Source organism: Nymphaea colorata, chromosome 10, assembly GCF_008831285.2.
Source record: "Nymphaea colorata isolate Beijing-Zhang1983 chromosome 10, ASM883128v2, whole genome shotgun sequence".
NCBI classification, from domain to species: domain Eukaryota; kingdom Viridiplantae; phylum Streptophyta; class Magnoliopsida; order Nymphaeales; family Nymphaeaceae; genus Nymphaea; species Nymphaea colorata.
Window position 1 is genome coordinate 4,839,182 of NC_045147.1, and position 72,089 is coordinate 4,911,270.

A 72,089-nucleotide genomic window follows, 5' to 3' on the forward strand; every position below is an offset into this window, starting at 1 on the left:
CGTGGGCAATTTTATACGACATATGTTCACTTTTAATACACTATGGTTTGCAAATGTCTAAAGTGTGTGAGTATATATATATATATATAATGTATTACAGTTAGTTGGACCGTTCGGCCCACCCTGAGAAAAAATCTTGGCTCCGCCCCTGCTCAGTCCCCATGTTGAAACCAAGCGACTCGAAGGATCTTCTTCAAGCAAATGGCTTTTTATCTTGAAGCTGTAGGGGCATTCAGACTTTAGTGAGTCTCTATAGGATTCAAGAGGTGAACAATGTTGTACCATTGAGTCTTTTGTAATATCATTGTACTATAGTAATCTATGTTTATCTTGCTCAGTTTTTCCACGAATTGGTGGATATTTGCATATAATTGATCGGTCTAAAATAATCATTTGGATATTTTAAGACTGCTTAAATAATATCTTGTTCTTAAGTTGTGCCGTGGGCAATGGCAGCAGTGAGCCGTCAGAGTGGCTGCAGCTGCATCAGCCACCTGGTGGGTTGGTGGGATAGGAAAGGGACTTTTGCCGACACTTCAAGAGAGCTGGTCATGGTGCTGTCGTCTCCCGCGCTCGCAGGCCGGAACTCAGCCCGGAACTCCTAACACGCGCATGCCCAACGCTGGTAAGCCGGGCATGACTTTTCCGGGCATCTATTAAATGCGGAGAAATCCCAAAACTGGTGGTGTCCGTTGACATCAGGTTACGTATATCACTGCAACACCCCTGCGTTTCAGTATATCGTTAGCTACCAGGCAAGGCCTGTATCTCTCTGTTGTCACATGATTGTAAGAGCCTTATATATGCCTTCTTAGAAGTTAAACCCTATGATCTTCTAGGTGTTGGGCAAAGGAGTGACATCCCAAGTTTTGTTTTCCGTGAAGAACCTTGAATTTTTTTTTTTTTTTTTATGCTTATGTGGTAAAGGCTTTTATTAAGCGGCCAGGTGTACCTACTCAAAGGAATCAGTTAACCGATTCCTCGCCCAGAGCGGCATGATGATAGAAAGGATATAGATTATTGATCCAGACTTGGGCCCTCAAATGGAAATTGGAAGAAATATGAAATTGTCTTCTTTGATAACTTCGTCATGAAAGATAATTAACCTTACTGGTCCCAGCATAAACAAAGCACTTGAACCTCTTGGAAGATGAATATACCAGAGGGCTGAACTAATTATCTCTTCTATTCGGTCTCTTTGGAGAGAATAACTGATAGAATGGTACTAAGAGGTTCGATCGCTTTTCCTTCCTCTCAGTGATGCTAGAACAAATGCCATACTGCTAAATGTATATTGCTGATTAAGACTCATTTTCTTACCTTCCAATATTTCCAAGGTGTTTTTCCTTAATTTGAAGTTTTGTGATGACAGCTTGTTACTTAGAGGTTATAGCTACCACATCACTCTAAATGCATTTGAAGCATTAGCATGCAAGTCACTTCAAGAAGACGTGGTTCTTTCTTTATGGTCATTTAATGTACACGTAGGAGGTGTGAATCCTTTATCATTTCAAAAGTTGTCAAATAAATGATTTCTGTTTGTGGTATTATTATTTGTTTCAAGGAATTACAGTCATTCGTATTGAGATTCAATCATGCTATAAAAAATTTGAAAATGTTCACGAACTTCACATTCTGATTTCAGAAGGAAAATCTATGTATTTTTCTGAAAATCATTGATCTAAAATAATAGAATATAAACGTGTCCATCAATCAACCTAAGAGTCTCAAATCTCAACACACACACACACACACATATAGAGAGAGAGTGAGAGAGGTTTGCCCAACCCTTTTAATGATTTGTCATCTTAAAATAAATCCTATTCTAATATTCTCTCCTAATAACCATGTACAACGTTTTGGTGTCTACCCACCCCGAGATGGCTAACATTTGCGCATAGGGCCTGCTTAAGACCTTCAAGTTGAGGATGGTCAAGGGATCGATATCTGGGGTATGGTACCCTGCTTCAAGTCCAAGGTATGACTTTGACTTTCATAGTTGCCAGAGTACCTGATGTTCTGCATTTCATGTGCTCTTTGCTCCATCATTTACTATTAAACAGGTACCATGGCTAAGGTGCACCAAGATCCGCATCTGGAGTTCAAAATTGGGCACAAGGCTGGCCCAATAAGTTAGGGGTCGGTCCAGGTTGGCCTGAGTAGGGCCCGACTTGGCCCAATAGCTTACTTTTAATATTATTCTATTGATTTATATATATAATAATTTATACATTATTTTATATTTAAAATATATATCTTTTAATTCTAATCAAGTTGGGCCGGGCCTGGGCCCAGGTTTTAAGTTGCCAAGCCAGCTGTGGGCTGCTGTCATGGGCTGTGGGTCGGACCGAGGCCGACTCTTTTATTGAGCTGCAGCAAACGCCAGCCCGATGCTCAGCTTTATTGGAGTTAGCACAACGAGAATTTAGTTTTCGATGAGAACTTGTCTTTGAATTAGGTGTATGATCAGTCTAGATTCTGTCTCATTATGTCCAATTCCTATACATTCATTCTAAACCGTCATTTTTTGAGTGAAACCTAATTCCTAGATGTGGCTCACAAGCATCTGGACTGAATGAGGCAAACCCTAAATCTGTTGGCTCAAATTCTTTCAGGATTGGCCTAAGCTCTATCACATATTTTTCATACAGGTCTTTGCAAAATGGCTCCTGTGTTGAAGCTTTTTTGACAAAAGCGACAAACGTATATTTGGTTTAGCAAAAACTTCCTCTGCTCTTAGTGATTTCCATGCAAGCCAGTTACATACAGGTCTGATTTTGCCTTTTTGGGTGCAGTTACAAGTCAAATTAAAACCCTAATTTTTTATGATTTTATCCAAGTGCGGATGCAGATGCAGTCCAGTATCGATAAATGCATCACTATTGTACTTCATTTGGGTGTTTAAATTATATTTTATGACTTGTAAATTCTGGGAAGCATAGGTTGTTGAATTTTTCAGTTACTACAGATTTCATTTCTACTCTAAATAAACTGGTCCAGGAGTAGATATTACATGCTTTCTATTGAAAATCAGATCCATGTGATTGGAATTTTGAGTGAATGCTTAAAAAATTTGATTTCTGTAATGCCTTTTCATTTCCTCGCTATGTTTAAATTGCAAATGAAGCATAATCAGCTACTTTGATGAATTGAGTATATAAGTAGCACTACACCTAACATTTGTGTTGACTGTTGAATGCTCTTCTTGAACTAACTGTCTCAACTCCTTCAATGTAAAATGGTCCTTTGTCATTCATTTTGCCATGAAGAGGTGTGATGTTGGCTTTTAGCCCCATCAGCAGTTAGAAACATTTCCAAGTAGAGTCCTCCTCCAAGTCCATGAGTTCCTTAGTTATACCGAAGGAGAAAAATGTCTACATTATGTTCAGGCAATATTCCAGTCCTAACTGAGAGGTTTATTTATTTAATTATTTAAAAGTAAGGGGTTAGAGTGGCTAAGGGCCCCAGTAAAATGATGCCTCCAACTACGGGCATTGCTGAAAGATGATTTCTAAAGCCTATGAAAATGCACGTGATCTAAATATGAGCTCAAAACATTACCATTTAACAACTAAATGTTAATGTTTATGTCATGATATTGCGGTTATTTGCATGTGGCTCTTACCTAGTTTTTTTTTTCTTAATATTGCAGGAAGTCGTTAGCAAAGAATTAGAAATAAAGCATGCTCATGAATCGTTTTCGAGTGTACGTCTCTTACAAACTGCTTGTGAAGAAGTCAAGGGAAAAAAAAATGGAAATTCAAGACTGTGGCTATATTTTGCTGTTGTGGTTTGAGATGTACCTGAAACTTATATTTGTTTATGAAGCCAATGTAGATCTATGTTTGTCAATGTACTTGTGATAGTCCTTATAGAGCTTTTGGCTCTCTATATGATTTTGTATACTTTGTGGTACGATTAGACACATTTTTCAAGTTTTTAATAATAAAGTTTTGGCCTTAAGTTTTTTTTTGTTTTTGCTATCTATTTAAAGTGTGTGTGTCTATATATATATATATATATATATATATATATATATATATATATATATATATTCAAAAGACGCAAGCTGGGATTGACACTACCATTGGCAACGGTAGTGGTTGTTCTCAATGTATTGGAATGCCTGTAGGGTCGATAGTAGCAAAAGAGCCCTTGCCAATAAAATTATTGGCAATCATCATCGTCCTTAGGAGAACTTAATGTCCATAAGGCAAATGGCAATGGCGCTAGCCTCAGCTATCTGTTAGGGTGAAGGTGGTTGCTAGTAATATCATTGAACATAAAGGCTATTGCCAATAGTACCTTTTGTCGTTGTGTATGTGGACAGGTTCCAAGCGGCACTAAGAGATTCTCCAAATGATTTGTGGGGACATAAGGGTTTGGCTCATTACACTACAAAAAACATGAGGTTTACTGATGGTATGATACAAAACCATCAGTAAAAACAAGTTTAACTAGTGAAGTCCAAGACCTGACAGTAAATCTGATTTTTACCAACGGTCTTGAAAGGTCATCAGAAAACTTTAATATTTACAGTTCCCCAAAAAGAAGTCAGCATAAAAGACCTAATATTTGCTTATGGTAGGACCTGTCATAGTATTGAAGTCAACATCTACTATAAGAAATTGTATGTTTGTCTCAAACTTTCAGAAAAATTGTGTTGCGATGCAAGGATTTCACATCCAATGAGTTTAAATTTCAAAGAAGAAGCAAAACAATCAACATGAAGTACCAACACAGTTGTGTACTCGTTGTTGCATAGACCTCTAGTTTCTCTAATTCAAGTGATAGAAATCATGTGATTGGTGAAGTTGCCTACTACGGATTTGTCACAAACATTATACATGTCACTTATACGGAGAATCTAAAGTTTGTTCTATTCAAATGTGACTGGTGAGATGTACTTAGTTTATATGATTGGAGCATTAAAGAAGACGAATTTGGATTTACATATGAAAGATGAACCTTTCATTTTAGCATCACAAGCACAAGTTTTGTATGTAAAGGACTTGACAGAAAGTGATTGGCATATTATTATTAAACAAGACCTAGAGATATGTATGACAGTTTAGAAAGAGAAGTGGTTGACAATAATAATAATTTTAATATCGATCTAGACTTGCATAATGTGGCAGTTGTGATTGCTGATAATGTGAATGATATTCTGACTTGGGTAAAAGAGGATGTACAAGACGTCGTTGTTAATGATCCTTTCAGAGATAGTTGGTATGGATTAAACATATACTATCATTTATAAGGTTATGAATTGACATATACTCTTGTTTTGTTGTTTGGCATTGATAAATGATGTCATTATTTTGCATTGTAAAATGATGTCATTTTTATCCTACATTTAATATTATATGACAACATATTCTCTTGTTGGATGACTTTGTAGCAATAGTATATATCATCAACATGTGAAAGTGAGAGTATGAAAGATGACACATGGGATGAAGTTGGTTCAGGTAACATTCTTCATCAATTGCTAGTATTTAATTATAATCATTGAAGTTTGTATTCACTAACAATTATTCATACATATATTTGCTTGTTCGCAATCGCAAATTGGTGGCATGACCATAAACAAAATCTAAGTGTGACATCCTCGGAAAACCACTCGGGAGAAAAGCACAGTAGTTTACAACATATATTTGAACACTAGCACAAAAACCAAAATCCATAACATTGATGTTCCACAACTGGTTGGAATTGCTTCATTCATTTAAAGTAAACCTTTAGAAACATGTGCAGGTTATTAATATTGTCTTCTTCTTAACATGTAAAAATACAATGTTATGCAATTTGTTCATAGTTATACATAATTCAATGTGTTCAAAATAGGAGAAATTTGACGTTTCTAACGAGCATAAGTTTGTCGTATACAAGTGGGCATTACATAAATACACACTCCTATTTAGATCATAGAGGTATGAATTGTGGAAAGTGCACAAATGATTTCAGCTTTTGAATCTCGTAAAGCCCAACTTGCCAAGTATGAGATTCCAAATGATCAATTGGAATCTATGCTGAAACATTTTGATGATGAATGGCAAAAGGTATGCATGCCACAAATTTGCTACGGATTAATTTCTACTATAAATATTATCATAAGTCAATGTAATAACATATATGATGTAATGATTTATAGGAAGTTAGTGAAAAGAATACTCAAAATAGTACACAATTGAAGTACCAACAAACTATAGGTACAAAGAGCTTTGTCTGCTTTGAAGCAAAGAAGGTTAATTATAAATTTACATTGATTTGAGTTCATATTTCTATTGAATAATATTGAACTGCACATATATCGACTTGTCAATTTGATATATTTCCTTATACAGTTTGGTGAAGATGGACTTAAGCATTCACGTGCTTAAGTTTTTATTGCTACTCGAAACAGCACTAATGCAAACTATTCTATCCTTGAAACCAGCAGTGCCATAATAGGTGGATGTCTTTAGTTTATTGTCATACAAGATTAGAGATGTTACTTTATACTAAGCATGTTTGTATGTAATGCATCAGGAAAAGCTAAATGAAATTACTTTGCCCGAGAGAGCCTCTAATTCATTTGGCAAGGTTGATGTGCTATCAGGAGTGATGGGAGAAGATAGCTATGGATGAATATGCACAATATGAATATTAGGTGCGAAACCTTCCCATTTTTCTACTAAAAACTTGAAGTACAAAATGCAGCATTGAAAGAGCAAGTTAGTACTTTACAAAGAAAGCTAGTTGTGTTTGAGTAGAAATGCACATGATATGATGAGCTCAAACAAATAGGTGCGTGAGTGCCTTAGCTGGAGGCAGCTTGTGCTAGGATCCCTGAGGTAGAGGCTAAATGTGTAAAGTTATATATGTTCAAAGACCATATAAATGAAATTATGGCTTTGCTTGTGGGATCATTCAGTTAAGTTTCAAATATATTATATGTTCAACTGTTTTCCATTTCTTATAACATACTTCTTTTTTGCAGGTTTGCCCACACCTCTCAATTTTCCCCATTGATGCATGTAAATCAAAGTTTAAGGTTCGATTAGTGTACTTCCTTTCTTGTATCATATTCAATGTCATGTACATGTACCATCTCAATATGGAAGATGAAATAAAGTTATCAAAAACTTTATTTACTGATTTCAGTTTGAATGTATATCATAACAATTCGTTTGTATATGCAGCTTTGGTATGTTATATGTTCATTGCATGGGCTTGTTTGTGTACACATTATTTGGGTTGTATAATAAACTAATGTAATATTTAAAAAAATATTACAATGTGTTCTAGTTTACTAACGGGATGCTTGTCAATATAGAGGCGCTAGTTTACCGATGGGGAGATTTCATCAACAAAGGTTTACTAGTTATTGAGGAAAAAAGGTCGTAAGTAAATGTTTTGGAGTATATTGATGACAAAAGCCATCAGTGTGAATGCTTATATACTAACGGATTGTCCTGCCGTCAGTTAAAGCTTCAACGACACCATATACAGTGACGGTTTGTCTATTTGTTCTGACATCATAATCCCGTCAGTAAAGCTCATATTTATTTTAGTGTTACTAGCTTCACCCCTCATAGACGGAGCATAGCAGGTCCAGTTCATATCCAGCTGCAAGTGAAATTGGCTAAATCCAGAAACAAGAGAATATGGCATACTCCACCAAGGGCATGAGAGTTTCTAATGTAAAACAACGAGTGATCCCTATGGATGAGGAAACACTCTTCCCTAAGAACATTAAGTTCCGATGAAAATTTTGACAAGTTATTCTTTTATGCAAAATTTTAAGTTAAAATTTGATTAATGTGTTTCATTTATTAAATTTTGAATGAGTTCATAGTAAATAAGTGCTTAGCTTAAAGAGAATTTAGACGTCGTTCAAATTTTTGTTATTTAGAATGTATTCCCATTTTACAAATGAACCTTAGAAAGCGTCTATAAGTTTTATTGAAAAAATTAAATAAAGTGATCAATTTTTAAACATTTTTCGAATGTACAATTTTGTAAAATATTTCATCCATTCCTAAGTTTGTGACTTTTGTTGAGTTCTGAAAAAGGAAAAAAAAAAACATTTGAACTTTTAGACGTTGCCAAAGAACATATGGAGGCTCAAATCGACTTTAAATTGTCTGGCTATGACGAACATGTTTGGGCTAAAGCCATTAAAGGAGGCGTGTCCTCAAGAATTCATTTCTCGTCCAGGAAAGAAAAATGGGAATTCTCAAAAATTTAGGTGGTTGTTAATATATCAAAACTTTAAGCGCATTTTTATAATTAAAGAAAAGAATAAGGCAATTTCAATTTTTTTTTTTCCCTCACGGAGAAGAATGCTTGCATTAAGTTTCTTGCCTGCTGCGGCAGACGGCTGGGAAATTGGGGAATGCATGCTTTAGTTGCTTTGTGAAGTAAAGAAAAAGGGAAGGAATTGGACGGTGGGCCCCATCTCTTTCTGGGCAGAGACTTGGGAGGGAAGGTTTCTCTATTTGATGTGAGCGAAAGGTGGACGAGCTCCAGCCCAGCCGACCGGCCAACGGAAATAAATTGCTGCCGCCGTTTAGCCCCAACTACTCAGCTTATTCATTTAACGGGCGTGTTTGTCGAATATGCATTTCATGCTAAGGACGTTAACCATTCATTTTGGACAATGATATGTTTTAATTTGAATGTTGTGATCTTATTTTTTATTATGATCTTAGGTGGTAACATTGGTAAATAATGCAGGACAATCAAACGGGCAGTATTCAGGGGCAAAACCAAGGTAGGGTTTGCATGGGTTGTCGATGCACTAAAATTTTTTTTTAAAAAATTTACATGTATATTTTACAAAAATTTACTTAGTTTGTAAAAAATAATATTTTAACCCTAGTTAAAAGATAGAAACTTTAATTCAGTCTCCTCGTCGTGAAAATTTCTTGACAGTATCCCTTTTATGTGCTCTTCTACCCAACCATCCTACGCTCCTTTAAAAAAAAAAAAAAAAACATGAAGTTCACCACATATTCCACACTTACTTCCAACCCCACATATTTCAAATTACTTCCCTGGGGATTGCCCCTTGATTTTTTTTTATTATTATTATTAAGCTATAAAGGATACAACAACTAGAAGGAACGACAATATAAGCATACGCTAAGTGGAAGAGGGCTCGAAGACATATTTCTGATGATTTAGTTGAAAAAAAAAAAAATCATGAAAATTTGGTGCTTGTTTCAATAATAACTGAAAAGATATTATCCTTCCTTCCCTTGCACAAGCTGTTTAAAGATAATTGTAAGTTAGAAGAAAGGGTTCATTATGCAGAGAATGAATTGAAACAAGTGCAAAATTAGCATTTTACGGGTTCCAAGTTCAACAAAAGAACACTGCTGCCGCTTCGCTTGCAGTGCCCAATTGTTATGGAGCATTCTTAGCCAGACTTATAGGAATACGTATCAAATCAAAAGTCTTGGATGATGGCTCCAAATCTCCCTGCGGCCGTAGGTTCGGTAGTAGCGTCGGGTCGCTCTTATTTTGGGAAAGGCTTGCGTTGCGTTGCGTTGCGTGCTTGCAATGAGGGACGGGGAAAGGTTTGTGATTAAATGGAAAAGAGGAGGACAGACATTTGATGCACGCCACGCTCCCCTCTTTCCTTTTTCACTTTACTTGACGGAGGGGGGAAGCTTTTACTTACCTGGTACAATAGTCGAGGCGACGCCTCCTTCCGTCTGCGGGCGTAACGCTTCGTTCTCTCTTGCGCGCGCCAATTTCTGCAAGGTTTCACAGCAGAAAGCAGCAGCAAGAGAGGGCAAAAGGAAAGGACAGAAGGAGAAAGAGAGGAATCGACTTGGAATGGGAGGGAGATGAGGAGGATGGGTCCCTCACACTTTACTTCGGCCTACGGTCGGAGGGCGAGGCCGGAGTTCGAGGTTCAATTGGTGGCGTCGGGATGGAAAGGGTTTCGGGCATCGGAAATCGATGAAGTGATTCTGGCATGCCCTCCTGCCGACGTCACGCGAGTTTGCCAGTCAGGCGTCGTAGCTGCACTGCTCGGATACCGGCAATGGGACGACGCAGCGCAGGCCGTCATAGCGATCTGGGTGGGCAGGCTTGCCGGGGGCCACTTTCTCACCCCTCAACTTCGTGCCTTTGGTTGCTCTACGGCCAACCGCGAGAAGCTTGCGTTGAGGCTGAAGTCGGTGTTCGTCTCGCACATTGATGGGCTTCTTGAGGGCGACGCAGTACAGAGGTGCAGGAAGAAGCTCGAGGTGGTGGAGAAGGAGGTGGCGGACGTTAAGACCGCGATGAAGGGGAGAAACGCTTTGGCAAGGTACAGGGCACTGCAGGAGAAGGTGGAAGGCCTCAATGTACAGAAGAATCAGATAGCGAAGCGGCTCGAGGAGTTCCAGAGTGCGATGCTCGCTGTGACGTCGTTTCTGGAGCTCTCGGGTGAGGATTCCATTGAGAGTGAGGCCGAATTATTCTTGCTCGGCGATGATCAGGAGCCTAATTGGGACAGGATTCACCACGTTCTGTTGAGGGAGTGCCGGAGGCTTCAAGAAGGGCTGCCTATCTATTCCTGCAGGCGCCAAATTCTCAACCACATCCATTATCGACAGGTTGGTCTTCTCAATCTTTATTTTTCCCCCAATTTCAGTTTGTCTTTGTCGTTACCAAGTTTGAACCCTATTGATGTTATTGTTATCTCCTGTGAAGCCTTTTTCATATTATCCTGCTTGTAGGAGCGTCACTTGTTCATATGGACGACTGAAATAATAAGAAACTGCCAAACGACGTGGTCCGCCTTGTCGCCTAGATGGATTCAGTTTAATCGCTTAAATTCTCTCGTGTTTGGTACTATATGACACTGTTTGACAGTATTTTTCCTGGATCATGTATGCATCGTCTACATTGCTGGACAACTAGCAGACAGTGGATTGTATAAGGAGTGCGGTTTCTCGTGGGCCAGAATGGTGCCCCATGTCCTCAAATGCCTAACAAAAGTAAGAAGGAACGGTAAGAAAGGGAATTGTTTGGCTGATACTGCACACTATACAGTATGACAGATTTTCTTTTACGAGCTGGAATCAGGCTGAAAGTTAATACCTGTGAAAGGTCGTCAGATAGCAGGATCAAATTGGGTAAGCTTTAACAGTCATTCAGAAGCTCACGCGGGTAAAAGATCCATGCCTACTGATAGATTTTCTCCACTCAATGGTCTGCTGTAAGTTGTTACCGTGACTTTCTCAGTCCAAGCTTAAGAAGATCTGTTACAGACATGATTGTGTTCTTTTAGACCTTATGCAAAAGCATTTTGACTTGTTGCAGGCATGACTGTATTTTCTTATACCTAATGCAAAAGCATTTTATGTACATAGGAACTGAAGATTTCTGCTGGAGATGTTCGTTTCTTAGCCGTTTGCATCTGTTCTGGATCAACTTGGGAGCCCAGACAAAAAGTTGAGCATTCTTGTGTATGGATCCAAGTTCGTGGATGTTGAAAATGTAGCTGGGGTGTCTATCTGGCCACTGGGGTTGGCCAGCTTTTTCAACATTTTGAAGATTTTTTAGATGAACCCTACAATATAGATGAATTTTACCTGTCCAAAAATGTAAGGTACAAAAATCACTAAAATCGGATATGTCGATTGGATTTTATAAGAATTTTGAAACCAAGGAAGGTATAGAGACAAGGCAGGTAAGTGCACAAGGCAGCGAATAGTTAGCCAAGTTGGAGCAGGGGAGCATGTGTGGGCTAAGGCTAAGCCTCTTACTGGATGTATAGGCTGTAATTGCAATTGCGTGGCTTGAGGTTGACCAAAGGGAAATTTCGGTATCAAGCAAGCAATTATTGCTGTTCTGCTTATGAGACAGTGACAACTGGTCGATTGGGGATTGCTTCCCACAACAATCATCCTTCAATCATTTGGTTATCACAAAGGCATTTGATTGCATGAGTGTTTTGGTGCCTTGCGGTCATTGCGCATTTGATGGTCTTAAAATCTGTATGTTAGTTTGCTGAGTACCTAGAAGCACTCCTCTTTTGGTCCAACTTTTGGCACATCGGTTAAAAAGTTATCCCGTGACAACAATATGATTACATGTTTGACAGAACTAACTGTATGGATGAGATCTCCATGTTCCAAAAACATGGAATGGACAAAAACCTTTTGACGTATGTATTGGATATTGGAAGGGAAAAAGTTCAAGAGTTTGATTTGAAACCCTTGTACTAGTCAGAGAAAGGATGAGATTTTTTTTCTTCCCGTTCTTAGGTTTTTTAAACTTGGATACCACATCTGAATAGTTATTTTCATAAGAACCACATTTATAAGGAAAATGTTTAGCTATAATGGATTGAACTCAAGTAACAGTTTTCATATATTTGTGTGTGTTGTTGGTATGTTTAACTTTTTAGAAGATATATTTTTCGGCATATGCTTAGTTAGCTGGAGCTGTGAGTTGTGGGTCTGCGACCAATCTTAGTTTGTACCGTTTTTTACTTATAAACTGATGTTTCTACTTTCTTTAGTTTTTACCATTTTTTCTTCTAAACTGAACTTTTCTAGTTTCTGTCTATTATTCTTATTATTGTTATTATTAATTTTTTTTTCACTGTGAACAAGCAGAAAAATTGTAGTTCTTTTTTTTCATTCTGTTGAATCAATAACGTAAAGAACAACAAATTTGAAAAGCTCTTGCCTTTCAGCAAATGACGTTGCAGTTAGTCTATCATGAATGCGCAAGCCTGCAAAACATTTATCAGATTTCATCCTTACTTCCAGAGATTGTATGCTGGACTGCTCCTTTATGATGGTTCAATATAGTCCTTTCCCTTGAATTATTAGTCTCACGTTGCTCAACAGGTTTTTGAAACTTTTCAGAATACGGTTTTATCTTAATCTCTAATGTCTGATGGCTTTCACAAAACCATTCTTTATCATGCTATTCTTTTTTTTTTTTTTAATTCTCTATTTGCTTTCTTGGATTTGATTTTTCCTTCTTTTTGCTTCTTGTACATTCCTTTTAATCTTGTTGCATCTCAATCTGCTTGCAGGTTATGATTTTGACCGGGGAAACTGGCTGTGGCAAGAGTACTCAGTTAATTCAATATCTTGCAGATTCAGAGTTAACAAGGGATGGATCAGTTATATGCACCCAGCCTCGCAAGATTGCTGCTCTATCTTTGGCACAAAGGGTGGGAGAAGAATGCCGTGGGTGTTATATTGGGAAGTCTGTGATTTGCTATCCTTCTTACTCTTCTTTTCAACAGTTAAATACAAAGATAATCTATATGACAGATAATTGTCTCCTCCAGCATTTCATGCTTGACACAAACTTGTCCAGGGTTTCATTTATTGTTATAGATGAAGCTCATGAAAGAAGCTTGAATACCGATCTTCTTTTGGCTTTGCTGAAAAAATTGCTGCTCCAAAGACCTGATCTTCGGCTCATTATAATGTCTGCAACAGCTGATGCAAGGAAGCTCTCGGAGTACTTTTTCGGCTGTGACACATTTCATGTGACGGGAAGAACTTATCCTGTTGATATTAAGTATGTTCCAAGCTTGTTGGAACCTTCAAACGCTAATTTTTCAAGTCTCAGTTCTCTAAGCTGCCCATATGTTATTGACGTTGTTAAGACAGCCAATAAAATTCACAAGACAGAGAAGGATGGGTCTATTCTTGCCTTTTTGACTTCACAGGCAGAAGTTGAGTGGGCTTGCGAAAATTTTCAGAACCCTTCTGCTGTTGCACTGGCATTGCATGGGAAACTGTCCTGTGATGAGCAAAGTCGTGTTTTTCAGGATTATCCAGACAAGAGGAAAGTCATCTTTGCAACCAATGTGGCAGAAACTTCTCTGACCATTCCAGGGGTGAAGTATGTGATTGATTCTGGTATGGTCAAAGAGAGCAGGTTTGATCCGAGAACTGGCACAAATGTACTAAATGTATGTAAGATCAGCCAAAGTTCTGCCAATCAACGATCCGGCCGTGCTGGGCGCACAGAACCGGGTAAATGTTACAGGCTTTATTCAGAGCAAGAGTTCCAGTCTATGCAATCACACCAAGATCCAGAGATCAGAAGGGTTCATCTTGGCATTGCTGTTCTGAAGATTGTTGCTCTTGGCATTACTAATGTGCTAGACTTTGAATTTGTAGATTCTCCCAGTCCAGAAGCAGTAGAACTGGCTATAAGAAATTTGGTTCATTTGGGTGCTGTGATCTGCAAGAATAACACATTGGAGTTGACAGATTGTGGCCATTGCCTTGTAAAACTGGGTATTGAGCCCCGACTTGGTAAACTTATTCTTTGTAGCTTTGACTATGGTCTACGCCGGGAAGGTGTTATTCTTGCTGCTGTAATGGCAAATGCAAGTAGCATATTTTGCAGAATTGGCAGTGCCGAGGAGAAAACAAGGTCTGATTGCCTCAAGCTTCAGTTCTGCCATCCTAATGGTGATCTATTCACTCTCCTTGCTGTTTATAAGGAATGGGAAGACGCACTCAAGTCTAGGAAGAATATATGGTGCTGGGAGAACAGTGTCAATGCTAAGTCCATGCGGAGATGCAAAGAAGCTGTAGTTGAATTAGAATACTGCCTCAGGCATGAGCTTAATATAATCATTCCCTCATATTGGTTATGGAAACCACATCTGCCTAGCAAGCATGATAATATGCTAAAGATGGTTATACTTTCGTCTCTTTCAGAGAATGTTGCTGTGTTTAGTGGACATGACCGTCTTGGTTATGAAGTAGCAATGACAGGCCAACTAATACAGCTCCATCCCTCATGTTCCCTTCTAGCATATGGCCAGAAGCCTAACTGGGTCGTTTATGGTGAGCTTCTGTCTGTTTCAAGGCAATATTTGGTTTGTGTAACTGCCATTGACCAAGAATGTCTTAGTGCCATTGAACCTCCTCCCTTGTTTGATGCTTTGGAACTGGGTAATCGGATAATGCAGAAGAAAATTGTTTCTGGAATTGGAAATAATATTTTGAGAAGATTGTGTGGAAAATCAAATTCTAATTTGCAATGTCTTATTTCACAAATTCAAAAGTCATGTGAAGATGACCGAATTTCTGTTGATGTTGATTTTGACAGGAGAGAGGTCCAAGTATTTGCTTCTGTGAAATCCTTGGATAAGGCTTTTAACATGGTAAACTGTTCAATTGAGTGTGAAACAAAATGGAGTAAAAATGAATGCATTGAGAAATATTTGTTTCATGGAGTGCATGGTACCTCTCCTCCTTTTGCATTGTTTGGTTCAGGTGCTGAAGTAAAGCATTTGGAACTGGAGAAAAGGTTTCTAACAGTCGAAGTTTCTCATCCTAAGGTCAAGTGTCTTAATGATAAAGAACTGCTTATGTTGTTTGACAATTGTACGTCTAGTATAGCTAATTTTTACAAGTATCCTCCTGCTTCACAAGAAGGTGATAAATATGAAAAATGGGGGAAAGTAACGTTTCTTTCTCCGGAAGCTGCGGAAATGGCGGTCATCAAATTGAATGAAGTAGAACTGGATGGTTTTTCTCTAAAGGTGTTTCCTTTCAGGCCTGCCTTTGGTGTTGATCCTAAAGTATTTTCCTTTCCTGCAGTCAAGGCAAAGATTACATGGCCTCGCAGGCAAAGCAAGGGTGTTGCCATCATTAGATGTGCACCTAATGATGTCACTGTTGTCGCAGAAGAATGTTCGGCAATGCTGATTGGTGGAAGATATGTACATTGTGATGTTAGCACAAAATTTCCAGATTCTGCTGTCATAATGGGACTTAGTAAAGATGTTCTTGAAGCTGAAATTTGGGAGGCATTGAGAAATAGAACAACAAGGAAAATACTAGATGTTCACTTATTGCGAGGACAAGTAGTCCATCAGCCTTCTGGTACCGCTTGTGAGGAAGCTCTTCTTAAAGAAATCACTGATTTTGTACCTGGGGATAAGTGCCATGTCCATATGTTTAATTCTGAACCAAAAGATTATTTGATGAAGGCTTGGATTACTTTTGATGGAAATCTTCATCTCAGAGCAGCAATGGCTTTGGATCACCTTCATGGGAAAGTACTCTCTTGTTGCCTCCCTTGGCAAAGAGTACATTGTGAACACATATTCCAAAGCTTAGTCTCATGTCCTTCCTCTGTATATTTTGTCATCAAGAAGGACCTGGAGTCTTTGTTTGAGAAGATGAAATTTCAAAAAGGTGTCATGTTGCACTTAGTTCTTAATGTAATTCTGTTTTTTTTTCAATATCCTGTTTTGGTTGTTTGATGTTGGATATTCTTGATATTCTGAACTGTTTTCTTTGTTTCTGTTTCGATTTTTTTTTTTTAGTGTTGAATTCCATCATCTTGCTAGACCTATTTTCTTCCCCTCAAATTCCTATTTTCTTCCTAACCGTGTGTTTTAGTCAATCAATATGTGTCTTGCACAAGGGCTTGCTTGATAGGTGTTCACCCATTAGGTTGCCGTCTATGAGATTGATTCCCTAGTTATACACTTTACTGGCATTAGTTGTGAACCATACAATTTTGTTCAGTATTTTTGACCTATGTCTATTTGTTAAGTGTGCTTTTCCTTGTGTTTGATGAGATTTCCTACTTTTATTATTTCCAACTTTGCTTAGATTTTTTTTTCTTTTTTTTGTTTTTTAGTTCATTCTTCATTGGATTGCCTTATTATATACTTTATGGTTGATGAGTGTGAACCATGCATCTTTGTTCAGGTTTTCGCTTATGTTTGTCTATTTGTTTTGTGTTCTTTTCCTTTTTGGGTTTGATGTGTTTCCGATATGAACATTGTGAAGTACTTCTTCCATCTTTTGTTTACTACTTCTCTTCTGTTTGACATCTTTTGGTTGCATAGTACCTTACTTTTAGGTTGAGTATAAACCTTTTGACGTAGGAGTATCAACATAAAGGCCAGTTCTTTGTTTGCAGTATTTCAGATTGTTGCCATCTTTGTGCTGCTGTGGTTGCATAAAAACTAATATATGGAAGAAAAGAAGAGGGTGGGCGGTTGGGTCTACCATCTTCTTTTGTGTGTTGCCCTTAGTATTAGTCAAAAAGTGCCAGGCAGGTCTTAAAGAGGACCTAGGTGGGTCAAAAACAGTAAATTAAAGAAAGTGAAGAATAAGAGTAGAAAATAGAAAAAGAAGAAAAGGAATAAAGAAAGAAAAGTAGAAAAAGAACTTTTAGAATTTTTTGTTGGGTGCCTAGGCAGCCCAGCCCCTAGTCGAAGACTGTGTGCACGCTGCACATGCATATGTACATCTACACAAAAATAATATTCTGTTCTCTTAAGGTCCTTTTAAATTTTCAATGGTGAAGTGAGGATGCCTAGTAAATTTTCTTTTTTCTTTTTAAACTTCAATTATCTTTTGCTGCTTTTTTTTAGGGAAGGGAAACTTTTAATCTGTGACCTCTAAATATAGGTAATAATCTATTCGATCTCTGGTTGGTTTTCTTGATTGTGGGATTATTTGATTAGTTTGGAAACTATATCCTACAATATCTGCTTAGTCCATACTTGATGGAAAATAGCATACACACACACACACACACACACACATATATATATATATAGAGAGAGAGAGAGAGAGGTAAAAACCAGGCACTGGTCAGGGACAAAAACCAAACCCTTTAATTTTTTGTTAAAAAATTATTTTAAATGAAATATAAACATCCTAATATATTTATAGAAACTATTTTGATATAAAACATGCTTTGAGTCAGGTTGTTTTTATGAAAAATGTTGATTTTTTCTATTATCGAAAGGTTGGTGCTGTGAGAGCCATTCATTTTTGTTTATTATAAAAAGTTAAAAACACTATTCAAACCAAAAAAATGATCAACTTAATATATATTCAAACCAAAGGCAACCATTTCCAGGCAGTATATCTGATATTGAACCCAAAATACTTTGGAATCTTGGATCTGTTGAATGACATGGATTACAGAAAATTCTTTGAAAATTCGACTTTCAAAGCTTCTGTAAAATTTATTGCGAAATCACTCCAACTCTCTTAATGTCATTTGGTGGGACATAATAAAGTTTCTGCAATGGTGTCGGACCAGCATTAGCATCAATTTGTTGATTCTATCTTGAAGCAGCATCCCCTTGCCTCCTAGACTTTCTTTTGAAAACTAATTGATTAGGGTTAAGATGTAAAGAAGAATTTTGGGCCCTTTATAGCTGAATTTGTTCATGAAAGAACCAAATGTGTGAGGGTTCACTTGTTATGTGGTCCAACCTTCTCTCACTTTCTTGGGTGATATATTACTGCTGAATTTTCATGAAGAGCCAAATTTACTACTGCTTTATTGGGTGATATATTACTAGATCCAAACAAATTAAATTTAGTAGAGGGAACCTGAGGACAAGCCTATGATATTCTAAAGATGTCTTGTTTTACTTGCTGCACAGATGCCGTTGTCAGTATGGAGAGAACTGGAAGTGGTTCCTTCAGAGTGAAAATAGTTGCTTCTGCATTGCGTACTGTTGCACAATGTCGGTTGTCTTTCGAGAAGCTAATGAAAGGAAAAACCATCACTCATGTGGATCTCACGGTTAGTGTGCTCCAAGTACTATTTACGCAAGTGGGTATCCAACTGTTGAAGTCATTGGAGAGAGAGACAGGGACATATATCTTATTTGACAGGCATAACCTCAGCTTAAAAGCTTTTGGACCTCAACAGGGAATTGCTGTAGCTGAGAAAAAATTGGTGGAATCTTTATTAGCTCTTCACAGAGAAAAGGAATGTGAAATCCACCTCCGTGGTGCTGAGATGCCACATAATCTGATGAAAGAGATAGTCCGCCTTTTTGGACCTGATTTGCATGGTCTCAAGCAGAAGGTGGCTGGGGTAGACTTCAAGCTCAATGTTCGTCGGCACATACTCTCATTTTCTGGGAGCAAGGAACAAAAACATCAAATCGAAAATATAATTGCTGGTATTGTACAGGATATGAGTGGTCGGCAAGTCAGAATGCACAATGACGAAGCCACATGCCCAATTTGTTTGAGTGAAGTTGAAGATGGTTTCAAGCTTGAGGCATGTGGGCATGAGTTCTGTAGGCTTTGTTTGATAGACCAAATCGAAGCTGCAATACACAGTCGGGATGGGTTTCCACTATGCTGCATTGACGAGGGATGTAAAATGCCATTTTTTTTGGTAGATTTGAGGTCCCTTCTTTCTAGTGAGCAGTTAGACGAGCTATTCAGAGCATCTGTAGGGGCTTTTGTGGCTTCTAGTGGGGGTAAATACAGGTTTTGTCCAACCCCTGATTGCCCGTCCGTGTACAAAGTTGCTGACCCTGAGTCGCCTGTTGGGTTGTTCATTTGTGGAGCATGTTCAGCAGAGATATGCACCAAGTGCCACATAGAATCTCATCCTTTCATGACGTGTGAGCAATACAAGGAGTTCAAGGAGGACCCAGATAGATCACTGAAAGAGTGGAAGAGAGGAAAAGAACATGTAAAGAACTGCCTAGCCTGTGGATACACAATAGAGAAGGTGGACGGATGTAATCATGTGGAGTGTAAATGTGGGAATCACATCTGTTGGGTTTGTTTGGCAGGATTCCCTGCCAGTGATGATTGCTACGCACACATGAGATCTGTGCATCCTGCAGGATGATGTTTATACTTTATATATGTATATAATACGTATAAGTCCATGTCAAGATCAAGTTTAATATATATATATATATATACACGATATATGCTTCTTTCTTCTTCCATATGGTTGCATATTGTTTGCATGTTACTTTGACCATGTTGTTTAGCTTTATACTTGTTGTAAATGACTACCTCTCTTTGAGGTATAATACTGAACTTCCCCCCTCTTGAGCCGAGAGTTAGGATTCTGGAAATTGTCGATGGGGCCCCTCGCTCCTAACTATCCCTCAGATTATGAATGAGAGTTAACTAATCCGACCTCTCTTTGGGGCGTCCATTACTACGACCCAAAGAGAGGTAGGATTAGTTAACTCTCATTCACTTATTTCGAGTTAGGATTATTGAAATTATTTTGGATTATGGTAATGACTAACTATCCATCTAATTATGAAGGAGAGTTAACTATTACTAACTCTCTGTACAAGTGGGTGTGGTGGCAGGTAGACCCCACCCACTTGTAGGGCATACAGCCCAGTCTGTGGGCGGCGTGGTAGGTAGACCCCGCCCACTTGTGGGCTGTATGTCCGTCTGAGAGTTAGTAATAGTTAACTCTCCTTCACTTTTGAGTTAGAATTATGGCAAAATAAGTGTGACCATGTTGTTTAGCTTTATACTTGTTGTAAATGATCTCAGGATTCACTAGCCTGGTGCGTTGGTGATAGCTGGAGTGTCATGTTCAGGTAAACTTGGAGAGGTATGTGTTTGATCATGTCAGTCACCAGTAATATGTTTACAGTGCATGTTTTCTGTAGTACAGAAGCAATGCCCGCTGCAATTTCTGCGAGGCAATCGACGAATCGTGGAATTCATTAGTGTTGAGCAGAAGTGACCCTTATATTTTTTAAAGATTAAGAACAACGAGAATTTTCATAAGAATATCGTGGGACAAAGATCTTTTCATTAATGTTTCTCTTGAATATGCATTCTGACCTCCGAGAAGGGTTTTCCTCTATATAATTTTTTGCTAAAGATACCATTTATTTCGTGGATAATTTGTTTAATAGAAAATTCTTTCATCTTGGGTTGAAAATGCGCATCTCTCTCCTATTATTGCAAACGAGGAGTGGGCATTTTTCTGGTTCTCTTTCCAGGTGATTGAAAAGAAGCTCGAAGTGGGAAGCATGCTAGTCGGCAGCCCAAAAAGTGTTCAAGTTCGAATAAAAAAAAATTAGCAAATTGGAAACTTTAAACTGGGGAAAAGGAAACGAGTAAGACACTGGAGATGAAAATTTTCAATTTGTGCTCTCTCTCTCTCTCGGGGCAAGTATTTGGTACTGATGAAGGGACGAAATTATTGATGTTTGACTCACATCAACAGGCTCGCCAGTTCAGTCTTCTCTTTTCCTCCACATGTATGTACTCGTCAAGCATTGTGTATTATGCTTTTCTGACACTAAATACAGTTCTTCTGTTCATTGATTCCTCTTTGAATTTGTAGCTTTGACTTATGAAGCTGTTGGATCATGCCATATGTGGCCCTCTAATTCTCTTTTACACAACTATGTTCCGCACAAGAGAAAGAAGGGTCACGAAATTGTGGTGCGAGGAGCGACGGTTTTGTTCATTGATTCCCTTCCTCGTTGATCCCCAAGCATTTGTACAAGCCATTTCTTGTTTATTTTCTTCCCTTTGCTTGGTAGCATGAAGTCGATTAGCTCTTTCCTTTTTTTGTGCTTGCAACAAGGATGCTTTCCCCCATCACTTAGTGCATATTTGGTCGGCCCCTAACAAGTGAAAAAGCAAATCCTTTTGAGTCCCTACTATGTTGCAGTTTGAGAGGGACACATCATGGATTGGGAGCTTCCCCAACTGTCACTTTTGCCCGTTCCCCTTACCAAACGAGCTGAGCGCTTCCAGGCCGACGCCTTACATCTTTGTAACAGAATCCAGTGCACTCACCGAACTTTTTATGCGATTATTTATGAGCTGATGAAAGCAGTCCAGTTCATAACGTTCTCCTTTCTGAGTTGGGGCGAGTTTTGGCACCAACGAGAAGCTCAAGCAGCGTAATTGTATAATTGAAGTTTGATCCAGGTCTTCAAATTTGTGCCTTTCCCGTTCAGTGTATAATGTTTTTCTCTCAATCAGAGTTAAAAAAGGGAAATAAATAAATAACAAACATGCTTCCAGACAATTGCTTGGGCTTATCTATTCCGGGGTTGGCAGTGGTTCGTCATCTTTCTCAGTAGTTTTTTGCGTCTGAAAAATATACACACACACTCTCTCTCTCTGTCTCTCTCTTTCTCTCTCTAGACACACACACACACACTGCTCGATGCTATCATATCGAGAGCAAAAATGGTACGAGAACGGGTCCCTATAAATACGAAAGCAAAACCAATACGAGCAGGGGTCCTAAAATATTCGCTCGTACCGAACCTGCAACAAAAAACATATTAATAAAATTATTAATTGATTTTTTTCCCAGCGGGAACGCCCGGATACATGCCAATGTGTATATACTTTTAACGTTTAGTACCCCACTCCATAGGTTATAGAGTCTCTCATCCACGCTTCTGTGATGTCTTCCTTATTTGGTGAACCGCCCAAAACAATCATTTTTGCTCCACCGTTGGAAAGCCTTGGAAACAATGTCGACTCTTTCATCATATGAAACCGTTCCAACTCCCCCAAATCACAGTAATCAGCTTCCGGGCATGGTATCAACTTGAAATGCAAGGAGAATATTTAAGATTGATGCAATGGAAAGAGAACTGTTCTAACTCACAATTAAGCAGTAGAAAAATGAAACAAAAAAGAAATTAATTGAGCTAACGAGGGAGCTAAAACAAGAGTAATTGAGGTGTCTCAAAACCATCAACTAAAACTAAAAGAACAGGGGATGTATGGACTTTATATGCCACAATAAACACTAAATCCAAATAAAATACGTAGATCAAGGCCAGTTCTTGAAAGTTTTCAACATACATTTCCAGGCATAATCAAGTGGGTACGCCTAGATCTTTGTCTTCTAATCTTTTCTAGCATTTCAATGTTTTCACTCTGGTTACATAGTGACTACTTAACTTCGCTGGTTTTAGTCCATAGAAACCATGGTATCACTAGCCCTTCATGGAGGCCGATGGGGATTTGGTGTGTTTTCCATAGTATCCATGCCAATTTCAGCTCGTTTTCAAGAATTGCGGCGCGTTGTTCTTCATGTTTAATGCTTTATCTCTGTGTCATTTGTAAGCTCTCCAATATGGCTACTGCAATATCCTTGTCTTTCCTCATTCACATGAATTCATACAAAGGTTTGTGGATCTGATGTTGCGATCACAACGTTCCATCATTGTTCATGCATGATAGAGTAACTGTTCTTTTCAAGCTTTTAATGTTATGGTTGTTATGAACATGTTATATTCAGTTTCCATGCATTCATGCATCATGAACTTGGTTCTTTTTCCACAAATCATGTTGATTCATGAATTGCTTGTTAGTCCAAGTATCTGAGTCTTGCTAGAAGCCCCCTTTTGCTTAGTTTATGCATTTTAAATACCTACATTACAATCTTATAGTAAAATTCAGTTTTCCATAAGTTCAAAACTTAGCCCTGTTTTAAGAACATACTTCTCCCAAACCATAGCATGTTTCTCTCTCACCCTCTCGCCTTCTAAAGTTGCTGCCCAAAGCAAGGGTGGCCCTATTCAAGCTTGGGCCCACCCAGATCTAGGTGTCCCCTCTTGGTGGTTCCACCCAGTCTGGGTTTAGTTACACTAACTTAGATTATTAGTTAAATCTTAATCTTCATTAATTCTTCCTAGCTTCTACAAATTAATATATCACTAGTTGAGTGATTAGGGTCCTAACTACCCATTAAAGGATAATTAAGGAAGCTTAATCACAACTAAGGACCTTAATCATGGATTAAGCTTGTACTAATATACACATGGTCTCTATCAAAATTTACACCCATGCCACTGCCTTAATTACCAATTTGGTCTTGCTTTCCCAAGTCAAGGATATCCATTACCCTTAGGTACGACTTGAGTCCTTGCCAAGCTTACTATGTCTATTTTATGCCACGTTTGAAGCACCAGGTAGCTCAGATGAGGCTCCTTCAAGAGGTGCTCGAATCCAAAGGGACACAACTTGATTGATTTCAATGCCAATGAACCTATGTCGAGGTGATGGAATTACTAAAAAGCCATGTTAGGGCCAAAATTAGTGTTTTTGCAAGAAAATGAATGTTCCAAAATGCATATATACACACACACACACGCACACACACACACACAAAAGCAAATGGTTAGATATATACATGTATAAATTAGATGTTATAGGATTCCTAAAATTCAGAAATTTAGCTTTAATTTGGTGGATAAAATATGATCCAAACATCATATTTTCATGTTCTTTTTTTAACTTAAGCATTAGGAAGCACACATATGAAAAATGTTTCAAGAGGTGTATTATATTACTTTATCTAGGAGGAACAATACATCACTAGACACACATAAATTGAAGTTGTAACTGTAATATCAAGGGTTTTAGGCTTTAGCATCTAGAACTATAAGAAAGATAAGTTAGGATTTGTCCTCGATATGTTGTCCAAAATGAAGGCAGATATTTGTTCAAATACTTGTGGATTATGATAGTTGTTAAGAACTGATTGACTTCCATTTAGCTTTGTAGTTTCAAAGTGACTACTTTGCACTGCGAAACTAACAAGGCTATATCATTTAAACAAAGGATATATCATTCAAATTGTCTCTCTTGCACACATTCTAAATATCGTCTCAAATTGTTATAATGATGGGCCCCAATAACAAAATGCATATATTTGTTATTTCATACACTATTGTGAACATGAGAAGAGACAAATTTCACATCGCCAAAGGGTTGTAATTATAGATATCATTGTTGTTTGTATAGAGAAGTTTCTTAATTGATAAGAAATGCTCTAGCTTTGATTGTGGTTTACTTTGAACTACGTATTTTGTTGACAGAAATAATGTTAGTTGGGTGGTTATTAGAATGTTAGAAAAGTGGAGTGAGTGCCTCTTAATAATTTCCTTTTATTATGTTGACTTTAGTGTAAATTGTTTGCAGGACATGTCTCTCTATTTTAAGAGAGGTTAGGGTTAATCAAAGGTCAATTTTTTTTGTTCTGTTTCAAACAGTTGCATCATAGTATCAGAGCCACCAGCTCCTAGGAGGATTTGATACCATGCTTTTGGGATTCTTACTTCTTTCCCTCGTTCTCTTCTCTTCTCTTTTCTTCTCTTCTCCCATTTTTCTTCTTTAACTTGACTCCAAAATAAATATATTCTGAACACCACTCGAGTTCTAGTCATAAGATTGGAAGTCTGATCCCTAATGGTAAAATAGGCCTAGGTGATTATAACCTCAAAATCTTCATTGTTGTGGATATTGATGACTGAATCACAACCTAGCTGACGCTGTGGATGTTGAAGACATTTGCTACCTTTGTAAGAAGTAAATTCAAGAGATGTTGAAGTAATAAATCTTTGTTTTAGTCCAAGAATTGTTGAGGTTTATGTGGAAGAGGTTTTTTCTCCTACCCAAAAATCATGAAATCAAATCCGATGTTGTTGGATCATCGGATTTGTAAGTTATTTAAAGTCAAAATATTGTGAATGCAGTTGGACATTGTCGCATGTTTCTTATTATTTTCAACGATGTGAAGTGTTTAATGCCCTAAATTCCTTGACCTTTGTTCATTGCCTATCATGGAGTTACTACTACCAAATGTTTCTACTACTCATATTTGGGATTGATTACTACGTCTAGTTTTGGATTTTTGTATGTCATCAGCATGTGTGTGCTTATAATTGTCTTGCTGAAAATATTTTGATGGGAGTCGCATGTTTTGGTTCATGTTTGTGACATGTTCAGATATAAGATAATTCCTATTTGTGTTGTGGAAAGATTGCAGAATATCTTCACATTATTTTTAGTATAACTACTTAATTCTTTGATATTATTTTGGATTCAAATCTAGTAAGGGTTGGTTTCCTGTAATCAGCCAATGAGTGAAGAATATGTCAAATACCAAAGGTGAACAAAATTCATATGTTTTAGTAGATCTAAGGCATTCGCTAATCCCTTCTTGTATAAATTTTTAGTGAAGCTAGATGATAATAGCTATAAATGCTGGTCTATTACCTTCATAATGTTGGTTTACATGTACCAATAAAGCTTTATCTTATTTGACTAAGCAATAGATAACTATACTAAATGGTGAAAAATCATGACAATGCTGTATCATGGATTATGAATGGCATGTGGCTACACATCGCAGATGGTCATGTTTATTATTCCGTTGTTAAAGAAATGTGGGACAACTTGAAGGTTACATTTTCCCAAGGTAAAAATGTTAATCGTGTTCATTAAGTCAAGTAGGAAATTTATAAGTTACAGCCAGATGATGAGAGTCTGGTACAATACTATGCATTAGTCAGTTGTGAGGGCTTCAATTCAGTTCATCCTCCTAACCAAGAGAAAACTATGATTGCATGATTCTTGTTGGGGCTTTCTCCAAACTTTGCAGTTGCCGAAGTCCAAATGCTCATAGGAGCTAATATTTATAATCTCATGAATGTAATAATAGGCTAAGTGGATTGGTCATTACTCTTTCAGATGCTTCTCCTCGTATTAATGTTTTCACTGTACTTTTGTTATTTCTGTAACTGCCTTTGGAGGACGTAGACATGGCATAGTAAAAAATGTTCAAGGTGGATGCGAACATGGAGGTGGTAGTAGAGGAAGATTGCGTTGTATCTATTGTGGGAAGCAATGACATATTGAGGATCAATTCTGGGACAAACATGGGAGACCTTCTTTTGTATTGGCTCCTAACAAATCCACTGCTAAGGCAGTTACATCAGCCAAAAAGATAGTTTTTTTTTTCTTTTAATGGACTCTATCACCCTGAGCAGTGGTTATATGAAAAGTTAATATCCTAGGGTTCTTCATCAATGACTAATTCCATGGTGACGACTGTTGTAGCATGTTTTGTCTATAATATTAGGTCTCATCCTACTAGGTCATGTATTATTAATTCAAGAGCCTCACGGCACTTTTGTGACAATGACAGCCAATTCACTAACTTGGCTCCTACCTCCTCATATCATAGTGTTACCTTCATTTTTGGTCGAGTTTTCTTACTGGTGGAAAGGGAGAAGTATCTTTATCTCCCAAATTCTTTATATGTGATGTTTTACATGTTTCTTTTTTTTTTTTTGCAAAAAATATTGGTTGTGAGTTGTCTCACTATAATCTTAATTGTTGTGTGATTCTTCGTCTTTTTTGTTGTCTGTTTGAGGATTTACTAATGAAAAGGATGCTTGGTTGAGGCCATGAGTTAGAGGGGGCTTCTTATCTCAATGAACCAGTTGGATCTACCTCATGCATTCATAGACTCTATATTTAGTCCATTTTAGTGGCATCTTCGTATAGGCCATCTTTCATTGTCAATGATTTGTCCTGTTTTTCTTCATATTTCTTCTTTTACTTCCTTTTAGTGTGACACTTGTCAACTAGGAAAGGATCGTAGGAGTTCATTTCCATCTAGTCAAAGTCCACCGAGTCAGAGTTCTTTTTATTTAGTACATGTGGATATATGGGGTCTCAGTCAAGTCCTTAACGTCTCTTAACTCATTAGCAGAATGTCCTTTTTTGAAGCTTATATGTAGATAGTAGTTTGTTCTACACCTCCCCTAAAGTGTTTAGGTATGTTTGTTTTGTCGCAAGCTTGAGCCAAATAGAGATAAATTGTCTCCATAATCTATCAAGTGTGTATTTATTGGATACCCTGAGAATCAGTACGAATATTGTTGCTATGATCCTATTTTTATAAAAGTATGTCAGAGTAGACATTACCTTCTTTAGGTCGGTTTCAATTTTTTTTTATTGGTACTTGTATACATTCTGAAATTGGTGACAATTTTCCTTTGTTTATCTCTCCTATCTCTTTAGAGTTGTGTGGCCCTTCTTCTCTTCTCCTTTTTCTTCTTTATTCCAAAATTCTCCATTGGTCTACTTTGGTAGCATACACCTACTCATGGTTTCTCAACATCATCTTCACCTAAGGTAAGTATTCCTAATTCACCTAAGAATTCTTCAATAAGTATGACTGTGGTAAAGGGGCTCTAGTCATAGACGATGACTTGTCTAGTGCACTTCCTAAAGGAACATGATAGTGTACACTACATCTCATCTCAAGATTAATGACTATAATGAGGCTTGGCTAAAATATGCATACATTTCCTTACATTTTATATGCCACATCTAATTCATATGTGTTATCAACAAGCTCTTCAGAAGGGATACATGCCGTACTCCCTCTAGGTACAGGAGAATTGGTTTCTTCTCCTTTTTGATGCAGACATCATTGGTTGTAAGTGGGTCTATATTTTTAAATATCGTTTAGATGGTTTAGTGGAAAGATACAAAGCTTGTCTTATTGTTAAGGGCTACACTTAGGCTTATGTAGTTGTCTTTTTTGAGCTGTTTTTTCTTGTTGCATGACTATATATAGCTAGTTGTTACGATAGCAGTGCACTATGCTAGATAAGGAAAATACATTTCATATGGTAATTTGTCTTGGACAACCTACATGCAACAACCACCTGCTTTTGAGCAATTGAGAGAGAGTGAAAATGTATCCAAGTAAAATAAAGCGGTATAAAGATATAAGTAAAGCTCAAGAGTGTGGTTTCAAAAGTTATATGAAGTGATGCTTGGAGTTGAATTTCAAGGATCTCCATCTGATCATTCTTTGTTTATCAAAAAACCTCAAAATGTTTATTAGTGATGGTGGTATATGTTCATTATATTATTCTTACATTGACTCTAAAGAGGAGATTACTAGCACAAAAATGTATCTGCAAAAACATTTTGTTGCCAAAGAAGGTGTGGTTCTTTCTCGATAGAAATTTGTTCTTGATTTACTCAAGGAGACAAGGATGCTTAGAGATAAGCAAGTGAATATTATTCTTATAAACCCATCACAATATATTAAAATCTATTAGACCGCAAATTATATAGTTCAGTGATTCGCAAGCACTTCTATGATATAATTACTTGACCAATTATATCTCTTGTTCTAGAAAAGTTAAGTCAATTTATGAATAAACCAAGAAAAGTTCATTGGGAGGCAGTTATGATATTCATCAAGTATCTCAAGTCATCCTCTAAAAAGAGACTTTTGTTTAAAAAAAGTGATTATCTAGATGTTGTACCTTATTCAGATGCAGATTTTATAGGTGCAGATAGGTTTAGTTGTAGACAAAAAATGTACAACTAGGTATGACATCTTTGTGGGGAATAATTCGATTACTTTGAGAGGCAAGAGACATGCGATAGTGGCAAGATATAGTGCAGAATTGTAGTATGGATGATGGCTTAAACAGCTACTAAGCTCATATGGATTAAATCTTTGTTAACTTGTTTGAGAGTTAAAATTTCACCCCCAATGAAGATGATGTGCGACAATAAAGCAGCAATCTATATAGCCAATAATATGTTATTCTATGAGAGAACCAAACATATTGGAATTTATTGTCATTATATCCACAATATGCTTCAAGTTGAGAATGTCCACATAATTCGCGTTTTTACTAAAGAGCAAGTTAGACACATGCTTACTAAACCAATATCTATATTTGAGTTATAAAATATTGTAACAAGCTCAGCATGATAGATATATTTGCTCTAGTTTAAGGAGGATTGTTGACAGAAATAATGTTAGTTTGGTGGCTATTAGAATATTGAAATGGTGGAATGAGTTTATTTTAATAATTTCCTTTTATTATGTGGACTTAAGTGTAAATTGTTTATTGTGCACCTCTCTCTATTTAAGAAAAGTTAGGGTTAATCAAATGTCGTTTTTTCTGTTCTCTCTCAAACGGGTGCATTCGATTTAAATAGTTGGAAGTCACTAATTAGGTTTACACCAAAGTCTCTAGAACAATTGCATTATAATTCATGCAATTCAATCATTTAATTATAAATAGGTCAATTGGACACAATTTTTGGAGGTGTTTCAACCTGGAAATCAAGCAGTCACTTGGAGCCATTATTACAAGACCAAGTGATGAAAAGACCTTCTTAGCTAAAAAAAAGTGAGTATCAAGTTTTGTTTCCGTAGGATGATTGAGATGGAACATAGTACAAATGTGCACTTGTTAGAATGAAGCAATGATGTAAACGGTTCAGATTCAAGTCAGATCCAACCTTAAGTGGATTCAACTTAACTGGATTAATCTTTGTAATCAGACTGAGATTTAGAATACCAAAATTGGATTCAACTAGCATAATATCCAGTGTATTTATGCAATGACGTTGGGTCTTTACTAGATTGCAGTCCAATATCAAATTATGGTTCATTTATGAAACAGCATATCAAACTGAAATCTGATTATTGGATCTAGATTTCTTCACCAGATTGGGTTAATAGATTCAAAATTGGATCTGCAAACAGATATGCTTGATCCATTTACTTCTCTACATAAACCTTCAGACTTGGGGGGATGTGAAGTTGGCCCCTGTTTGGAGCTACACACACCAAATGCCTTAACTAATCGCGGCTGGTATTACCAGATCCAGGCTTCGGCTCAAAGTTAGATATATGCATGTGAAATTGGATCCATGTTTCTCTCGCTAGCCTGAGATGAGTTTTTCATGCATAAGGAATCAGATTTTTTAGTTAAATTTGGATATGGATTTGTATTTATAGTTGCAGAAAAAAAAGAAAAAAAAATCCTCTGCCAGGCCTAACTCGATTGAGGTCCAATGTTAAGACCACTACTCCACTAGATTGACGCTGGTTGATCAGTGGGGCAAATATAGTCACCTATAAATGGGTTGGATTTTAAACCCTTGACAGTTGATTGTAGGCTGCCGGAAAATAAGCAGAAATGAGCATTTGATGGAAAAGGACAGGAGCATTTATCTTTTCCTCTTCTCTCAGATTCGAGGTCGCAGAAAAAAGAACCCACCACAGTGACCTGACCATAGGGGAAGAGAAATCTTGGGCTGATATATGAGGTCGCCCTTGCCTGCCACCAAAGTAAGAGTACATCCAGCTTTGACCTTGCGACAAAGAACCGGCGGGAGGTGTCTAATTCCTGCCTCGTGTGGTCAATTTGGTGACTTTTACAGGTGAATAAAGATGGTAGGCAGCGTTATCTGAAAAGGAGATTTTTTTTGTTTTTTTTTTTACTAAAAAGCAAATTTCAGTGAATAAAAGGAAGTTTTTTGATGCAGATGAAAAGGAAAATTTTGGAAAAAGAATAAATGCTGAAAGAAAATTTGTTCAGAAAGTAGTAAAGGTGAGACAATGAAGAAGTTGGTCTTGCGATCCGTCTTGAATACGCCCCAATATGACATGAACCTGATTCTCCCAAAAGATCCCCAATAAATAAAAGCCTTTCTTTTCATGTATCTTTTTGGACAAATTTTTTTTCATGTTTTGCACGAGCTTTTCTTGGTCAAGGCATGGCGGCCAAGTGACCGCACGTCTAAACAAAGTCTGGGATCCTTCTGTGGGAAAATTTGAATTTTAGTTTCTGGAACTCTTCTCTTCTACGTTTCCTTTAAAAAGATCGTATAAGTCAAAATAATAAACTCTTACATACGTAAATGTCAAGTATATGTGTGTGTGTGTGTGTGTCTCTCTCTCAATATATATATATATTAAAACGTGTCAATCACATACATAATTTTAAAGAAATGATTCTATATATTTTATATGATCTTAATTTTCAGATAGACATGCTTTTTTGAAATGCAGTGCTAATAATATTTGCTTGTAGCAACTAAACATAAACATACACCGACTGGTTGCCTTAGCCAGCCTTGCAAATCCATCGCCAATATAATCAATAGTCAGTATAGAACACTTGTTTAATTTAACTAATTTGGTTTTCAAGTAAATAGGTATAATGCATTTTCGGTCTCGTGTCAATGCATTTCTATTAAAATCTAAGTGTCAAAATTTTATCAACGGAACTTATCATGCCTAAAAACTGAAGCATGTCTTGAGCTCGTCAAACCTCGGTTTGCCAAATCACACATAAGAAAGAGAGACAGGCGTGTTGCCAATTGCACCGTAACGAGCATTTCCAAAGTGCATGGAGTCGATCACTAAAAGCACGTAGAGGCTAAGGGCAAAAGCGTTTGGGGGTGGACAACTACTTAACCGCATGTGCATGCTTTGGCGTCTTCAAATCCATCACCAGCTTTTACTCACTCGGCACTACAGTCTACAGCTTGCATTTTATGTGGAATATATAGATAGATTTACTCAAACACGTCTACAAAGTGCACCTTCTAGAACTGATCACTAGATTTATTCGCGCACAACCATCGCTTGTGAGTGAAGCGCATCACTAAATAAGATATATACTGACACCATCGAGCAAGTGCTTGGATTCGATCACGAGACCTACGCACTATGGTGCTAAATGACATGGAGCAAGAGAAAGAGACTGACATGTACCATCTCTCTTCGTTAAATATGACAAAAATTACATGGAACAACGACGAGGACGACCAAGACACGACACGAAACATCATCTTCTGCGACCCAAAATCCCGCGTAACACTACTCTAAACCCACCTTCCGTCCCCCATTTTCCACTACCATCAATCAAAAAAATGATCCACCGTTTCCTTCTAAAAGTGAACAAAGCATGTGTATCTATAACCTCCCTCTCCCTGTCTCACGAGGCATCAGTGGGCTGCTGCCGAGAGGACTGCTGATAAAACCGAGCCTTACTGGTTGAGAGAGGAAAGCCAGATCCCGGGGCAGCCGGTGTTGTTGCCTTGTTGGTGCTGCTGTTATCGGCTGCTGCTGCAGAGGCAACCCTCTCGCAGGAAGGGCACATTGTTAACGTCGTCGCCGGCAGCTGCATGTAGAAGGGCTGCGCCGTCTTCAGCGCCCTCAGCTCCTGCAGCTCCCTCTGCAGCCTCCGGTTCTCCTCCGTCAGCGTCTCACAGCACCTCTTCAAGTACTCGCAATCCACCTCCGTCTGCTTCAGCTTCGTCCTTCATGCACATTCCATTACACCAACCCCATCACAAGACAAATTAAATTCATCCACTTTCATTTCATCTAAACTTCCTTAGCAAATTTTCCAGCACCAAGAAAAAAAAAAAAACAACAGATAGAAAGAGAAGTCCCGCAATAGTTTATCTATAGGCTTTCGAACTGCTCATCTATTCATACATCTATGGACGCATTCAAAAAAGGCCAAGAGCTGACATAGCCATTGTGATTAAAATAGTGCCCGTGAAAAATATGCGGTACCGAGCTACAGGGCCACAAAAAGGAATTCTATACAGGATAACCGACAATGCAAAATGTTAAAAAAATAAAAATCTAAACAAATGAACCTCTCTAGCTACTTGTACTTAATCCAGACCTACAGAAGCATTCTCTATTGAATGCTAAATTAACAAAAGTATCCATTATTTTAAATCGGGGGAAGAAAAGAACTTCATCTCATAAAGATTTTGACGCCATGTCAGCTCTTCCCTTTCGAGTGACATTTGAACAACAAAATTGCTTTGAAGACATTTAAGAAGTACTTAGAAAGAGAAAGAGGGTGCAGACGAGAACACAAAAACAGACACACACACACACTTTATATATATATATATATATATATATATATATATATATATATATATATATATATATATATAGAGAGAGAGAGAGAGAGAGAGAGAGATTGAGCCTTACCTTGCTCTTCTGTTCTGAAACCAGACTTCGACCTGACGGGGTCTAAGATTCAACTGTTTTGCCAAGGCAAGCTTCTGTTTCTGAAATTATTAATGAACAAAAAGTAAGGGGAAAAAATCAAACTACAAAAACAAATGAATAGTCTAGACAAGAATAAGACAAAGAAATAACTGGTCGAAAAGAAGAAAGATTTGCTTCCCCACAAACCGGATTCAAGGTGTTGTGCTCTCTGAAGCTTTCTTCCAGAAACGCGGATTGCTCCTTGGTGAGCCTCAGCTTCTTCCTGGTCAACCCGTTCTCCTCTTCGTCGCTGGCCCTCGACGACGCCCTTTCCCCCTCCCCCACGTTGTGAACGCCATCTGGATCCCTTCTGCTCTGAGGAAGCACGCCAAAGTCCATGTGAAACGAAGAAACCGTGCTGTTGGGCGAAGAAACCGCAGCCTCCTCCTCCAAATCTCCGCCGAAAGGTGCTCTGTTCACATCGAATCCCCTCGTCGACGCCACCTCTGCCTCAGAATTCCCTGCACAGGAAAAGCCCACGGAAGATTCTCAAAATCACTCCGGATTCACACCACCACCACCCAACATACTTAAGATTTCACTTTTCCGGGAAACCAGATGCCACAGACCAGTATCTCACCGTTCTCGGATGGCCACGGAAAACCAGATTGGTGAGCCTGATGCTGATGAGAAATAGGAAGGAGAGGGAGAAGGTCGAGTTGAACGGGAGGGTCCGTCGAACTCCTTTCTTCTTCATCGTCTTCAACATGAATCCTCCCCTCTTCTGCTTCGCCATGCCCTTCTTTTGTGTCTAAGGATAGTCCCATCTTGAACCCTACGCTGTTGTGGCTGGTCTTTGCCATGAAACGGAAGGGCTTTGCTGAGTCCCCCAAACTCAAAGCCAAGTCCATATTCAATCGAAAACTCGAATAATACCCACTTCAGAAATCGAACCACAGGCGAATAAGAAGGTAAACTATATATGGTGCAACGTACAGAGGCTTCAATATACAAAGCCGCAGCGGGCAAGCGAGATAGAGAGAGAGGGAGAGAGAGAGAAAGAAGTTATGAAGAGGTGAAGAAACGAACCGCTATCTTAATTCTTATCTACACCAGAAGAAGTTGATCTTTTTCTTTTTTTTTTTTTTTCTTTTTTTTTTTTTTTACCATCCCCCACGTTTACACCTTTGTGTGGAGAGAGAGAAAGCGTTTGAATGACAATAACCAGTTGACAAAGTGGAGAGAAAAAGGTGGTAAAAGTGGTAGGATTTACCCAACGACCATGCGTTATGATTTGACCAAAGTACCCCTCGACCCTGCTTTGGCGCCGGGAAGGCTGTTAGCCTCAGCCGGGTCCGTGATGGGAGATGGCGACTAGAGATGGCTGAGCCATTTGACTCTCAGACACCGCCATTACCCTTCATGTATTTTCCTCGCAAAAAAAAAAAAAAAAAAAACTAAGCACATTTATATGTACTCACTCACGGTTGTAACTTTGCACTGCCACTGTTTAGTCGCAGTCTCGAGACGCTTTTAACTTGGAAACTGTTGTTGACCCATGCACCAGCAGAAAAGGTTTCTGCGCATTCTTTAGCCAAATTACAAGCATCAACTCTCCTCCTGTGTGGCTACAAATTTTGAAACTAAGCTTTTCCTGTTAATTTAACGGAAAAAAATCCTACATAATAGAAAAGAGATATACGAAGGAAAAAAAGTATCATTGTTTCCTTTGTCAAAGCCAGATAACGTTGGGAAAAGGATTGAGCTGCAAAATGTTACCTCTCCATATGGTTGTGAAAAGACTAATAGAAAAAGGATAAGCAGAAAACTATGTGGTTTTGCGTTGATAATATGTTCTTTACTATTCTTTTAGGCTAAAAACAAAAAAAAAAAAAAAATTTGCGACCCTTTCTTTTGGTGAGTTTTTTTATTTCTCAACAAATAGGACCCCACGCATGTACGATCCCGTCAACTCGACATTAACAAGTCGATTAACTATCTTGCCATCGGACTCCAAACAGCGACAGAAGATGTATAGCTTCGTTAATATGTTGTGGTGTGAATGGTAGTATGGTAACTTGAGTTAACAAGTCAAACAGAACGGAGAAAAGCGAATTAAAAGGGGAGCCATGGAAAAAGCGAGGAAGCTCTGCCTCCTGCTCACGCTCTGTTGAGTCTTTCCTTTTCATCATCATCTGTTTTTCCACGATAAACAGGGAGAATGAGATCAACTAGAAAGACATATTTATTAATGGAGGCAGGCAGACTTTACAGTAATTGCTCTCTCCTAAATTCGCAAGCCACACGTCGCCGCCGCTCTCTCTCTCTCTCTCGCTTCCTTCATCTCGATTGAATCGCCATTTCATCCTGGACGATGGAGGTGCTTTCGTCTCCTCGGGAGCGAGGAATTGCCGAGTTGACCTCCATATTCATCTGTAAACTGCTTACGTACGTGCGTTGTCTTCTCGTTTACTCTGCTTTCGGGGTTTTTTCTAACACATTTTTAAATGATTTTAGTTGCTTTTTCTTTTTGTAGTTGTTCTCCTCCTAATTGTACTACTGCGACGCAGTCAAGAGCAAACACTTTGAAACAAGAGAAAGGAGACCTCCAGTCCTCCCTTTTTATGTTATGAAGGAGGGAGAATTGACCGAGCAGTCTTGTAGGGGATTTCTTGCAGGCACGCCTGCTGTCTCCTGTATCACCATCACTCTCTCCCTCTCTCTCTCTCTCTTCAGAGATCATTGCAATTATTGAAGTCACGCAGGAATTAATGATAGGTGAGAGAGGGAGATACAGTATACATGGGAAAGGTATGAATATGGCATAGGTGTCTTTCTCTCTCCTTTCCTCTGTCTAAAAGTGCTAGATTGGTATTTTAATACTAAGTTAAACTTGAAAGACAAAAGAAAAAAAAATGAAGGAGAAAAAGAAAGATCCTCAGTCTGGCGTTTGGCGAGCAGAGCAGCCATGATGAAAAAGTTGGGGAGGGCAGTTATTGATGTCTGATAGTTTGGAATGGAACATGAACATGCACTGGGGGATGTGGTCTTGACCGGCCGGCCTCCTCCCTCTCTTTACCTGGTCACTCTAGCTAGCAATTGTTCCCACTGTGTATTAATCATTAATGTGTTTCGTTGTATTTCTCCATTTGCCAGTTCAGGTCCCGACAAACAGTTCCGGGGGCGTCGGCTAAGAATAAAGAAAACTCGATCTAAACAAAACAAGAATTTTTAAAAAGAAATGAAAAACTTGGTCTTCTTTAGGTTATTCAAAAAACCAGCTTTTAATATTTCACCCCAAAAAAAAAGCTTGGTTTTTTTATAAAAGTTAATTTTTACAAAATTAGGTTAAAAAAGGGTGTCATCCAAACGCCCCTTTAAATTATTTATAAATCCGTTTAACCAAGTTGGAATCGGCCAATCTTGGCCGGATTTTTGACTTAAAGTCTTCATGGGAAAATAAAGTGGATACTAGTCAATTAATAAAATACATGAGTCTCAGATTCGATCACACAGATTACGTTCTTTTAAAACAAGCTCGACCTGCCCAAGTTAATGTTTGTTTGAGCCTTTGAGGAGCGTTTATGCTTGAGCAGAAGTTACAGATTGGAGGCGGGTTTACGTTACAGATATTGAGAGATGTCTAGATCCCTGCTTCCTCCGCCCCGCGTAAGCATAGTATTAGATGATGGGAACTTTTTTATCTTTCATTGGAAGGATCGCCTTAAGTTAATAGGGCGAATGGGAAACGCAACGGTTCTTGCATGTTGTGTGAAACGCGGCTTGAGAATTTATTTTTTATGTACGTGGTTTTTTTCTTATGAAGGCTTCCTGTTGTGGGAGAAGTGAGGGAAACAGAGCGCAGAAGACATGGTGGGAGACTGCAACTGCTTCTTCGTCTCCAAATCAAACGGCTGTTTGGTCCATCTAGTCAGACGCCAACCATTGGAGCAGGCGAAGGAAACGAGAGGCGGAACTGGAATCACGTCAAAAATCGGGCGTTCCGGTCAAACGCCCTAAAATATCCTAGAGAGAGAGATTAACAGATTTAGTGAGAGAGGAGGTACGAAGCTCTTCCTTGGGTGACCCGTCACGTGACAGCCGATTAAGTGGCGGAGACCCATTGGCGAGAAGGCTGAGGTGGACCAATGGGGATTGGCTCAGCGATCTGGGCCCACAGGAGCTGCTGCAGCTGCCTGGCTGGAGGGAACATATCTACAGGCGCAATCATTAGTACGGCGGCTCCCTTACTCCCTCGTGGGGGCCACCCTCCCCCTCCCCCCGCCATTTCGCAATTATTATGGGCTGATTGAATCATCCTGCCATCGCCCCAATCCTCTTTTTTTTTTTTTTTTTTTTTTTACTTGTTTTTTTTTTCTCTTAAAAAAAAAATCAAATTGGTGTACAGGAGGAAAGGATTGATGGGGAGCGGCATTGCCCGGTCCTCTTCAACTGGCTTTGATATCTTATAACTGTTAAGTTTATTTAATTCAAAAATTATAGAAACATCGTCCTCACATAGTCTAAATATTTTATGTATACATGTAGACCGCATCTAATGTTTATTCGGTAGCCCTAAGTTTCTTGTCAAATAAGTTAAATCTTCGTAATGAAGTCAATTAAAGGATGGGTAAACAAAATTCTACATCAAAATCCAATTTTTACAAGTATCTAAAACCCATCCATAAATGATAAAATTAGAAACAAATTCGAGTCAACAAACCCTCCCTTGCTATGGATGTGAAAGTTCACTTGACCAATACTAGTTTAAGCCCAAACCAAACCAATAGGAGGGCTTATGAGACGCTGTCGTCGGTTCAAATTGGAAGACGCCAAGTTTCATTCTCCATGCTTTTCGTCATTTGCCATGAGGCCCGGTCAGGCAGTCCTGACTGACAACATCTGGGTTTGTGGTTAAACGGCTCTAGGAATTTTGGGTTGAAGGGCAATAATTAACTAGAAAAGTCACACATCTTAAAGGGCAAAGCTTTATATAAATGAGTAAACTTTTAAAATGTAAATATGGAACTAAAGAGTTGTTGTGGGGCTGCCTGCCCACACTTCCCTACACGTGGCTCTCTCTCTACACTTAGTGAGGTTGGATTTAACAGGAACAGTATTCCTAGTTCTATAGGCTTTGGTGTGAAAGGAAAGGAAGTAGTATTACTGGAAAACTTTGCGCCAAGTATGACTAAAATAGTGCATTTTAAAAATTTAATGTTCCTCTTTCATTTGAAACGAAAAATTAGGAGGAGGTCAGCCCTTGCTTTAGTCATCTAGGTCCTAGACGGGTACTTGTCAATATCCTATGCAAAGACAAAAACATAAAAAAGGCCAACAATATCAACAACCTCTTGGCCGAAAAAATATGCCTAAAAGTTGGGAATTTATCCTATTCCACTGCCAAGCCGTACAAGTTTTTATACACAATAGAGTAAGTCAATGACCTATAATTTCATGATGATGTAAGTCAGTGGCCCCTAACATTGTAAATATTATTCAATGAGAAGATACTGAGAGAAAATAGATGAAGGACTTTAATGGTTAACAACCGTGCCAGGTAATTTCACTCTGCTTATGTGTGTTGTAATTTATTAAAATTTAGTTTATTGCAACTTAATTCCGGAATCATGCAAACATAAGGTAAAACTTTCATTTGGGTGATCAAACCAAGTTTGCGCAATTGAATAACGCAGGTAAAGTCTTCCAACCATGTTTGTTTTCCTCCGTGTTGTGGCATGTACAGTTAGTTATTATCATTTGAAATATTTAGGTAGGAGGCGTTTGAATGACGCTCTAAGACTTAGGTTTATGAAAATAAGAATCAAAATTTTTAATGAGTTATGAAAACTTACTTTGTTTGTTTGAGTGACACACATAAAACTTAATTTCTTTCTTATGAATGGGGTGGAGGCCCTTTTACAAAATCAAGTTAAACCCAGTTTTGATAGCATCCGGAGTGCCATCCAAGCGCCTATTTAATGTTCTTGCTTCCAACATTCACGCTTTTTTCAACTTGAAACGAATCAAGCAGGTTCAATAGCTGTGGTAAAACAAATAGGTGATTTTAATGAAAGAAATCGCTTACATCGGTAATAAAATTTGAGGCCGCATATTTGATCATGTCATAAATAGACGAGACGACATTTTGATTTGATTGGATGACTGAGATAAGAATTGCCAAAGCCTATCATTTGGTACGTGGTTTCACCCCGGGTATTTGTATCCAAGCCTTGGCTTCTATATGTGTAATTGCGTACATGATCTTTCCGAGATTAACCTCACTGTGACTATTAACTAGATTTATTATTGTTTTTTGTCAGACCCAAGTAAACGATGCCTAAACGATGCCGCCATTAAGGCCCACCTGTGGGTTCGATTGGTCGTACGGCAGCGCCGGACGGCGAGCGATTTGCCCTCGTCAGAGTATCTCCGCCGGGGTGGCTGCCATCGGCCCAAGCGGTACACGTTCTCCTAGGCACCTGGCTCCCCCCCCCACCCCTTCCCTGCGGGCCCCACACTCTCCTCCTCCGCGTGCGCTTACGGTCAGCCCATCATCAATATTTTCTCTCCCCTCCCTCCACGACGTCACCACTCCCATTCAAATCCTCGGCGATCTTTGCCCGACCCTCCTCATCTTTCTTCTTCTTTTGGACGTTGGAAACTGCCCCTCGTAAGGCCTGATATATCCTGCTGTACCCAAAGAAATAGGTCCATGCGTTAAAAAATGTATATACATGAAACTGAAATGATATGTCATGTATGAGTCCTATGATTGCACATGAGAGGTAATAATTGACACATTCAAGACAACGAGGACAAAAAGGTAAAAAGCAGAAAGGGAAGAGTGGGACACATTAGCTCACGCCTGCCATGAAACGGTGGGACATCATCATTGGGATACCTGCTCTCCATCATCATTCGCCACAAGCACAACTGTATATATTTATTATTTATTTATGTTCGCACGAAGTATAGGGTGTTTTCTTCGTTGGGATACCTGCTTTTTTAAATGTGTTTTTGAAGCATTCACGCCCATCATCATTATCATCATCACAGGCGACGCCTATTGTTATTGTTATGTAGACATACTCATCATCGCGTGTTTGAAACAAGGTAGGATGAGCCAATGAAAAGGGCCATCGCATAATTATTAAGTACAATATTTCCTCATCACAATGACCACAAACTCGGGGTTATCAAAAACGCACCTTACATGACGCAGGGCCCCCCTCACCCCTTCTCTCTCTCTCTCTCTCTCTCTCTTGAAGGCCATTTGACATTAGGAATTCAATGTAAGGGTTTTAAGAGATTGATGAAACACTTGTTTGGGGATAAATTCATACACTATTCCTAATGTAACGACCTATTTTTTTTTTTTAAAAATAACGTATGAAATTCAATTTATAAGCTTTTGAAAAGTCAATTAGGTCTCGTTACAAACTTCCAACAACAAACCACCATCATTTATAAATCAATGTTAAGAATTTTGTCAATAAGGTTGCATCTCCATAAAAGAAGTAATATAAAAGATTCAATGGATACAGTTCTTAAAACACCACTCGGATTGGCTTGGGCATCATCGGATTGTGTTATCAATGTAGCAGCCACATCCTCCCATTCACGATTACCTCAAGTTCTCAATACGTCATCTACCCTTGATTATTTCAGCACACAAGTAGCGCCTAATGATTCAACCTATAAAATTAAGACATGCAATAGTAAAAAGGCAAAGCGATATAGCAAATTAAAATTAATGCCACAAACATGTACATAGAAAATAAAATTTTTCGCATCACAAGTATTTATGATGACATCATCACAGTTCTGTGTGCAGAAGATGCATGCAATATTAATTGTCAGTTGGCATGCTTGCAATCAAAATTAAGTTTTTCTTGTTCATAACTGCAGGCAATATGTGGGTGGAGACCTAACCAGCTCTGCTTTACTTAAACAAGACATAAATGCGGACATTTTAGAACAACAAAAAAACATCAACAACATACACAACTTAAACGTTAGTACTAGACTTACAATTGGCCAATGTCTTCCTTCACCGAACATGTTCTTAAAAAAACAAGTTGGACAGTTGTTTTCCAAATCTCATGGTGGGTGAATGGTTCACCCGTAAACAGAAATTTCAAAATAAACATATAAAAAGACAACAACAGAGAAATCTATGTGACGAGTATTGGCACTACTCAGCCTAGCCCACCCAATCTTTAGGGCAACCCTCACCTCATTCCTTATGTCACGAGAGATCATGCCCCCATGCTCATATGAAGAGTTCATACCATGTAAGGATAGGCCAGATAGTGCATATTAATGTTTGTGAGCAATATCTACATACTCCCATTCGTGAGATCATTTATTGGCTCACATTATTTCATTCAGCCTCATGCACTTAATGCATATAGATAACAAGCGAATAACATGCTTAATGAAAACAAGAGGCTTTTTCAATATTGAAAAATGAAGCTTGGTAAAAGGGTCACAAACCTCTTTCTGTAATTCTTTTAAGGAAAAATGAAGCAAGGTAAAAGGTTTTGCATTACAATATTTATGAAAACAACTCTGAAAATAGTGGTGTAGAAATGATTTTTTTTTATAAAAGGATATCAAAGCATCCTCTACATAATTTCCTCATACTATCCTGCACATAATTTCCTCATGCTTCTGATATGTCTGTCAATAATGTCCTCATAGTATCCTTTACATAATTTCCCTTTTGTATTAGCTTCTCTAGATTTATGTGAAATCACCATACAACGATGAACAAAAATACCTTTCATTGTAAAAGTTTTGTGCTACTGGTATTTTAATATTGCATCAACACTCCTTGTGATTGCTAGGTAGTTTTGGTGTTGTAAAACAAGTATACACCTATTTAGTGTGCCATTTTCATTCACATAAATGAATTTTATTTGATGGATAGTTCTTCTGAATAAGCTGGAATATGCAATTTTAACTTCACATGACAAAAACAAGTATTAGATGCTCACTTGAAATAATAATTGGAAAGGCAGTTGGGAATCTTAAGATATTATCTCTAACCATTCCATTCATATACCAATCTAAGGAAATAGCAAATATGCATCTTGTGAACCAGCAGGTTGACCGCTACTAGCCAATGAAACCTAGCCACGTTCGGGGGCTCTGCTTGTTCCAAGGTCATGGAGATTTATAAAGCATTGTTTTTCAGTTCCTTAAGGAGTCTTTAAGCAGTGCTCTTGCTGGTAGCCGTGGTTTTGGGGGTTGCAGACGGCTTAAGTTTTTACAAGAAAAAATGACCATTGTACCCCTTATAAGAAGAATTTGAATTGATTTTCTAAAAAAAATTTAAATGTAGGAGCCGTGAACTGCACCAGATCAAGTCATATTGCTCCAAGTATTAGACGCTAGGACCTAGATCACCTAGTGTTGTTGCCACTTAGAAAATGACCATTTTGCACTTGATCACCTCATTTTGTCCAATTTTTCTTCAATTTTTCAAAAATCGTCATGGAAATCCAGAGAATTGTTTTACCCAAAGATCAATCTGGTTTATTTTTATCTCCATAAATATCTAGATACTCTCAAAACAAGTTTACCAGTATACATTCAGTTAGAAATGATCCACAAATGGCTTATTTCTCTAATTTTCATATTTTCTCATCATCGGGGCACCTGCAGACCAGATCAAACCTACAACTGGTTTTCTCCAATGCCAGTATAGCATTTTTGGTTTCATTTATGGCTTTTGAGCTTGAATTCCAATGTTATAGCAGCCATTGTATATGAGAGGCTTCAACTGAGAATATTTCAGGTTCCTAAACAAAGATGAGGCATAAGAGACAATTAAATAAGCCCATGAAGTTTTATTTGGTTGCCACGTTGATTACCAAACAATAGTTAAGCAACTGGTAAGAGCTGACTATTACTGGCCCACTATGCAACAAACCTGTTAAAATATGTCTCAAGTGTCATACATGCTTATTTCATCCATGCCCCAACAACATACCTACACTGTGGTATCTCCATGGCCATTTTCTATGTGGGCCTTTGATGTGGTGGCCCCCTTCAATTGTTCTGCATTCAACAATTATAAATACTTCCTAATGGCTATAGAATATTTTACTAAATGGGTGGAAACCATTATTGAGACACTCCAATGCCACACATAGCCACACATAAAAAGGAGATTAGAGACAGAGATTTTTTTCTTTTGTAGGGACATTATGACTAAGTGGAAGCAAAACAATCACATACCTGCGTTAGCTAGTGTAGGACCAATCTATCTATTACATACAGATAATTTGCCCACGTATTTAGTGCATGACACAACCTGTCCTAGCAGTTAATGTTTCTAATAAAAACACCTATTTATAAGTAATACTTGAAAAAGAGCTACAACTCTCAAAGTCGAAGTTCCAAACAATAGAAGAGGGTGTACAAATAGACCCTTGCATTTACAAAGTTTATCGTTCAGAGGGTTGCGTATGACATTACACGAGTCTTTTCTCAACAATCTCCTGTTCTTCCAGCCATCTGATCAACTGCACAATTAGAACCTAAAAGAGATAGAAAAGTCATAGAATCAGCACAACCAGTGTGCATAACAAAATCATAACAAGATCTCTCATGTCCTATTACATGAGTGTAAAGTATATACATTTTACTAGCTATTACAAATGATAGTGAAGGAGTATCATCATATGAATGTAGGTTCACTCCAACAGCAGTGATAATATTTGAGTCATAGCGTAAAAGGTTCAAGAAGTTTGGTCTGCCGGTTTCTTTGGCATACCAATGAACTGGACTCACTCTGAGTCGCAGAAATAACCAACCACATCAATAATAGCAGTGAGATCAAACAAATAAAAGGACAATCAATTCATATATGCATGAATTTAAATGATGCACACGCAGACACCCACCTGATAAAATCATGTGATGCTAGCCAACTCCTCGGTATATTTAGGGTGGACTGTTATGCAATTTATGATCCCAAACACTGAGTCTCCAAGAATATTGAAATAATTTGGGGCAACTACTATCACGACACAACATTGCGTTGAGCTCAACTGTGTTACTGTTGTAACTTCATCCCACACTCGCTACCTCACGTGAAGGATGTGATGCTCTGAGTAGCCTGAGGAAAAAACATTTTATATGTCAATTGTTTCATTCAGGAAAGGTTTTGATCATAGGTCCCCAGACCCTTGCACCACCTAAGTTGACCCCTTTTATGCTTTACAGTCTGGTTCTACTCTTTATAGTGACCACGTGTGCCAAAATGGTCTTTTTATTTTTAGTATAATAAGCCATTCTCAGACTTCCCATTATACCATCAACCCATAAATATAAAACCAAGTCCACCGTTGCCTACATCAAAATGATAAGCCAAACAACAAAAATAGCATGAAATAAATATACAACCATCATGCTCAACCAATTCAATGCATGATTACAATTTCCAATTTATGAACATTACCCGACTTTCTTCATTAATTACACTCTTCTCAGAGCTCAAGCACAAGTTCATTATAAAAAACACAACACTCTTGAAACTAAATTACCAACTTGTATTACCAACATAGCTCGAGTTCCCTATCTAAGTGTTCCAACATATCTCCATGATCAAACCTAGGTAAATAGCATGCATGTGTGCATGAATATGTACTCAAAGGATCAAATTAAACTTGATTAGCTTAAGCCATTTACTCAAACTTATGGCTTGGTTTAAGCCATTGAATCTCAACTTTATTAATTTAAGCAATATGCAAAATCATACGAATAATTTAATTACCTAGTATAAATAACAAATCTTCAACAAAACTCCATGTTATCCAAGGTTATTTAATTTGTGCACCAGTTCACTATATCGCAGACCGTGTTAGTAGGATAGGCTAGGCCGCAGGGCCCGGTCATTGCTAACTAAGGCTGACCGGGCCCTGCGGCCTAGTCTTTCCTACTAACAAGGTCCGCGATATAGTGAACTGGTGCACAAATTAACACGAGCTTCGATGCAGCCTAGACAATTAAGCCATGCGAACACCGTTGGCATAGTCCATTCGTTGTTTGTGTGCACCATGCACACAGCTAGGTGATTCAAAATTTCAAATAAAAATTTGGCAAAATCTCATCTATTGGTTCGATTTTCATGATTCCAATCCACAAGAATCATAGAGAATAGATGTAGAGCGCAGGCTAGGAGAAGAAATTTGGGTTCCTACCGTAAAAAATCTAAAACTTTTCGTTTGATCAAAGAAAATGGCAGAATTTCCACCGTCCCTTAGATTTTTGCAAAATCTCTACTCTAGATAACAACAATGTACACATGAAAGGATCCAACAAAGATTCATCGTCAAAATATTTTCTCTCTCCTCAATTTTCTCTGTCAACCCTCTCTTTCTCTCTCTTTTCTCTCTTACTCCCTCTTTTCTCTCTCTCCTCTTCTCAAGTTGCTGCCCAAAATGGGGTAGCAATTCCTATTTATAATAAAAATAATATAGTTTATTACTTAACTTAATATAATATTATAACATATTTTATCCAAAGGAGGTTTCAACAATTATTAAAATATCTTGAAGAGGTTAGTGTATGTAGTTAGATTTAAATGATTAAGTTCGATTTTGATTTAGCTTAGTGCTTAATCCTAGCTTAAAATCTCTAATATATTATTATTTGGGTGTTTAAGCTCTTAAACTGTCATTAATTAACCTTAATTATGATTAACATGATTTAATTTTGATTTTTCAATTATTAGTTTACATGTGGTCATGGTTGGGAAATACAAGTTTGCCACTCACCAACCCAAGCCTGTCTAGGTCTTGGACTGTTTCAGTCCCTCAGTTTGACTGCGAGTTTCGTAATAGTCAAACATTCAATTTTCATCCGGTTCGAAACACAAATGAAATTAAGTCGAGTGCTTTTTATGTTTATTATTAGTTCTCCATTTAAATATAATGTCTTAGCCATACTCACACAGGAACATAGCACGATTCAAAAATTTTTTGGGCTAAAATTGTAATTCATTTTTTGATTTTGATGGTAAGAAGCTGGATGTTACAACCTTGTCCCCTTAATAAAATTTGTCCTCAAAATTTCTTATGTTTGTACAAATAATTGGGAATAGTGTTTCTGCAAATCAGCTTTCAACTCTCAAGTACTGTTAGTGGCCCAGTGGTACTTTCATTCAATTTTATTACTAGTCTTCATTTTGTTCACAATACATGTTCATGTTCCTGTTCATCAACTATGTGGATTGATTGTCTTGTATACATCAAATCTTCTTGAATTTCCAAATCGTGATAGCTGATCACATGATTGGGATCTGGTACACACTTTCGCAACATTAACACATGGAATACATTATAAACCTAAAAGTATTGTAGTGGCATTGCCAGTCAGTACCCTGTCTCTCTAATTCTTTTTGAAATTTCAAATGGTCCAAATTTGGGATTTAATTTCACCATCTTACCAAATTGGACTTTTTTTTTTAAATTGAGGATATACTTAAAAATACATGTCTCCAACTTCAAATCTTAGAGGCCATAATCTCTTGTTAGTATAAGTCTTTTTATGATTATAAACATAAATTGTTCTGTATCTTCTTGATTTGGTCAACATAATGCTATAGGACCAAAAGATGTTCAAATTTGCTATCACCAATTTCATCCCAACATAGAGGTGATCAATACAGACGTCCATATAAAGCTTCACAAGGTGCCATGTCAATACTAGAATGGTAACTATTGTTGAAAGTTAATTTGACTAGTTTTATATGTTTGTCTTATTCACCTTTCTATTTTAGAGAACATGCTCGTGACATACCTTCCAAGGTTAAAATCATCATCTCTGTTTGTCAATCAGTTTGAGGGTGGAATGTTGAACTCCGACAAAACATATTTCCCAAAGCGAGATGAAGAGCTTTCCAAAAATGACAAGTAAATTTAGGATCTTTGTATGAAATAATTATACATGGTAAACCATGCAATCAAACTGTCTTATTAATGTATAATTCGGCCAAAGATTATAATGACTCATTAGCTCTATTAGAAGGAAATGAACAAGCTTGTTAGTCGATCAACAATTATCCAAATGGAGTCATGTTGTTTTTGAGTCTTTGGCAATCTTATAATGAAGTCCATCACTATATCTTCCCATTTTCATAGAGGAATCTCTATTGGTTGTAATAATCCTTTGGGCTTTTGATGTTCAACTTTGACTTGCTGTCAAATAAGCCATTTTACTACATGTTTGACAATATCAGATTTCATTCTTCGCCACCAAAACTTTTACCAAGCATCTTGATACATTTTATTTGCTCATGGATGAATTATATACTTAGAACCACTGTAGTTTGCCCAAGAGTTTCCTCCATATGGCTGCATCATTTGGTATCCATAATGGCCTTGAAAACAAACATTGTCGTTATTGTCCAAAGAAAAACCAATTCATCCTCCAGGCACATAACAAACATGTAAGAATAATTAAGATCTTCATTCTATCTCTGTCGAATCATTTCTGTTAAATCACTTGGCATTATTGTGCACAGATAGGTATTTTAGGGATAGGTTGAAAAGGATGTCAAGAGGTCATTCTTCAATTAGTTTCCATATATGACGAACCATTATACTTCTTGCAGTAACAGTACCTTTGTGACTAAGGGTATTTTCTATAACATTTGCCTTACTAGGATGGTATGACATCTGAAAATCATAATTCATCAAATACTTCACCCAATGTTGTTGTCAAATGTTCAAATCTTTCTAAGAAAACAAATAATGAGTGATTTGTGGTTTGTAAATACCTCAAATAGTACACTATATAGATAGTGTCGCCACATCTTTAAGGCATGAACCAATGCACTAAGTTCCAAATCATTGATTGGGCGGTTACGTTTCATGTGGACATAGTTTTTGTGACACTTAAGTGATGACTCAGTCATTCTACATCAAGACTGCTCTATAATCATACATAGAAGTGCTAGTATAAACAACAAGCCGTTCCTTTCCAAATGGAATAGCCAAAACTGGTGCCATAGTTAATTTCTCTTTCAAAGTTGGAAAACTTTGCTTACATTTCTCTCCTCAACTTTTGTTCCTTTCTTCAAAAGTGTAGTCATAGGTAGTTTGAATAGATTTTCTATAGTAACCAACTAATCCAAGGAAGGTTCTCACTTTCGTAACATTAGGAGTCTTCTATTTCTGAACCGCGTCGTCTTTGGTCGAATCCATTGCAATGCCTTCACTTGAAACGATGTGCCCCATGAAGCTTATCTTGGATTACCAAACATTACACTTTAAGAATTTCACATACAATTTATGTTGTCAAAGACTACTTAATGCCTTTCTCAAGTGTTCCTTGTGCTCTTCTTGAGTGGATGAATAAATTGACACATTATCAATAAACACAACAACGAACTGATCAAGAAATTCTTTGAACACTCTATTCATTAAGTTCATAAACACAGCTAGCACATTAGTCAATCCAAAGGAAGGAACACAAAACTCATAATGTCCATATCATGTTTGAAAAGCGGTCTTAGGGATATCTTCTTTCTTAATTCTTAATTGGTCATAGCTTGATCTAAGGTCAATCTTAGAGAACACACAGGGATATTTCAGTTGATCCGACAAGTCTTCAATTCTGAGGAAGGGACAGTTATTCTTAATGGTAACTTGATTTAGCATCCATTAATCACTACATACTCGAAATGACTCATTCTTCTTCTTTACAAATAGCATAGGTGCACCCCAAGGTGCAGCTCTCGGTCTGATAAATCCTTTCAAAATCGGAGCAGTGTTAGGTACTAAGTCAATAGTAAACTCAATTTCTTTTGGTGGTGGCAGTCCCAAGAGATCTTTTGAAAATACATCTACAAGCTCACATACCACTGGAATTTGGTCTATCTTCGGTGTTTCAATTTTCTCTATGGTCACATGAATAAGATAGACTGTGTCATAACTCTTTATGTTTTCTTGCATCCATAAGTTGACTTCAGCTATTTCCAATGCATGTTCACGAGTATGAACTTGGAATACTATAGGGTTAGAACTATTGGCCCATATAGTAATCCTCTTTCTATGATAGTCCATATTCACTCATCCAATCCATGTATAGGATTATATCAAATCCCTCTAAATCAATGATTACAAGGTTTGCAGGAAGTTTATTTCCTAAAAAATTTCTGTCATGACATCAAACAAATACTTTGTACAACAATTATGAAATCCAATAGCACTTGATAGTGTAGGCTCATTTGGTTCATGTACTATTGGCATATTTAAGCATAGTGACAAAGGTCGACATATAAAAGAATGGGATACTCTAGAATCAAACAAAACATGCGCCAAGTATGAGTGTATAAGTAGGGTACCTTCAACAAGATCTAGATCCTTAAGACTCTTGATGATTGTGGCATACACCCTTCATGGTACAATTTTTTTTCAGAGGGCAGTTTACAGGTTGTGGTGGCTGAGTAGGTCTGGTTTGAGGTAGTCCTTGTGGTGGAAATCCTTGTCTCTTAGACCATTCTCTGAAAAAATGTCCTTGTTCACCAACATGCCCATGTAACCCTAGGACATGGTCTTCCAAGGTTTACATGGTGGCAAAAATGATAGCCTCTATCATTAGGCTTGTTTTGGGGAAAAGGTTTATGAAATGGAGGTGATGGAATTGGTCTATGCTTAGGTAGAAACGGTTTCTTAGCTAGGACTAGAGGTAACGTGCTATACCATAAAATTTTCTCTTCCCATGAACTTGAATCTAACTCAGAAGCTCATCTATCTGAGTCACTTTCTCAATTGCTTGTGTTAGAATCATAGGGCTTGTTCCCACCAAACTCAACCTCAAATCATCATTGAATACTTTGATGAATTTTTTTACTCTGGCTTTGTTAGTAGTTTATGTATTCGGGCAGTACTTTTCCTTTTCCGAATGGTGACATTCACCTACCACACTAAGACAAACCAAGCAATTGTTGCATTCTTCTTTATTTAACATGGTCAATGAAATATTTTTCAGTGAAATTATGCATGAATTGTTCCATATCATTGCCTGACTGTCAAACTTGATTCGCTTTATAGTCTTCAACCAATTTTTGACATCTACTCCAAGCATGTAGGTGCCAAACTTAGGTTTTAAGTTTACGAGTACATCGATCAGTTCAAAAGCTTCATCAATTTCAGTAAGCCATTCTTCAGCATCCATTGTGTCTACACTTCCAATAAATTTTGGTGGATTCATGTTCATGAACTGCTTATGTTGGTTGCTAGTGGCAGGTTGATGTGCTGTAGTCAGTTCTGTTGGTGAAGCAATTCTGCCAGTTGAGTAGTCTCTTGGGCCAAGGATTGCATAGGTCTAAAAATTGTTTGAAGAATCTCCATAATATCAACTTGTCTCGTTGCTGATGGCCCTCATCTCTCTCCTAACCACCACTAGTTCTTGTGGCATCTTGCCAAAAAGTCTAGTATACTAAGACATTCTTCAGTGGATTAAGACTTTACTTCATACATTGCACAAACTTTACTTCTTATTAGAAGATTTTCAACTTATTCTACTTAAAATAAATTGTAATGAATTTTTCAGTATCTTATAACTTTTACATGGCACTCACCTATCATATGATGTTGTGATTACGAGTTGATATTAGAAACGAATGGGTTGCTCTGATACCATTAAATGAGACACTCCAATGTCATACATAGATAGACATGAAAAGAGATCAGAGATAGAGTTTTTTTTTAGGGTCATTATGAACATGTGGAAATGGAACAATCACACACCTACGTAGTTAGCATAGAGTCCAATTTGTTTATTACATATAAATGATTTGCCCACATATTTGGCACACAGCAGGACCTATTCTAGCAATTAATGTTTCTAATGAAAAATGCTTATTAATAAAATAATACTTCCAAACATGCACCAGAGGGCTATGACTCTCAAATCAAAGTTTCAAGGAATAGAAGCCGGTGTACAGATAGACCATTGCATACATAAAATTTAAAGTCCAAGGGGTTGTATATGACATTAGATAAGTCATTTCTCAGCAATCCCTGTCCTTCCAACCATTCGATCAAACAAGCATCATCTAGTACATAATGAGAACGTAAAGGAGATAGATAATCATAGCATCCGTGCAATCGCTGAGTATATTGAAAATCATGACAAGATCTCTGATACATTTTATTAACTGTTAGAAATGATAGTGAAGGAGTATCATCACTGCTTATAGGTTCACTCCAGCACTAGTTATTCATATTCAAGTTGTAGCTTAAAAGGTTCATGAAGTTTGGGTTGCTGGTTTCTTCAGCATACCAGCGAACCAGTCTCACTCTAAGTCATAGAAATAACCAACCACATCAATAATAGCAGGGAGAGCAAAAAAATGAATAAATAAATGGATAATCAATTCTTACATGCATGAATTTCAATGATGCACACACACACACCTGCCTGAGTAAAATCATATCATACCACCTAGCTCGTCGTTGTATTTAGGGCAGACCGTTGCATAGTTTACTGTTCCAAACACTAATCGTTGGGAATATTTGCATAATTTTGAGGTAACCACTGTCGTGACTCTAGATTTTATTGAACTCAACTATGTTATTATAGTAACTTCATCACACACTCGTTGCCTCATGCTGTGAATGAACTTGTCTAAGTGGCCTCAATAAGAAGCGCTTTATATATTAATCCTTCCATTCAAGGAAGGTTTTCATCACGGGTCTCCAAACACCTCCGCCTCCCAACCTGGGCCTTTTATGTTTTGCAGTTGAGTTCAGCTTTTTATAGTCGCCACATGTGACGATTACAGGCTTTTTATTTTCGGTATACTGGGCCATTCTCGGACTTTTTCATTATACTCAACCTGAAAATATAAAACCGGCCCAGGCCATTGCTCACATCAAAATGACAACTCAAGCTATGACAAAACATAACATGAAACAAATAAACAACTATCATGCTCAACTAATTCAATGCATGATTACAATTTCACATCTATGAACATTACCTGGCTTTCTTCAATAATTATGCTCATAACAGAACTAAAGCACATGTTCATTATAAAAAAACATCACTCTTGGAACTCAATTATGAACTTGTATCACCAACATAGCTCGAGGTCCTTGTCTGAGTGTTGCACATATCTCCAAGATTAAATATAGGTAAATGGCATGCATATATCCATGGACATGTATTCTTAATTAGCTTTAAGCCATTTGCTTAAACTTGCAACTTGATTTAAGCCATTGAATCTCAATTTTATTAACTTAAGCCATCCGTAAATCACATGAATAGTATACTTATGTATTATAAACAATAAATCTTCAATAAAACTCCATGTGGGCAATCACCCACACAACTTAAGATAAACTATTGACATATTCAAGGTTATCTAATCATGGCTAGATCATATTCGACTAAGACCTAACAACGGTTATGGCTGACCAAGGCTAACCAGTCTGGACAGCCTAGCCTAGCCTACCACCAAGGTTCGTGATACAACGAACTGATGCATGAATTGACACGACATTCAATGCAGCCTAAACAATTAAAACACACGTACACCATTAGCACAGTCCATTCATTGCTTGTGCATCCCACACACACAACAAGGCACTTCAAAGCTTCAAATGAAAATCCAGCATAATCTCATTTACTGATCTAATTTTCACTTTTCCAATCCATAGGAATCGTACAGAATAGTTGCACACCAGAACCTAGGAGAAGAAATTTAGGTTTTTACAGTAAAAAATCCAAAAATTTATGTTTGATCGACAAAATTCCACAACATACGTGTGGACAGATCTCACAATGATCCATTCAAAAATATTTTCTCTCCTTGCTTTTCTCTCTTCACTCTCTCCTACTTTCTCTTTTCTCTACTACACTTCTCTTTTCTCTCTCTCCTCTTCTCAAGTTGCTACCCAATATGGGGCGTGAACTCCTATTTATAATAAAAATAATATATTACATAACTTGATATTACATTATACTTTAACATATTTTATTCAAAGAAGGTTTCATAAATTATTAAAATATCTTAAGAAGGTTAGTGCTGTCAGTTTGATTTTAAATGATTAATGTCGATTATGGTTTAACTTAGTGCTTAATCCTACCTTAAGAACTCTAATCCATCACAAGTTGAGTGTTTAAGCTCTTTAACTGTCATTAATTAATCATGATTAACATGATTTAATTTCTATTATTATGACCCTGGGACTTGGATTGTTTCAGTTTCCCAGTTTGACTGCAAGTGTTGTAACTATTAGACATCCAATTTCCATCCGGTTTGGAATATGTACGAAACTAAGTCGAGTACTTTTTATGGATATTATTAGTTCTCCATTTAGATTTAATGTCTTAGAAATACCCACACAGTGTATGGTCAAGCTGGTCAAGCTGAGCCCGTTCGTTAGTCTCCAAGTAGGACTCCGACCTTCATCCAATTCTCAATGACATGCATTATATCGTGATATGGTTTTTCCATCAATCCATCCGTATGGAAAGCACCAGAAAAAAGTAGCAACCCATTTCATGTTAGGACATCAAACATACACTGTAACACCAAAAGCTCAAGAATAGGGATTTTCACAAAAATGCCAAATGAATTAAGAAACTTGAAATAAAGAAAAAAAAGGAAGGTGCTTAGAAGAAGAATGTGAAACACGAAAGGTAGAGGCTCCAAATTTGACAACCCTAAATTTTTTAAGGCAATTTTCTTTTCTGAAACACAATGTGCCAAAATAAGCATCTACCTTTATCCCTTAAAGCATTTAGGGGTCATTACATATTTCAATTTCAGCCACACCGTGACAAAATAAAATGAACCTAACTAATAAGTTCAACTCTACATAAGAAAATAATGCATAGAGTTTCAGACATCCAACTCCTAAAACTCTAAAACTGACTTGGGCAACATCAAACTATCACGTTATGTCGTCACCACATCACCACTATCTTCTATTCACAACCACCTGAGAAGATATTGATGTGAGAACATGAAAGCCCTCAGTATGGTGACTCTCTTAGGTTTACCAACTTATACTCTACATACTTGAAATCCATCTCAAATTAGGTAAAGTATGCTCTAACCAAATGATATACATAGCTATGGAATATAACTATAAAAAGTAACCGATCATGTCAATATTCATCAACTTATGCACCTAACCATAGTAAGGAATTGATAACAATTGTTATTATACAAGACATTCATAGACATGCATGCAGATGTATGCAAACTTATTATCTGTTGGTATGCTTGCAGCCACAATTAAGTTTCTCTTATCCATTGTGGGCACTATGCTGGTGGAGTCTCAGCTGGATGGGTATTTTGACACAAGATTTTATTACAATACTCAAAAGAACAACCAATAAACACCACAAGGTCTCATCTACAACACGTGCTAGTACTAGACTCAATAATTGACCACTGCCTTCCTTCATTTAACTGGACTTTTAAAAGGGACCAGTTGGAGGGTTGTTCCCCAAATCTTGTGGCAGGAGAATGGGTCACCCATTGATGGGGCATGCCCAAAACACAAGTAGACTTACCGCAAAACCATAAAAAAAACTTGATGGCATAGCATTGGCCTACCCAGACCCACCCAGGTGGAAGAGCAACCCCTACACCTTCCTCATTCCATGAGAGATCGTGCCAGTCTGCCTCGCAAGTAGTTTGGACCATACATGGTCAGACCAGATTATGTAATAACCAATATGAACATTCACAAGTTTCAATTTGCTCATGATTTTTTTTTACACGTGTCAACATAATAGAGTATTCTGAGCAACTTACTAGAAGCTAATAAAATGACAAAGATAGCATTTGTCAACATGCTGCACGCATCACAAAATTCAGTCACATTAACAGTCTGAGTCTTGTAAATAGATCCATGCGCATTCATTATAATATCACATGCTCATATAAGGATATCTTAATAAAAGCAAGGTTCAGATCCACATGTATTTCAATAATCATCTATATGTTATTATCTGACATGATCCAAATCATAATGCTGCAAAAGTAACAATGTGTATGCATGTGATTGAGGTAACATGGATCTAATTAGATCCAAATTGAATCAATATATTATTTGCTACTAACTCGTTATTCTTAATTAGCAATATTCTAGCTTAAATGGATCCGTTATAAGTTTTCTACATGAAATTCTGGTGACTTGGTTTTGGGGAATTGGGCTTCACTGGCTCTGGCTGACGCCAACACTATCCAGTCAATGATGTCCTACAAGACCAAGGCCAACACCCTATGAAAAGAACACCTTTAGAACTCTATACCTATTCCTTTAGTCATATGTGTCATGACTTTATTTTTTTTCTTTCCTTTTGTTTCAAGGGTTCGGTAGTCTGAGAGGCTCACTGGAGCCAACCAGCAACAGTGATTTGGTTTTGAGGTGAAAATTAATAACAGTAACTAAAAAAAAAGGCAGAAGGTGATTAGAAGTAAATGGGCGCGTCAGACATGATGGGGTTCCATAGAGTAAAGTTTAAAAAAGCTTCGGTTCCTGAAATTATTGTATTGTATACATTTGTTATTTTAATGGTAGGGCCATCTTACCTTCACTGAATGAAATGCATGGATATAGTAATGCATCATACCCATAACATGTATGCATACATATCATGGATCAATCAACATAGAATAAATATCTTTTGTACCAAGGTATTATGTAGGAAACATGAGCATGTAGATGATATAATAAAAGTCCATATACATACGTGCATAAAAGAAGCATGCATGGAGTGGTTAACTATGTCATCTGTACTTGAATAGAAAAAATGTCACTCTAGCCCATTTAATTCGTGTATATGTATGCATATATACAAAAATCTCATAGAGAGAACATGGTAAGCAAGTCATCATTGTATATGTATGTGTCATTATCATATATGCAGCCTTTCTTATAAGATACAATCAAAAGAAGAACCTGAAAAACATGGTCATCATGATCATGCACATATATAAATGTTTATCTATGTGCAACCACTAAAAAAAAACATGTATGTAAGCATAACAACCAGCATTATATATGTATATTATGTATGCGTTGGCTATCAAAGGAGCCTCATACCTGGCTGATGCACCCTGACAGCTACAACTCAAAGATCAGCCACAAGACAATACTCACAGAAAAAAAAGACAAAGCACAAGGTGGTAAAAAAGAAAATACAAGCTCTCTTTCTCTCCCAATAGTAAAAAATGCTCTTTATAAACTAACTTCAGCCCCACCTACCTTTCCCCACTTTTAGGTGGTGGCTGACATGGAAAAGAAGCAACTCCCCCCTTCTAGAAGGATGGAAAAGAAAATTGAAATTTATAAAATAAGATATTCATCCGCTAAAACATGCAAGAGTTTATGCCAAAGACAAATAATGTACATGGTTTGACAAATAGTGCCAGAGTGCAGGGTGGAAGGCTCAATAACCTTCACAATGCATCTTTTCAGTTTCAGAATAATGTATATGATGTGAGCTTGTTGATGGGGCTGTGAAGGCATATAATTGGGGAACAAGGATGAGTATAGCTGGGATATGCATTAGAGGAGGCAGAGTTGTCTGGACTCTAAGTTCACCAACTCCATTTGATGGAGAGTGACTCTAGCTCTCTTTTCTAGGCAGAGGGGAAGCATAATTGGTTATGATCCTTTCTAGCTTGCATGTAAGAATGATGTAGCAACTGGGACAAGATAGATATAGGATGAAGGGCCTTTAGGGGAGAGGGCAGATTTTGATGATGTAGGAGTCACCATCTCGTGAGGATGAGAGGAAAATGATTGGCATCTCCGACAATTGCTATCCTCACCTAGAGGATAAGGCACAACACCATTTGTGGGTGTATTGGGAACAACATAGCAAGACACTAAGAATGCAATCAACAATGAGCCCTAATAAGCATTTTTTTTCTAATTGGAACTAAGGCTAGACCCTTCAAGCGACAATTTTAATTCAAAATAATACTTCAGTAGTTGCAAGACAATTCCAACATCATTATTTTGTCTTTGTTGCAGACATGAGATTTTTTTTTTAAAAAGTTGATTATACTTACGTAGCAGAATTTGGGTGCATCAAATGTCTCATAATGGTACCTGATTGGAATGTTCTCACCAAACCATCCCTAGAAAAAAGTCTCCTACTTCTTGTTCATATTATGAAATAAAAACACTTTTTTACCTAGAAACATATGTTGATAATAATAAATTTAGGGAAAACTCTAGCCAAGGTTTACACCAAACATTTGCTGAGAAAAGTGCAGGGTTTAGAGTTTTAGCATGCTATTCACCTTATCATAGTTCACATTAGACTTTTCCTTGCATTGATTTTCACTCAATCGATTTGGTCTTGAGCAAGGTTATCTCTATTTTTTCTTATGGCACAAGTGATGGAAAATCTTGTCATTGAAAGGAAAAGAGAAAAATGAGGAAAACATAAGCATAGTTTCTAGAAACACATGTTTGAGATGGTGATGAAGTAACATGTGGATGTGTCTCATAATGAGAAATTGGTGAACATGATGGTAGAATTAATAGAGTGAAAGAAAGAGAAAATCAACTGCAGTTAGAGCAACAACAAGTGTTTGAACATGTTGGTGAGTCCAACCAGCCAACAACATTCACAATGAACATTGATATAGGATGAAGGGCCTTTAGGCAGCATTAACATTTTCACACTTTGGGAATGGCCTAGCTTGGGAAGTGCCTCAAACATTGATTGGCTGATAGTTGGCTCTCCGGGTCAACAAGTTGATTTAGCCACTCAGCTGTGTTAGGTCATAAGATTTTATGTTGCATTTTTGCTACAAATAGATGAAAAAGGTTAGTATATCAGGCCTTCTTGTTCAATTTTTTCATAAGGTAAAATGAATAACATGTAACATTAGTGTTTATGTGCATGTTTGGTACAGTTAGTAGTTAAATATCTGACAAGGCAATGCAATGACATGGGAGAAAACAACCTAAGTGTGCACACATTCTCTACTCTCTTTTCAATTAAAAAATACAAATAATAAAGTTTACAATAAGTTAAAAAATGCTTCATAACCATCACACATTGATATAAGTTTTACAATTAACTACATAATCAATTTCAATTTTCAGCAATGTAAGACATAAAAGAACCTATCATTAGTTGTTTATCTAAGCTGACTTGATGTATCCTAGCTCATGACCAGGTAAATGGATGATCTAAGCCAACTCAGGTGATTCTCAAGTCAGATCAATGAGTTTGCCAACTATTGGTGGTAGAAGTTTTCACAATCAATGACAAACTCAAGAAGTGCATGGGGTTGTTTGAGTAGATGTTAATTCCGATGGCTAGAGGGCAATGTATTTGAGCTTGACTCTTGGGGTTGACAAGATTCCAACCTCCGCTGAAAGGATTGCCTCAATTGATTTTGATAGTAAATGATTAGTTGATGGAGGCTTAACAACACTGGTTTTCTAGAGGATAACAATTGAAGAAACAAAATCTAGGTTGACAGCAATTGGCTCAAATCTAGGCCCTAGGGGTCATTTGATTATTGGGTGAGCGCCATTGAACTTATTAATAGCCACATTGGTGGATGCACTCACTCTAGTACCAAACACTCGTGGATGCTTGGCATATCAGCTCAAATCGGTTTGCTTCAAACTAGTTTGGGCCGAGATAGGCTCTAACCCACTTCAAATGCACTAACCTAGTTCTTGGGGTGTTTTTCAGGATTCCAATTCCAAACCTAGTCGACCTATCGATTAATGATGGATCAGGTCTAGGGAAAACCCTAGACTAGATAGAAAACCTTTCTTTTAATCCAAAACTCTTTATATGCACCAATTCAACCCTTTCAACCAGTTCCCATTTCTAGGTCTAGTATGGTTGCAGTTCTAGATTCAAACCCATTTCTCTAAGCATCTCTAGGAGGACCTGTTTCAAGGATATATTTGAATCCAACCCATAACTAAATTTTAGTCTAGGTCCACTACTTGAAGCCCACCTGTATCTAATTATACTTTGATTTGAATTCTTACTTTCAACTTGAACTAGATGAAAACCACATAGATTTCAGTTTGGAGCATGGACCAAGCTCAAACCACACTTTACGTACAAAACTAAATCCATGATCCAACCTATTCTATCATGGTCTTATGAATAGCTAACATCATCCATATTTAGTCATGTTCAACCCAGAACTCATAATCTAAACCTAGATCCAAATCTAACCCTGAAATCATTACTTAAAAAACCATATCTAAACTCATACCCATGTTCAAAACTTAAATCCAAATTTAATTTCACATCTAAACTACAATCCTAACAAAATCATGATTTGCAAGCTTGATATGGGAGATGCATATCCTACTTGTTGGGGGCAGCTAAAGATGTGCTGTTGTGGAGAAAATTCACTCAAAAGATGATGAAATGAGGTTGACATAACATGATTCTACTCATAGGTTATATTCAGAATGTAGGAATTTGAGGCTTTGAAAATGATTGAAAAGACACATGTCATGAACTTATATTTTCATGAAAATTGAGGTCAACCTTCTTTTGGCATGTGGAAATGATATCCAAGTGTTAGATTGTGATTAGGTAACCTAGATTGGAGTTGGGTGCAAACCGACTCACAAAAATTTGAACGTTTTAGAAGATAGCACTTGAAACATATGATTCGACACCTACGTTAAAAGTTAATTAAAATAAGACAAACATGGCTGGATGATGCTAAAATTTAGTGTCAATGCTATTGGCATGACAAGAGTATGCACAACCTAAATATGCAGCTTTGTTTTTTGGCTTATTTTCAAACGGGTAAACATATGGGAAGCAATTTTGGTTTGGACTGAAATTCAGACTCTAGATTCTTGTATAATAAGTAAACAACAACAAATTATATATTTGAAAAACGTTAACTAGGCTGGAAGATATACCTACACAAATTTAGTGCAAAAAACTATATAAAATATAAATTATAACAAGGGTGGAACATGAGGTCTATACGGATCAACACAACTTGAATATAACTTGTAACACTTGGATAGTGTTACTTCATGACAAACAAATGTTATAGAGTGAAGAAACATGAAAAACTACTTCAATATATAATTGAGGTTTAAAACAAACTTTCTAAAAGTTAAAATATGTAGCTTGATTTGAACATGAACTAGAATTAGGAAGGAACATACTTGATGGATCGTAAAACTTGGCGATAGCATGCTAGGTACCAAAACAAGGACAAGATACACATCAGAGAATCAAAACTATGCCTAACATGTACATCAAAACTATGCCTAACATGTACATTAGACATTAGATTGAGAAGTGAAACAAAGAGTTTGTTGCAAAACAAGAAAATAGTAAGTTGACCCAGGCAATGACTTTGGAAAACTCAAAACCAATTTAAATGACGAGTTTTCACCAAAAATTAGTGTGAAGATATCCTATCATCAAACTAGAAGATCCAAGCAACGGATTTGCAAAAATATGTCTAACTAAGGCTACACACGACAACAAAACCATGACAAATCATATTTTGATGTAAAAACAGTCATGTGCAAGTTGATCAACCGACCTGCATTTGAAGCAATAAAAACCACATCCAATGACATTCACTTGGTTTGAAATTTGGAACAATGATCCTACATATATATATATATATATATATATATATATATATATATATCATATGTACTTTATAGATTCAAAAATGATTTTTGAGGTTGAATGTTATGGCTTCATAAATTTTAGAGCAGAAATATGGATGCGCAAAAAACATAACACAAACATTATTAGAGGATAGAACTTGAGACATGATTTGAATAGTAAAACAAATTTCATTGGTCAAAAAACTTGACAGACAAATTTGCTAGGGCAAATATCAAATTCTAATTGAAAACTTGACAAACCATGGCAAGACAAGAAGTTACGTCACGACAAAGTTGGAGAAAAATCAGTTTTGACAAGGAATTGTAGAAAACAACAAAAATCTATCTCTGCTAAATCGATTTAACGACCTACCAAACGGACTTCGATTAGCCCAAGGGTGGTGTACAAAAAAACTGTACTTGTGAAGCAAACTACTGACGTACAGAACATGAATCAGAGTTATGAATATGGACTTATGAAGTTTAGAATTTCACAGACTTTTAGGACCAATTTTCTGTAGTATGAAATTATAAAAAACAGATCCTAAGAAATCAACTAAATATGGAACCAAACAACTTCAAAGTTCATGAAATTTGTGGGAAGAAACTATAGAACTTTATGGATCATAAATATGATTCCCAGAGAAATAAACTCTCAAAGTCTGCAAAAATCTGAATGCTTCAACGTTTGTATGAACTTGGAAAGTTTCTAAAACAAACAATATGTATTTTGAAATGAGTTTTGACACTACAATAATTTGGAAAAAATGATTTTAGACATGTCAAGACTATATACATAGAGGACCAATGAAAATTATTCATGATGATATCTAGACAAGGAAATAACATATACATAACATATGAAACATGAAGAGGGTAATAAACAATATGTTTGAAATGAAATACTAAAGTAAATGTCACTACCCAAGTTTCTGACGCAAATTTTTTTCTTTATATAACAGGAGCAAACATAGAGTCTTACTCTGCCAAGGCAAACTTGAGTAATGACCACAACACAACTAAATCGAGCACCAATATCAAACGTTGTTTTAAGTGACACCCTTTTCTATCCCACACAAGGACACTTAGACTCAAACAACCAAAATATCCACAAAGCCAGACTCGACGCAGATCGTCAATGCCGGTCCATCACAAAGATTGAGGATGTCAATCTAGTAGCCCACGATCTCTCAAGAATTTCCTGTAGAGATAGAAAGAAGGGTCGGATTCCTCTAAGTAAGGTAACATCCAGTCATGAATGAAACATGATATGGCAAAATAAGTTTATAATTATGTCAAACAAATTCATATGAGGACTTCATGATCAGTATCCATAAGTCATCAATTCATAACGCACCTCAGAGTTATATCTTATTATTATGAACGAGGTATACACGACCTCCATATGTTGCAAAGTTACAATGGTAGTCCATTAACAATGAACATGGTCATCGTGACAAGCAAACAATAGAAAATCCGGCACAACTCATAGGTAACACAAAACATGCCTTCACCAGGCGATCCAAACAGATCAAGGGTAACATATAGTGAAGTCTTCTGAGATATCCCAGATAACCGCTGCATCAACATGATCTAACAACTAGTATTACCTAAAGTGGTAGACGGGCCCCTCTAAGCACCCAGGTTGAGGGACCAGAAAATGCCTTGTTCTCCAAACAAAAGTTTAACGAAACCCCGGGTCCTTGTGCCACCCAATATCCTATGGGCTGTCCAGTGCAGACAGAAGAGTATGCAACCACAATGATCTCATGAAATACTACTACCTCCTAGGATAAAACTAACCACTAGACCCGCTCGCACTCCTATATGTCATTGTTGAGACAAGGTTGGTATTTTCTTACTATGCATCAACTTTTAGAATCTTTTATTATCTCTTCAGCTTTGATAATCATCATAGGCCAATATCTTGGGTGCTCGGCCTAAGACTATTCTCGTTTGCTGGTCCTTATGTCCACAAGGACACTAGGGTCAAATGTTATAGAAGTAATCTATTAAATAAGAGCTTTAAAAATGTAATTATGCAATATTCTTTATTGGTGAATTAATGTGCATGTACTTGTAGTGAGCGTACTCGCACCCTCGTAGTTAGGTGTTTAACACTTACCTTCAGCCCTATACATGTACATATATATACACACATATATATGTGCATTTATAGATATTCATATCCTCAATCTGTTATTTTAAACTTTTATTGTTAACAATGTCATCACAACCGCACTCTTATTTATATGCACATCGAGGGCCGATTCCATCTTCAATGTCACAAGTTCATTCAACTAGATGTTGTGATTTCAAATGAAGAGTGAGATTGTATTTAGGTAAACCTATCCAACTTACTATACATGATATGATTGAGTCACCATAATATGAAGGTAGGTATCTACTTATTACTTCTACCTATCATGGTTGAATATGACCCACGTTGGGAGCTACCATTGAACTAGGAAGTCCTCTTATAGAGAACAGAAATTTATACTCTTTATTTCATCAATTGGATAGATACTTAATCTGGTTTCCCTCTCTATAACTTTGCTTTTAATCCAGTTATTACACTTAGCATCGATTGCTTGTGTGATTGATTAAACTATCTACAGAGGATAGCATTTTAATACACCCTCAAAAACTTATGGTATTAGCTCTATTATGTTGTTTCTACGACTGTTAGGTTGTTAAGAATTTATGCCATAAGGAAAACAACAATTGAAGCAATCATATAGGAGAAAGGGATGCAGTAACTGTAGCAATATAAGACAATTTATAGGAATTGGTCCAATCAGCCAGCATAGATATCATCATATTATAAAGCCATTTGTTCATGATGACAGTAGAAACTTTAAGGACTTGGAAGGCAAGTTTATCAACCATAAGAGAGCAACCTTCTCACATGACATCACCAAATAATGGTTTCTAGATGTACATGTCCATTCCACTCCAACCCCTTAATATTTATTGAATACATGTATATATATATACACCTATGTTTACACATAATATATATATATATATATATATATATATATATATATATATATATATATATTCCTAGATTTCCCAGATCTCAAGGTTTGCAAATTTCACATGCTCCTCAGTCTTCTACTTCTTATTTTCTGATCAGTTTTTATCTTACTTTGCAATGATTTACGTTTCAGTAAAAGCTACAAGTCTTTCCATGAAACTCATGATCTAACTTAAAACAGATTTCTATTATGGTTTCTAGTTTCATTACTCTTCATAGCTTTAGAAGTAGAACTAAACTAACAGTTTTTGCTTCAAGTCTAAATGGCTCCTCTTCCAAATTCTTCTTTCTGTTTTTGATTTTTGAAGCTGTCCAATGTAAAATAGGGTTCATAAGGTGGACGTTATTATCTTGAGATCAGATTACTAAGGCCACTTGAGAATGAGTTCAACTTTATTACATCAGCATATTCATAGAACCAATCACAGTTTTTACGTCTGAGTGTTGCGTTGTCAGAAACAAATCTGATCCTAAAACCAAATAGAGACTTTCCAATGAGTATTTGCATTGGAACTCTCTTGCAGAGTCCCTTGTGCAGTTAGATCTGGTTCATGACCAGTACTTGCATGGTACCAAAGAATAATTCAGTGGCACAATATGATTTAGATTCTGCCATATATAATCTAAATAGACAAACATGTTCCTTTCTTTAAAACTATGCATTCTATTTCAGATGAGAACTTTTATGTAACATCTATATCAACAGTACCGATCACTAGAATTTCATGAAACCAAGGAAACTTAGGCTTTCAATGCGTCCTTGCTATACGCCATCAAAGCCAATTCGTATCAAGAGGTATAACTATACAAGGAACCTACCATAATTGGGTTAATCTTCTCATAAATCATAGGTGGCAATCTGTGTTGGAAGATATATGTTCTAAATTCCAGCATGCAACACTTCATACATCGATTTATACCTAAACACATAAATACTTATATTCACTAATATAGACATGCATATATGCATGTATATGTGATCATATAGATACACAAGTAACCAAGGTACACAGACTACATGCTGCAACCATAGCTGAGTATTCTCATACCTATCAGGTCAGAAATGGCTTGAACTCCGATGGCTTGTTGTACCATCACTTCTAAGAGACCCTTTGTTCTCTACTACTGATTTGTGCTTGTTTTCTTTCCTTGCAGTATATACACGTGTAGACTTATTTACACATCTATATGCAACATATATATATGAGAGCAGAAACGAGGGCCTCTCTCATGGAGTGTAACACTTACCATTGTTATCTCAGATTAGAAGCAGCCTTGAGTTCCCATCAGCAGCCCTCTATGCTTCTTATTTCTCTCAAGCAGCCACTAACCTTGATCTCAACCAGAAAGAGAGCAGAAATGAGGGTCTATCTCTCTCTCTCTCTCTTCTCAAATTCTCTGTTGCTGGACCTTCCCCTCTATGACTGCAGCAAAAAGGAATGTTTGTTTGCTGCAAAAACAAGGTTAGATAGACTTCTTTAAGGCCCTCAAAACTGCATCCTCAAAACTGCCATCCAAGTTTGCTGCCTCCCACAAGAAATATGACTCTTCAGTTTTTTTTTAAATCCATTTTTTTAATGCACCCATCAATGTATTTTGTCAACTCCTTTTTTCATGACAAAGTTGTAGCCTCCTCTTTAATGCATTTAATTTACTATTCTATAACTACTTGATTATGCTTTAATGATAGGTTTAACTAGGTCCACTATTATATTGGATATATTTATCTATATATATAAATATATGCATCCCTACAATCATATTCAAGTGCATACAATTAAAAATGGTAGACTTTACGGTAAAACGCTTCATAAACCATTGTGTTTCAAGAGGGAGCTGCCTTCATGCTGCAACTTCTAGTCCAACCATTGATGATACAATGAATGCATGAAGAGAAAAATAAAGAAACTAGGAGATAAAAGAAAGTAAAACAAATAAAGCGTCTATAGAGAACATCGAAGAATCTAATACATGCATAGAATAAGAAGCATAAGAGACACAAAGAGAAGAGAGATGACATAGGGGAGAGAGGGAGAGAGATGTAAGAGGGAGGAGGGAGTCCACCTTATGCATGGCTTCTTCTTCTTCTTATTCTTCATTCCTTCCTCCTACAAGGTGTGGGCTTGAATGGGCTTCCAAGGGCAGGTGCAGACTTCAAGGGAAATAGAGAAGGCTACTTGAGAAGGATTAGGAGGGACATGGATAGAAGGGGTGCAGACTTCAAGGGAATAGGGAAAAGCCTATCCTATTAGCCTTGGCCTTTTCTATTTATAGAGGATAGGAGAGTCCAAATGTGATGGACCTTTTAGGATTGTGACAAATATCAAAAATCTAAAAGAATAGGCTAAGACACTTGTCAAAAATATAAAAGAAGAGACCTAACACATGTTAAAATTATGAAAGAAGAGGAGTGATATATGTCAAATTTCTAAAAAAAATGATGACACATGCTATAATCTGGTTGATTTGGATTTTGAATTTATAATTTAGGTCTACATCTTGATCTAAATTTAGACAAGAAAACCAGACTAAGATCCAAACATGGAATTTGGGTTTGAAGATCCAAAAGATGACATGAAATGAAGAGATCTAAACATATATGAGCTCAGACCATAGATTTACATATGAATTGTGGATTTAAAACTGAATTTGATCTAATTTGGATCTGTAATGAAGATGGCACTTGAACTAGGCTCAGCATGGATTAGGTCGGTTTAGATTCATTGTTGGACATTGGCTTTGGTCTCGGTTTAGGCCTGAGTTAAGTTAGAAAAGGGCATGATATGTTTAGTTGCTGCAGACTCAGTCTAAGCTTGACTGACTTCAACTTGGCTTGGATCTTGATTGGACATTGTTTTGGGCTGTCTAGGCCCTTGTGTGAGATAGGTTCAGTTCATTTAATGCAAGTCAAGTTCAAGCTTAGACTCAACTAAGTTCAAACATTGGTTCAAACTGAATAACGCACATATGGAAAATGGATGGATTTTCCACTAGCACCAAAATTGGGTTTTGCGAGCTTGCATGGACAGGTGACCACACAAGGATGTGGGCTAAGCTCAGTTCTATGCATGCTAAGTTTGGTGGTAAAATTTCACTGGTTGCTCTTGAAAAATTGAAATGTTCAAAATTGACCAAGTTGAAATTGACCCAGTAAATGGAAATATTGAGGATGAAATGAGAACAGTGGATTTTGGGTTCAATTGAGAAAGCTGACTTCAATAATAGTTTATTTGAGTGAAATTGAACACACCTATGTCAAGAAACCAAAAACTAGATTCTTGGACTTTTTCAAATTGAGTGGTGAAATCACTAGTGACAACATTCGAAAAAGGACACTCCCGTTGTGATTGAAAAATCACAATTATGTTCAATTTGAAGTAGAATTCTATAAAATCAAAGCAATGATACTCTGACGATGAATTGAAGAACATGTTTCCATATTGGTTTGAGTTGATTAGCTTGAATATGCCAGAAATGATGCCAGATGTGCAGAAATGATAGAAATGATTGGCTGTTTTGAAGACGATGACTCTAGACATGGTTCAAAATAGCAAAAATGAACCATATGGATTTATGTTGTTGTGCTCACTCTAGTGGTTTCCAAAGACTCATAAACGTTAAAATTAAGTTGGATTAGGCTTGTGGTGGACAATTATTAGGGTTTCTATAGCTTTTCTAGAAAAGGGGGAAATGACAGAGTTCAAGGGTAAAATGGTAAAATAGACCTAGGGTTAACCTGGAGCACTGGGGTTCCTTCGGTTTTAGATGAAAGGATGAATGAAAAAGAGGAAGAATAAAAGGAGTATCTTATCAGTGCAATCATATTTGTTTTGGTAAATATGCACTTCAGGCACTTGAACCCGATGATGGATTGAGACACACATTGAATGTTTTGGTGCGAGCTAACATTGAGAACCCCAATGAGTGAGGATGTTCCTCTCTATAAGGGAAAAATGGTTATTTTAGTTGGTTGAAATTTTGGAGTGTTTACAGGTACCCTCATATTCAAAGGATATTTAATAGCAAACCATTCAAATCCCTAAAGATGCAAAAAGTAAGCTAGTAGATAAGGATAAATAGAGAATTGTAGAACATTATCAACAATTTTCCAAACCTATTTAGCATACCTATTGTCTCAGCTTGCTTTGTCCATCCTAGTTGCATTAGATAAGTAATGGAAATATCATCTCATTTCTTCTTTACAATGAAGAAGTTTCTCAATCTAATTTAATGCATTTGAGCAGGCCATTAAAGAAATAATTATCAAATTCACTCTTCTATATACCCAAAAACTCACACTTAGTAAATTCATAACATACAAGCAGCTGCACGCCTCATAAAAACAATTATATGACATCAATCGTCCGATTATCACATACACCTACAAAATGGTGAATTTTAGAGAATCAATTATTTTTGGCATAAGGTGTGCATACACATGCACACATGCACCAGGCACCTCTTGATAGTCCACATTGCTTTGAACAATGCACACACATTTTTCACAACATAAGTTGATATGGCCCTTTCCTTTCCATCAGTGATATCCTTTGCAAGGATTTTCAATATTCAATTCACAAATTCCATCTTGTATGTTATAAAAAAAAGTTGTGATCATGCGAGGTCAAAAATTATAACATCTCCACATTGTAAACACCCCAAATTTCTCACAATTACCATTTTATCTCCTACAAGAAGGTTTTCAACCGAGCTTTTGAAAGTGATTTCAAATATAGAAGCCAGCCATAGAACATTGTTAAACGTACCTTATTTAGGCACCAGGTGCCTAGATCAAGATCACCTACAGGGCTATTATTATGACAAATGAGCATTTTACCCCTAAATGTTAGAAAATTTTAGAAATAGTGGTAGTGATTTAAAACAAACTCAAATAAGGTAATTCTTAGCTTTACAAATTTCTAAGGATAACTAAAATAAGTTCACCATCCCTTTTGACCAGCTTAAGTTAGCTCAGCCAAGTTCAAGTTTGCTCACCAAAATCTATTAAGTTAGCTCGACCTTATATCCTTAAGTCCAACCATGTTCAGAATAGGTTTACCTTAATGGAAAGAAAATATTATTTCATTTTGAGTTACCATTTCAAATTTTAGTCACAGATTGACTTACAGATTTTCATTAGTATTTACTTCTCCTATTTAATAGTGTTTAAGTTGAATTTGAACTCAACCCAATAGAGTGAGTTGAAATTGAGGTAGCGTCATGTTTGTCATATATAAGTCTGTTTCTCCTTAGTTCAGTTTGAGTTCATTTACCCTGTTTGAGTTTAGTTCAATTCTGAAGGTCCTAGAGCTCATTCTCTTCTTATTTTTTAGGGGTTTGAGCAAAATTGAGATCAACCCAATGAAGTGAGCTAAAACCGAGCTATGATCATGTTTATCATTTATAAATCTATCTTTCCTTAGTTTGGTTCGAGTTCATTCTTTTTTATGTGAGTTCAATCCAATTTTAAGGTTCCGAAACTCATTCCAAGTACTTGCTGCACTTTATAATCACTGTCGAGTTGATTTCAACCAAAAAATTTTTAGATCTTTCAGCAATTCCTTATCATCAAGTGGCTGATCAAAGACCTCCCAGCTCTACCAATGAAGTTTTTCAATGGTAACCTAGCTTTTCAAACTCTCCTCAATTTTACTTTATAAATTTCGCATTTTGAATTTTGAGATTTTAGAAAATTTATTTTTTTGAGCAATGCAAGAGGAAAAATTTCAATGAAATTTTGACATGTAGGCCCATAGGCAGGTCCTATCAAATCGACTAAACTAGTCCAAGGCTTTGGAATCACACACATGGGCAAGACAGTAATTTCTTTTTTATCATATTGTTCTTCACAAACATAGGGCATATGCCACATATACCTTAGTTCATGCTTTTTTTGATTCCTAGAGAGTTAGCGCAAGTCAAATCCACTATTTGTACATATTTAAGTCCAAAACCAACACTAGGAGTAAAACAATCATTTTCTTTTCAATCACATTTGTTCTGCATAAACTTAGGTTGCATTTTACATATAGCTAAGCTTGTCGCTTTCCTTAATTTATAGAGCTTCAAGTTGAACCAAATCTATCATTGGAGCTTGCATCAATCCAAGATTACACCTAGAGAGAAAACAATCATTTTCTTTTGATCTATATTTTCTACCTAAACCTAAGATTATATACCTAAGTTCATCAAGCATATGATTTTCAGACCTCTAGAGCTCCAGTTTGAAATCCTTTTCTCATTTCAAAGGCATAACAAATGATCGAGACGTGCAACCATGGTAAAATAGTTGTAATTTCCTTTTGAATATCTTAAGAACATCCAAGCGTAAAACAATCATTTTATCTTCAATAATGTCATTCTGCACCTAGATTTTATTTTATATATATCTAAGTTTATAACATTTGGAGCATCAATTATAATATCTTTGTCAACATTTTTAGATCGATGAACTATTGTCATCAAGAGCTCCTACTTAGAATTTTGACGCAAATCTCCTATTACATCCAAGATCTGTTTTCTAAAACTTTCTCTTGATTCAGACCTTGATCTGCATCTCAGAACCATATCCATGATCCATCTTTTAGAAATTTTTATGGATTTAGATCTTGAACTGTACTCAAAACCATGTCCTAACCAATATTCATATGCATAAGTGTGCATATATGAGAAAATTGGGCTTGGTTTTGTTCAATATACCAAATGTTAGTCCATGCAAATGAGCGCTCATATGTGTGGACTATTATGGTTTAGATGGAATTAAAACCAATGCTCGTATAGTTTCAGTACAAACAGTTTTTTGCTTCAATGTCTCATATCATACAGGGATTTAATACCTTGACCTGTGGTTTCTTGAGAGGGGGATCTCTCCAAAGTTTAGTCATGTATCTAAAGGTTGATAGAAATCTCCCCTCTTTGGCCACTATAAATGCCCATTAGGGGATGGGGTTATCTAAATCACAAAAATTCCAACGCAAACTAGCACAAAACATAGGAATTCCAACACGTGTTTTTAAAAAAATATACATTTTTGGCCAAAAATTTTAATGTTCTTTTAGATTTGAGCCAAGGTCTTTGTTTAGTGCTCAATACATTCTAACAAAGTTCAAAAAGGCTCAGCCTCATTGAGCCAGGTGGTGCTCTACGGGGGGTGCATGTCTAGAGGTCATCATTTTATGTAATTTCTTTTCCATTGTTATTTCTTTTCTTATTTGCCATTTAATTAGTTTTTCAGGTTTCTTAGAAACATGTTGAATTTTTCTTTTTCTGCTTTTGCATGTTTATCTCTACTTTAGTTCTTAGATTTGTTTAAAGCATGTGTTAGTTTAGTTTAATTTCCTTTTGCATGCTTAGCTTAGTTTATTTCTACTTTAGTTTTTCAATTTGTTCAAAAGAGGCCTTCGTTTAGTTTAATTTCTTTTGGCATGCTTATGATAGTTTATTTTAGTTTATCTTTAGATTAGATTTTGAATTCTTCAAGATAGGGTAGGCATGGGGGTTAGGTAATGCCTCCTTCTCTCCTCTTCCCCTTGTTTAATTCTAACTTTAATTTAATTTTCAAAATTTGAAGTTTTATACAAGCATCAATCATATATTTCTCATTTTCAGTTAAATCATATATTGTTTAGATTTAGGATCATGCATATTTCATTTTAAACTATGCACACGTGCATATCAATTAGGAATTAATGAAAATTAGGGTGGTAATGTTCTTTTGACTGTAGTTTGAGAACATAAAACCCTAATTCAACTTAAATTCTAATTGGGGATGCTTTTAAAACCATAAACCTAACATTGGCTCAGATAGTCAGGTTGACTTTATCCTGCTTAACCAAAAACCACAATTAGGATCTGAAAGCCCTATGATCCAAGTAAATCTAAATGCGAGTTCAAATTAGAACATTGTGGAATGGATCTAGATATCAGACAAGTCAATGTTGGACTTTAAAATTTGAGATTGGACCTTATCAAAATTGGATTGGATCATGATTTGAAATACTGAATTTAGATAAAGGCCTATTTTGATTTGGATCTTGACAATGATATAAGAT

At 36.9% G+C, this 72,089-nt stretch overlaps 2 protein-coding genes across 4 annotated transcripts; one reads left to right on the forward strand and one right to left on the reverse strand.

Moving 5' to 3' along the window:
- Nucleotides 1-9,535: 9,535 nt before the first annotated feature.
- Nucleotides 9,536-19,712, forward strand: LOC116262014 (ATP-dependent RNA helicase DEAH12, chloroplastic-like). Of its 3 annotated transcripts, none has more exons than XM_031641007.2 (4): nt 9,537-10,595; nt 13,034-14,816; nt 15,576-16,175; nt 18,398-19,712. In XM_031641007.2, exons 1-4 carry the CDS (start codon nt 9,840-9,842, stop codon nt 19,609-19,611), a joined length of 4,353 nt encoding a protein of 1,450 aa, XP_031496867.1. In that variant the 5' UTR covers nt 9,537-9,839; the 3' UTR covers nt 19,612-19,712. The 3 variants fall into 3 exon arrangements, with proteins under 3 accessions (XP_031496865.1, XP_031496867.1, XP_031496866.1); XM_031641006.2 differs by adding an exon at nt 10,906-11,200 and having other exon boundaries at nt 10,463-10,595; nt 13,034-16,175; XM_031641005.2 differs by having other exon boundaries at nt 9,536-10,595; nt 13,034-16,175.
- Nucleotides 19,713-32,113: 12,401 nt separating this feature from the next.
- Nucleotides 32,114-34,456, reverse strand: LOC116261827 (homeobox-leucine zipper protein HOX11). The gene is made up of 4 exons (XM_031640709.2): nt 34,004-34,456; nt 33,571-33,884; nt 33,364-33,443; nt 32,114-32,666 (listed from the first exon to the last, which is right to left on the reverse strand). Exons 1-4 carry the CDS (start codon nt 34,272-34,274, stop codon nt 32,342-32,344), a joined length of 990 nt encoding a protein of 329 aa, XP_031496569.1. The 5' UTR covers nt 34,275-34,456; the 3' UTR covers nt 32,114-32,341.
- Between the last annotated feature and the right edge of the window lie 37,633 nt (nt 34,457-72,089).

Coding starts and splice junctions, on each gene's coding strand:
- LOC116261827 (XM_031640709.2), bottom strand. CDS start 34,274: ATGGACTTGGCTTTGAGTTTGGGGGACTCAGCAAAGCCCTTCCGTTTC. Junction 33,444..33,570: donor AGCACAACACCTTGAATCCG/GTTTGTGGGGAA, acceptor TAATAATTTCAG/AAACAGAAGCTTGCCTTGGC. Junction 32,667..33,363: donor TTTCAGAACAGAAGAGCAAG/GTAAGGCTCAAT, acceptor ATGTGCATGAAG/GACGAAGCTGAAGCAGACGG.
- LOC116262014 (XM_031641005.2), top strand. CDS start 9,840: ATGAGGAGGATGGGTCCCTCACACTTTACTTCGGCCTACGGTCGGAGG. Junction 10,596..13,033: donor ACCACATCCATTATCGACAG/GTTGGTCTTCTC, acceptor ATCTGCTTGCAG/GTTATGATTTTGACCGGGGA. Junction 16,176..18,397: donor GAAGATGAAATTTCAAAAAG/GTGTCATGTTGC, acceptor CTTGCTGCACAG/ATGCCGTTGTCAGTATGGAG.